Consider the following 72,089-nt stretch of genomic DNA (forward strand, 5'->3'; position numbering starts at 1 on the left):
GCCTAATCCTAGACTTACAAAGGGCTACGTAGCTGCTACGTATACTTTCCATCTAATCTATATATGCCCCCCTGATTTTCAGGTGGGGTGGGCCTAATCCTCTCCTTTAATCCAATCAAATAGTCCCACATCACATCAGTTCGTAACTTTACGTAAACCATTACGTGGATGTAGCATTGCTCAAATAAGAACCTCCCCCGCCATCCGCGCGGCAAAATCACCTCCTTTTTACTAAACTTGATTCTATAATTTTTTAGATTAATTTAATTGAGATTTGTATAGATAGCACACAGGAGCAAAACCAAGTAGTACGGTTAAGGGCATCCACAATGTGTAGCCAAAAGTGAAAATAGCTTTTGGCATCGTGGGAACCATTGTGGACGGAGTTGCCAAAGCCAAAAAGATGGAACCAAAGCTCCCTGATTGATTGATTGAAGGAACAGAAAAATGAACCATCTCTCCTCTTTCTCCCATGCTTGGACACATGTAGTACAATATAGAGCATAGAGTCTACTCCCTGTCCCTTCTGTCACAAATCACAAAGTAGTGAGGCGTCAAATCACAAAAGCACGAACGAAGCAACCATCATTTTACTCTTCGCTGACTCCGCTTCTCCATTGTCTTCTTCGAGAAACCATCTCACCGCACTAGTACTCCTAGTAGTACTAGTAAAGGACTTCCTGGATGCAAATAAGGCGGTTGTCTCGGCTTGCAGGCGGCACTTGCGAACGACTTACCGTGGTCTCCCTCAATGGTGTTCTCCGTCGAACGCACTTCGCCAAACCACCAAAAAAATATCGTCGACGTCACCGCAATGGGGAAGGAAGTCAAATATAGTTACTACCTCCATTTTTTTGTACACAAGGCCAGTATATCAAAATTACAATTTGCAAAGGGCCACTAACACTAATCGAGGCAAAATTGATGGGGTTAGCAACCAAGGACATTAATATCCCCTGCATGCATGCGGAAGTGAGAAGGTTGGTTTGCATGGCGCTGCATTAATCAAGCGATGAGGAGTGAGTATGGTGGTAGATTGCTTTGGTCTTGATGAAAAAAATACGCATTAATTGAACGTGAAACTGAGATTTGTGTCGATTAAATCCGCGAAGGAAAACCCCGCCTTTTCTTTTTTAAGCTAACTAGTACTCCCAGTACGTACGTACTTATCCTGTTTGGGTCTAGGCCTTGCATTTGCCAAAACTTCCGCCCACAACTTTTTGGCCAAGCCTTGCCCTAAAGTTTTCAAATCAGAAGGAGGTACACTTGCGCACAGGCTGTCGCGGAGCTCCCCACCGCACCCTCACACGTTCGCTCCTTGCACGCCGCAAACCCAACCAAGGGAACGCACCCTCCACTGACACGTGATGTCGCATGTGAACAAACCCAAACTCAGCCATCCACTCGCTGGACACATAATTTTCTTCAACCGAGGTAAAGTTTATCCAACCGCATGTTTGGGGAGTAATACGTACGACCCGTTGTGGTGGTCTGTTTGGGGCAGAAGACGCAGGTGAGGAAGAAGGAAAGAAGGGTTAGGAGATGTAGGATATTCCATCCACCGCCTGAAATGGTAGACTGGACCCAAGTCAGGCGACTTGCATAACAAATATATTGTTTTTAACAGCAAAAGATCCATAAAACAACAACATAAAGAAAAACTATCACTGCTCGCGGAAAGAGACAGCCTCGTCGTCTTTGGCTGCCGGCGCGAACCAGCCGTAGCTGCCGACGTGTGTCTCCGCACCGTGGTTGTCCTTGGCCTACAACTACTCGTTCAAGCGGAGCGTGCGGGCGCTCTGCACGGACGAGAGCACAGCCCGGTTCAAGTCGAGGACGTCCGGTTCCACCTGCAGGAGGGCTCGATGGCAGCGGCATCCGCGCGCTCCGCGTCGAGTCGAGCTTCCGCCGCCCGGTTCAAGTCCAGGACGTCCGGTTCTGCCTGCAGAGGGTGTCAATGAGAGCGGCATCCGTGCGCTCTGTGTCGAGCCGAGCCTCTGCCGCCCGGTTCAAGTCAGGACGTCCGGTTCCGCCCTGCAGGAGGGCCTCGATGGCAGCGGCATCCGCGCGCTCCGCCTCAAGTTGAGCCTCCGCCGCCCGATTCACATCCACGACATCCGGTTCCGCCTGCAGGAGAGCCTCGATGGCAGCGGCATGCGCGCGCTCCGCGTTCGAGTTGAGCCTCTGCCTCCCGGTCCTCCTTTAGTATCGCCATGTTGAACCGCTGGTCCGCCTGCACCATGGGGACTCGGACGCCGGCACGAAGTCACGTCCATCGTCTCATACCCATCGGGGGCCTTCTGCGCCGCGACCTCCGCCATGAACATTGGATCGGCTTCCTCCTCCTCGTAGCTTGGCTCCAGAGAACTCGGGGATTGGCCCGCCGCAAAGCGAGCTTGGGAACGGAGGTCTGTGGCGCCGACCGCCGCCGCGATTTCTGCGCGGCGCTCCGGCGTCAGCATCTTGTAGTAAGTGATCTTGCGGCGCACCATGGCTTCCGGCGAACTAGGGGACGCTTGATGCGGGCTAGGGGATCGAAAGGTGGGGGAATGGGCTGGAGATTTGGTGTGGTTTTAGGGCAGTGGCTGGCGTAGGCCGAGCAGCGAAGGTTCTGGTGTGAATAGTGGTTCCGGTGACGACCGGTCAATCGGTTTTGACTGTACATCGCTCTTGTCGCGTTCGCGTTGCAGCCCGGCACGCTGGACCCTCCACGTCGCTCACCGAATGGAACGCGCTTCGTCTTGCGTTTTCGCTCGCTTGTGGGACCGCAGTTGAGAGCAAACCGACGTCCCTCCCCCTCCCCCGCCCGCGTCATTTATTATACACCACTCCCTCCGTTTTATGCGGAGTAAATAAAAACAGAGGGAGTATACTACGGATGAGGATCCCCTGACGTGGCCGAACCCATTGAGTAACTGACATGCGGGGCCTAGCAAGCATGGGGTCCGCCAGTAAGTGACCGAAAGGGAGGGTAAGGCAGGGATACCTACGTCAGAGGATCCACTTCCACTATACTACTTTGACCAAATGTTAGAGTAATAATATATGACATGCAACTTACACAAATGTTAGAGTAATAATATATGACATGCAACTTACACAAAGCATACAGGGTCTAATGCGTTTTTCGAGGCTAACTTTGACCAAATGTTAGAGTAATAATATATGACATGCAACTTACACAAAGCATACGGTCAAATTCGTATGTGAAAGGAGTTTCCAATGATATAATTTTCACATTATACATCTCATGTACTATTAATCTTGTCAATAGTCAAATTGGAAACCATCTCGAGTACAAATCTAGGAGTACGTACGAATCTAACAATATTGATTGGGCGTTGTTGAATGTTGATACCTTTTTGATCAAAGTAGAGATACTTTGACTACACATAAAACTTATATGTAAACTAGAAAGGATAGGGGGAGTATATTGTACGTTCAAAAACGAAACGAACATTGAATACCCTTTATATATGATTTGCGGATGCTATGATCACCGGTTCAAAATTTTGAATCCGCCTTAGGTATCACGTGCCCCCACTCGTTCCCTCTCGATTTCATCTCGGGGTCCGGAGATCTATTGAAAGAGGACTAGGGTGGGTACATGCGAATGATACTCGGCGGAATGTTCAAATGAGGCATGCGGGAGGATGGACTCGACTGGAGGGCGACATGATCGATGGAGAAGAGGGTTGGAGAGGAATGAGAAATAAGCAAACGCCACATGATTATACTTGAACGGCTCAAATAAACAATAAGTTGTCTCGCTTGGCCTACATAGTGAAAGGCCTAATGCGCAACGCGGAGCACTGACGCTCGAATATGGCCGGGAAAACAGGGAAACCGACATGTGGGGCACACCCGTCGGGACGACGTAGCGCAGACTAGTCCAATGGAGGAGCTGGCCCACGACCTCCTCGCCACCGACAACCGTTCATGTGGGTCGTTGGGGCCAACAACGGGGCGCAGCTCCAGCACCGCCTCTGGACACGGCGACCGCGGTGAGCGACACGCTCATATCGTCGCTAGACACGGTCGGTTTCAGTGTGCCGAGGGTGGCGTTAGTGCTGTGGCACGACCAACGGTATGTTTGGTTTGTGCCCAAGGTTGCCCCATCAAAGCATTGGGTAGCCAAAATTTTGGTTGAGGTATTGGTTGCCCATGATTTGGCCGACATTGGCAAGAAAAATGAACTAGAGTTGGCTAGAGTTCATTGGCATGCCAAAGAAATGGCAACCATCCAAACAAAGACCAATCTTTGGGTCATGACCAAAATTTTGGTTGAGGTATTGGTTGCCCATGATTTGGCCGACATTGGCAAGAAAAATGAACTAGAGTTGGCTAGAGTTCATTGGCATGCCAAAAAAATGGCAACCATCCAAACAAAGACCAATCTTTGGGTCATGACCAAAATTTTGGTAAGGTGCACTTTGGCCACAATCCAAACACACCCCAACACCCGGCTCGTCGAGGATGCACGGGGCGCCGCGACGCGTCCGCGGAGTGGTGTAGCGCGGCCAACTGCATCCTCTGGACCTGAGACCATGCCGGGTCGTCTTGCTTTTTCAATGACATGCGGGGATCGCATGTGAGCAAAGGGCATCTCCAACGTTGCCACGACCGCAGCTGACTACCCTGGCACACCAAAACCCTCGTCCCTCGCGCCGTCGCGCGGTGCGTTCCCAGCCGGCGCCAGCTGCCCGCATTCATGCCGTCCGTTCGTATGTCGTCGTTAAGAGGCTCGGTGCCCGAGGAACCAACTCCGGTGACTTAATGACGCACCCGGACGCTTGGCCTCACCGGAATGCGCTACTTAAAGCGGCAACGCCCAGCTAACCTCCACACCATAGCGCATCGTCCTCCTACCTGGCACCACATCCGCCATGACCGCAAGTGCGAACGCTCTGCGGGAGAGCTTGTCTTCGGGGATGAAGCTCGAGGTCGCCGCCCTCGCTCAAGTCGCCTCTCGCGACGCAATAGCGGCGTAGCCGGACGCGGACGCGACCGCACAAGCGGTGGCCACGCTGGCGGCCGACGACGGGAGCACCGTCAGCCACGCGTCCTACTTGCCGCCGTCCAACGTCCGGCACCGCCGAGGTCGGGGACTCCTCCGAGGATGAGTAGGGCATGGGAGGCGGCAGGGCATGGTGTGCCAACTGGCCGGTCCGTATCCCGTGTTCTACTCTTCCTCGCCGGAGACCGCACCTTCACTTCACGGGTCTTGAACCCCGCCCCCGTACATAGAGATCGCAGATGGAGGACGTCGGTCGCCGCCGTAGAATAGGTTTAGGGTCGGGTTTCTTTTATTTTTCTGTCCTATAAAAGTTCGAAATGTAATGAAAATCTGCCGTGTTTGCATTAATCTCGGCCGGTGTATATGAACTTTCACAATAATATACATATTGTAGGAGTACTAGCAAGATGCCCGTGCGTTGCACGGAAGATCAAGATCTTGTGGGAGAAAAGGATGAACGAGGGAAAGCCTTATCTGCAAATGTGGAGAGGAGTGCGGGTAAATTGTCATAGTTTCCTTCCTATCCGTTAGATATAGATCGGACGGCCTATATTGCAGGATGACAGGCACACCATCATCACCAACTCTGCTTTTTATTGAACCGAGACAAATCTAACATGCGAAGTAAAATAAACACATAGGGTCTATACATACACAAATTATCTTAGGCACTCCAATAGTACGTCCACTACACATTCACGCATTTCACATCTTTCTACATCTACGGGAACCTACGAAAGGGTTAACGTAAATTGCCTCTCTCTCTCCTCCCCTGATTTTCATGGTGGTGGGCCCCTCCCTCCCCCCAATCTACAATCAACAGCTCACACATTTCACATTACGTTAATTACGTAACTGGGATTACGTAGGTGTAGCATTACTCGTCCTAAAAAACCCAACTAAGCCAACCTCCCAGCATATCGCGCGGGAAAAGACCCGGCCGCGCCGTTTTAGTCGGGATTACCGGATTACTAGTAGTAGTATCGATGGATCGCGTGAAGCAACAAAAAAATTTTGAGGGGGCGAAGCACCTAGTTTAAAAGGAAAAAAGGCGGTACACTCACAGCACTCCTGTCGCGGTCGCATTGCACCCCACACACGTTCGGTCCTGCACACGGCTCACGCAAACGGAACGCGCTTCGGCTTGCCTCTTCACTGACACGTGGGACTGCACTTGGAGAAACCGACCATGCGCCAAACTCCCCCCGCCCACCGCGCGAAAATCCTCCCCCCCCCCACACCCAAAAATTCCCCCCAAATCCGATTCAACCGCCCTTCGGCCAACTAGCCAATAATATTCCCCAAACCCCCCTCCCCCCTGTCCCCCTCCACTCCATTCGCTCCGCCAAAGCCGCCCTCCCCGCCGCGCCGATACGTCGGCGCCGCGGTTCGGCGATCCTCTCGCTCCCACAGTACGCTCTCGTAGACTGCCGTCCTCTAGCCGCGCCGCCACCTCTGGCTACGTTCTTGTGGAGGCGCACGGCGGTCAGCGCCGCCACCGCTGGCGACATTCGTGTGGAGACGCACGGCGGTCAGCTTCTCCCACGGTACGCGCATTCTAGACTGAGGCCCCGTTCATGTCGGTGTAGCGCTGAATGTTAGCTGATAGACGCTGTTAATCTCACTGTTTGCCGAAGTAGTTTACTGTCAATATGCTCTGCTTAAGAAGCTTCCTTGCCCTGTTCTGCACTCAATCTGCTTAGCTGAGATGGCATGCCAAGGCCGATTAGTTGCTAAAATATCCTGCCATATATTTATTGTGACGTAGATTGCCATGGTCTAGTAGCCAATCTGTTAGGTGAAATAGCTCTACACCGTTTTATACTCGATCTTTGTTGCTGCGATGGCCTTCGATAGTTCGATGGCTGTGTGCTCGGCCTCATTGACTGCTGAAACAGCCTGCCATAATTTGGCACTCAAATCTGTTTGCTGAATTAGCTTTACATATATTTCGTTACTTAGATCTGCTCGTCCAAATATCTTGCCATAGCTTTAGACATCGACCTAGGTATTTTTTTCTGGACTTCATAAAAAAGCATATATGTTTTTCCTGTAATATCTAGTAGAAGAACTAATTTGTATGTCTAACAGATGGACAGGACTTGGATAACTTCTGCTCGAAGATTCTCCGCTGCATATGTCGAGGGGGTTGAAAACTTCATGAACTTTATCAGAGCTGAGTACGGTGGTCCGAAATCAGATGTGCTCTGCCCGTGTAGCAGTTGTATGAATTCAGTTACAAGACCCCAGTCAACTGTGCAAAATCATCTACACTTGTATGGGATGTCGGTCACATATACTAGGTGGGTTCATCATGGTGAAGCTGTGAACGTCAATGTTATTGACTACGTGGAAGCAGCAGATCACCATCTTGATCTGCCTGATGCTCAGGTGGAAGAGGAGGAGGAGGTGGTGGTGGCGGAGCCAGTGAGTTTGACCAACATTGAAACAATGCTACGAAATGCTCGTGCATTCCGTGAACTTTCACCTGCAGAAGAAAAACGGTGGGCCCGCATGTTGGAACAATGCAACGTTGCTGTCACCCCAGGAAATAAGCTGTCAGTATTCTCAGCTATGGTCACCTTTCTTCAGGTGAAGACATCTGAGCGGATGACCAACAAATCATTCGATGCGATGTTGGCTGCTTTCCGCGAATCTTTCCCAGATGCGTCTGAGCTGCCACACACCTACAGTAAAATGAAGAATTTCCTTCGTGCAGTTGGAATTGGATATGATATGATCCATGTTTGTAAGAATAATTGTGTTCTGTTCCGGAAGGATTATGCCAACTTAAGTGAATGCCCGAAATGCAAATCATCAAGATGGAAAGATGGCGATGCTGTGAAGAGGATTCCTCATAATGTTCTGAGACATTTTCCAATTATACCAAGATTGCAGAGGTTGTTTCATGATGCTGAAACAAGAGAGGATGTACTGTGGCATTCTAGGAACCAGGAGTACAGAGATCAGAATGTAATGAGCCATCCATCTCATGGTAGTGAGTGGAAAAGCTTCAATGATAAACACAAAGAGTTTGCTGCTGACCCGAGACACATTAGACTTGGCTTAGCTTCAGATGGATTTAACCCATTTGGCCACCAGAGCGCCACATATAGCATGTGGCCAGTGCTTGTTATCCCTTACAACATGCCTCCAAATGTCTGCACCAAAGAATCAAACTACATGATGGCCTTGCTCATCCCAGGTCCAAAAAGTCCTGGAAAGGATTTTGATTTGTTCATGGAGCCTCTTGTGGAGGAACTTCAACAGCTATGGAAGGGTGTTCTCACTCGAGACCTATATAGCAGCCCACCAGCTGATTTCTTTCTGCGTGCTGTTATAATTTGGTGCATCCATGATTATCCGGCTTTGGGCACTATGTCAGGGCGAACGACACATGGTTACAATGCATGTGTTCGCTGTGACAGGAATCCGCTGTCATACGCAATACTTAGCAAGATCTGTTACATTGGACACCGCCGTTTCCTTGCCAAGGACAAGCCGCATCCTAGAAAATACCGAAGACATGTGTTCAATGCAAAGCATGAAAACCGTGATGCGCCAAAGAGGCTCACCGCCGATGAGTTGCAAGTGGAATTAGAGAAGGTCAGGCATATTACACCAGGAAACCATCCTGGTAATGGTAGCGGGAAAAGGAAGCGTGGCAGGGTAGAAGAGAGATTATTGTTTACCCGCAGGTCCACTTTGTGGGACTTGGAGTATTGGAAAGATTTGGATCTGCGGCATAATCTTGATGTGATGCACATCGAGAAAAATATATGTGACAGCATTATCGGCACACTTCTTAATATTGAAGGCAAGACGAAAGATACCTTAAAATCTAGGATTGATTTGACACACCTGGGTATCAGAAAGGATTTGCAGGTGCAAGATGAAGGTAAACCACGGGATATGGCACCAGCTGTGTACGTCTTGGACAAGGTAAAAAGAAAAGAATTCTGCGAGGTCCTGTCACGTGTGAGATTCCCACATGGATTTGCTTCCAACCCTGAAAGGAGAGTCAGTGCAGATGGAAACAAGGTACAAGGGTTGAAAACTCATGACTGCCACGTCCTACTTCAAAGGGTTTTACCTGTTATCCTTAGAGGATTGGGCCGCCCTGACTTATACAGAGCAGTTGCAGAGTTGGGACAATTCTTCAGGGAACTCTGCAGTAGGAATATCAGGATAGATGCTTTGGAGCGTCTTAGAGACAAGATACCAACTATCCTATGCGACCTTGAGAAGATATATCCTCCAGCCTTCTTTGATGTGATGGTGCATTTGGCTGTTCATCTACCTGATGAGGCACTACTTAGAGGTCCAGTACAGTATGGCTGGATGTACCCTATTGAAAGGCGGCTAGGCACTTTCAAGGGCTATGTTAGGAACAGAGCTAGACCCGAGGGTTCCATTGCAGAGGCCTACATTGCTACAGAAGCGTTGACATTCTGCTCAAAATACATTGAAACAGCTGATCAGCTTAGCAAAGAGGTGGGTGAAGACAATCCCGGGCTCAATGTTTTCGATTATTCTGTTCGAGTTACAGGGAAGAGTCGACAAGAGGACAAACCTAAAGATTTGGACAAAATGGTTTGGTATGTGTTGAATAACTGTCCTGAGATACTACCTTATATCAAGTAAGTGCAGTACTGCAGCTTATACATCGTAATCTACTAAACTTGCAGCACATTCTTATATATTTAGATGTTTGACGCGATCACTATGTTGTGCAGCATCTACAAAGAGGAGTTAGTGCCGCAAAATCCAAGAAACATTGACAAACTGGTTATGGCAGGATTTGCGAAATGGTTCAAGAACCATGTAAGCTTTGAAGTGCACTGTCAGTTTTTTTAATATATTGAGTACATAAGATGATCAGCTTGTCTATTTTCTAACCATAGGTTAAGAAGATGCGGGAGGATGGGCAGGCAGTTGATGATGCCCTTTACTCACTAGCAATGGGTCCTGATACTCGGGTAAGACATTATGAATCTTGCGTTGTTGGAGATGTGCGCTACAACACCCTTGCACGAGATGAAGGAAGGAAGACACAAAACAGTGCCATCATGAGAACGGATATGTACGACAAAGAGACAACTGAAATGTATGCTAACATAACAAACATTGTTCAGTTGCAGTATATCTCCAGTTTCGAGGATCATCGGTGTGTGGTTCTGTTGTGCTGTCGTTGGTATAACCTGTTTTCCAGGATCGCAAAACCCAGAGCTGATGATTATTTCAAATCCATCAATGTCAAGGCGGCGTACCAGACCAACGAGCCTTTTATTTTGGCAAATCAAGCAACACAGATATTTTTCTTGGAAGACACATTTGCACGTAGCGATGACTGGAGAGTATTGCAAAGGTTTGAGCAGAGGAATTCGTTTAATGAAGTTGCACAACAAGATGATGCTTACACTGCTCCTGATGTACAAGATAACACAGATGTTCCTAATATCTTTGAGAACCATCACGTCAATGACGCCGGCGAAAAGATTGCCTATCGTGCTGTGGACATACAAGAGTTAATCAAGAAGAAGCCAACGTTCGAGGACGTTGAGGACGAAGAAGAAGATGACACCGTGGGGAATTACGATTCAGACTGATGCACATGGCGAAGATGTTGACGCTACTGCTGCGAATGATGATTACATTGCTTTTGTCGTATTTGCCTGTCAAAAGACGTTTTTTAATCTACTATGTGAAATTGTGTTTGCTATGACAACTGAAACCTGATGAACATGTTGTTTAGTATTTTGCTGTGAGAACATCACTTGTTATGTATGCTGATTTGTGTTTGGTGATTGTATGACAACTAAAACATGATGACATTGTTGTTTAGTTGTACTCATATTTGGCTGTGAAACTTGAATTTGATGACATAGTTTGCTGTTGGACTGCAATTTGCTTGACGTCTTCGAATGAGAACAAAGCTGACCCGACAGGGCCTCTGCTATTTATTTATTTATATGAGCAAAAGGGGATACCCCCTGATTTCCGTTAATAGAAATCGTTAGATGTTCACAACACTACGCCCAGCCTGCTACAGAGGTTTCATTCATTACTAGTTTCAGCAAAGTGCTCATGTCGTAGCCACTGAATACATCATGAGTGCTACATACACTGCAAATAAAGAGACAATCATCCTACAGAGCACATCGATTTTGCCCATTATCTTCACAAGCTCTTTCATCTCCTCATTGTTGTCAAGGCCGTTCAGCAGCTGTTGCTTGGCCATGATCAGAGGAACTGCATCTTTAACCTTCTGCTCTGCATCTTCCTCTTCTGCCGTTCCTTCAGTTACTTGTCCAACACCCCAACCTGCTGGTATTGGGATTCCTCGGCTAACCAAATAATCAGCGTAGTTGCATTCCCCCACATCAGCAACTTCCCAGAAATACAAATCACACAATCTTCCCTTTTCTGCACGAATCAAATTGGAAGAGCATCAACCAAACTATTAAAAAAATCAGCAATTGAAAGCAACAGAACAACACTTAAACATATTATTACCCCATGATTCGGGCATTTGTAGAAGACTCGGCCAGGGTTGCGGATTGTGGTTGAGACGCGACGGATGACTCTGCGTGATTTGCAGCAGTGGCACCACACCAACGGCAGCGGGTTGCGATGAGCAATCGGCTGCGGTGCGTGTGCCGGCGGGGGTGTGATGAGACCCACAGGCGATGGTACGGGTGGTGACTTGGCGCATATCTGGTTGTTGCCTGCTGAAGAGCAGGTGGACGAGCAGCCAGCGGACATGGTTGCTGCGGCCAGAGCTTCTGATGCTAGGCAGAGTAAGTAGAGAAGAGGAGCAGCGAACGTTGGATATGTCAGTTTCATTACTTGCAGAGTAGCATAGCACCATATGGTCATAGTCTAGGTTTGGATTCGAACCAGCTACAGGAGGGACCTCCTTGTTTTGCGAAAAAATTTATTTCTCCACCTGACAGCTGGGACCCACCGGCTGTATCTTCGCACGGAAGGAAGTGCCTCCTTGTTTTGCGAAAAAAATTATTCATCCCGTTGACAGCTGGGACCCGTCAGATTTGGTGACTGACTTGTGGGCCTACTAAGCGGACGTGTACGCACGGCTTTGTCAACTTAATCAACAAATGATTCTAGCAGCTGGACCGTTGGATGTTAATCCAACAGTCGTGCTCCTTCTTCAACCTCTGTTCTTGCTCCTGTCTCCCGTGGGCGGCACCGCGGCTGTGCTGCCGCGCACCCGAACGAGTGAAGTTTCCCACTCCTCTCCATCTGCGACTCCACTGCCCCGTCTTCCCCATCTCCGGGTCATTCCAGTCTGGGTGCGCTCGGCACGGTGTGGTCAACGTGGTCAACAACCGAGAGTCATCGGAAGATGACTGTACGTGAGAGGCTAACAGTGGGGACGCACCACGCCCATGGACGCATGCATGCAACGGAATGCGGCGAGGTCAACGTGGTCAAGGAACGACTTCCATCGGAAGTATACTGTATGTGGAGAGTCTCAGCTGGGTCCACGGCCGCAGCAAGTAAGTGCCTCCTTATTACGCGGAAAATAATGATTCCTCCAACTGACAGCAGGGACCCACTAGACGGGCCACCATATTTTGCGAAAAAAACATTTGCCCCCTGACTGCTGGGACCCACCTGATGGGCCACCGTATTTCGCGAAAAAACGTTCCCCCCGCTGTCAGCTCGGACCCACCGGAAGTGCCTCCTTATTACGCACAAAAAAAATGAATACTCCCCCGGCTAGCTGGGACCCACCTTGGTGGGAGGCTGACTTGTGGGCCTACTAAGTTGACGGGGACGAAGGGCTTTGTCAACTTAGTCAATATGAACGATTCTAGCTCCAGTGACCGTACGATGTCCATCCAACGGCCATAGTGCTTCTTCAACCTCTGGTCTTCTTGCTCCAGCCACCCAAAGCAGCGCCGGTCGTGCCGCATGCTCCTACCTCCCGTGGCCGGCTGTGCTGCCGAGGAGGCCTCACCGCCCCCTACTATTCCCACCGCTGGCCAGGCCATGCGGCGACGGCAGCCTCACACCGCAGCCGAACAAGTGAACCCTCGTACTCCTCTCCGCGCGGGCTTCCACTGCCGCGTCTTCCCCGGCTCCGCGTCGTCCCCTTCCTAGGCCTCGCCGTCGTCCACCGCCGTGGTGCTCTTCGTGCGGCGTGGTCAACGTGGTCAAGGAACGACTTCCATCGGAAGAGTACTGTACGTGGAGAGGCTGACAGCTGGGTCCACGGCCACAGCCCAGTTTCTTTGTGATTTGCCAAGTAAGTCGCTTTGTCAGGCCTGTTGGGCTGCAAATCTTTCAAGACAAGGAGAGCTTTCATTCGGCTGGCCGAGAAAATGGCCCATTAGTAATGAGAAATGGGCTGTACATTTTTAAAACACATCAAAGGCAATTAGTTTCAAATTTTTTTTCATTTCGAGATTTTAAATTACATTAATTTTTATGTGTGGAGAATTTGTTGGATTTTATATTGATATACATTTTTTTTAAATCAGTTTGAATGTGAGTCGAAATTTCGGGATTAAAAACAGTTCGGACCGCACCGAAATATGCAAAATTTTGTATAATTTTTTAACCGCGGCCACAATATGGGCTGTAATGCTAACAAAAAGAATATGGGCTCCAAAAAAACCTTAATAATTAGCAAATGGGCTGTAAATTATTAGAAATAATGGAAGATGGGTTGTATGATGTTTTCCACAGATTTGAGGCTTTCCTAAAAAAAGGTTGACGCACAAGCAGTGACTGTTGGATGGCCATCCAACGGTCGTCGTGCTTCTTCAATCTCTGCTCTTCCTGCTCCAGCCGCTCAAACAAGCGCCGGCGGGACTGCCTGCTCCCTCCTCCCCGCGGCCGGCTCTGCTGCCGCGCAGGCCTCACCGCCCCACCGTGCTCCCATCGGTGGCCTAGCCATCCCTCTACTCACCCACACCTGCTGTTATTCTCCGGCGACGGCAGACGAACCAGTAAACCCTCGTACAGTCGTACTCCCCTCCGCGTGGGAAACAACTGCCGAGTCTTCCCTGCCTCCGTGTCATTCCCTTCCTAGGCCTCGATGTCGTCCACCGCCCTGGTGCTCTCGCCGCGGCCTGGTCAACGTGGTCAACGACCGACATGCATCTGAAGTGGACCGTACGTGGAGAGGTCGACAGCTGGGTCCATGGCCGCACGCAAGGAAATGCCTCCTTATTACGCGCAAAATAATGATTCCTCCACCTGACATCAGTGACCCACCGAAAGGGCCTCTGTATTTCGCGAAAAAAACGTTACCGCCGCTGACAGCTCGGACCCACCAGCTATATCTTCGCACGCAAGGAAGTGCCTCCTTATTACGCACAAGAAAAATGAATACTCCCCTGCTAGCTGGGACCCACCATGGTGGGAGGCTGACTTGTGGGCCTACTAAGTTGACTGGGACGGGGGCCTTTGTCAACTTCAGTCAATAAGAACGATTCTAGCTCCAGTGACCGTATGATGTCCATCCAACGGCCGTAGTGCTTCTTCAACCTCTGGTCTTCTTGCTCCAGCCGCCCAAAGCAGCACCGGTCATGCCGCATGCTCCTGCCTCCCGTGGCCGGCTGTGCTGCCACGGAGGCCTCACCGCCCCCTACTATTCCCACCGCTGGCCAGGCCCTGCGGCGACGGCAGCCTCACACCGCAGCCGAACCAGTGAACCCTCGTACTCCTCTCCGCGCGGGCTTCCACTGCCGCGTCTTCCCCGGCTCCCCGTCGTCCCCTTCCTAGGCCTCGCCGTCGTCCACCGCCATGGTGCTCTCGGCGCAGTGTGGTCAACGTGGTCAAGGAACGACTTCCATCGGACGTGGACTGTACGTGGACAGGCTGACAGCTGGGTCCACGGCTGCAGCAAGGAAGTGCCTCCTTATTACGCGGAAAATAATGATTCCTCCACCTGACAGCTGGGACCCACCGGACGGGCCACTGTATTTCGTGAAAAAACGTTTCCCCCTGACTGCTGGGACCCACCAGCTACATCTTCGCACGCAAGGGAGTGCGTTCGGGCAAAAAGAAAATGATTCACCCCCCTAACTGCTGGGACCCACCAGCTACATCTTCGCAGGCAAGGAAGTGCCTGACAGTCGGGACCCACCTGGTCGAAGCGTACGTAGTGTTGTCATTCTGGTCGCGAACGTGTACGTACATATATACTGGTGGATGTAGAGGCGCGCATGTGTCGTAGTAGAGGCGCGTACGTGTCGTAGTAGAGGCGCGCACGTAGCATGTACACGTACGTACAGCGGCCAGGGTGCAAGAAAGAAAATACGGCCACGTATGTGTACATACGGGCGGGGTCTCGAACGCCTACTCGCGCATACGTACGGCCAGGGCTCGTGTACATGGCTGGGTCGGAATGGAGAAACAGCGTCGTCGTCGTGTTCATGGGGAGGCAACGGAATGCGTCGTGTTCATGGGGAGGCAACGGAATGCGTTGTGTTCATGGGGAGGGGTGTGGCGTACCGCAAAACGGAGGAAACGGACCTCCTACGGTCGAAACGGGGGTCCTGTTGATCGGGAGGAGTGTGGCGTGCCGCAAAATGGAGGAAACGGACCTCCTACGGTTGAAACGGGGGTCCTGTTGATCGGGAGGGGTGTGGCGTACCGCGAAACGGAGGAAACGGACCTCCTACGGTCGAAACGGGGGTCCTGTTGATCAAGAGGGGTGTGGCGTACCGCAAAACGGACGAAACGGACCTCCTACGGTCGAAACGGGGGTCCTGTTGATCGGGAGGGGTGTGGCGTACCGCAAAACGGACCTCCTACGGTCGAAACGGGGGTCCTGTTCATCGGGAGGGGTGTGGCGTACCACAAAACTGGACTCCACGGGATACTGTTCATCTCCACCGTCGACCTCCTGCAACCTCCACGGGCTACCGTCGACCTCCTCCAGCCTCCACGGGCTCCTGTTCATCCAGTCTCCACCGCGCGCTACTCCACCGGCTACTGTTCAACCACCCCTCCACGGGCACCCCTCCATCGTCTACTGTTCATCCAGCCCTCCACACCACGGGGTCCTGTTCAACCACCCCTCCACGGGCACACCTCCACCGTCTACTGTTCATCCAGCCCTCCACCACACCATGGGGTCCTGTTCATCCAGAGGCAACGCCACCGCTCACTGTTCATCCAACCCCCCCCCCCCCGCAACGCTCACTGTTCATCCCAGAGGCAGCATCGATCGGCTTCAGTTAGCAGCAGCAGCGAAGGAATCGCTCGATCGGGTTCAGTTAACAGCCATCGATCGATCGCTCGGGTTCAGTAACGCGTAGCCTGCAGTGCAATCGCTCGGGTTCAGTTAGAGCCCAACGCCTCGCTCGGGTTCAGTGAGAGCCAACGCCTCGCACACACGCGCGTACGTGTACGAGAGAAACGCGCATCGCTCGGGCCCCGACCTCCCACCGTAACCGGGAACTCCCCGAAATTTTCCTCGCCCTCGCTTCTACCACGGTTTTTTCCGTCATGGACGGCCCAAAGAATGTCATGCAGCTGCGTCTCCGGCCCGCGCAGGACGAAAAGCCCATTTTCTGTCATGATTTTTTGTCATAGAAGTAGGAGCCCACCACATCTATGATGATACCGGGTTTTGTCACAATTATCGTCATAGAAGTGTCATATGTATGACAGAAAAAAAAATCATTCGGCCCAAAATGTCACGGATGTGTCTTTTTTTTGTAGTGACTAGGAGAACTAGCTCCAATTAGCACCTCTTGGGTTGGATACTAGTTTTTTTGGGTGGGTTATAGATGCAACTAGCTCAAACTAGCCCTCATGTTTAGATATACTTTAGGGCTATTTGAGCCCGAACTAGCTCAAACTAACTGTAACCCGTGGATACAGCAGCAGATAATTTGTAAGAATGAACTAAACTCCTTCCGGCCCATAATATAAGATGTTAATTCATCTAATATGTGAGTATGTTGGATGTTATAAGATACTCCCTCCGTTCCTAAATATTTGTCTTTTTAGAGATTTCAAATGGACTACCACATACGGATGTATATAGACATATTATAAAAGAGTGTTGTACTACATCATTGTGTAATTGTTGTTTAGCTTCTAATATTAACTTGGTGCTTTTAGGTACATATGTCATTGGTAAAGATCCGCGTTTTGACCCTTTCTGCGTATGGGGAAATGAGATATCGATGAACCAGCATCAAGTGAGGAAGCTGATAAAGATTGTTAGTAAAATGGGTCCAAAGATGGCAATTAAACCATTTGTTTACACTTTATCCAAGACAACAGCGAACTGCGGGATGGTAAGTAAGAACTCTGCAGCCTTCTTTTTACTGCCCATAATGAGTTGTGTTAGATGACAATGTCTGAATCTTTTTCCTTTGCAGTGGTTGCCAAAGCAGTTTACTCAAGATTACCTCTCAAACTACATGATTCGTGGGCATGCAAAGGTTAAAGTATTTCTACCAGAAGACGATGATTATCTAGATGTTTTCATGAAGACCGTGAAGGATGGGCGGTCGGCCGTCACAAGGGGTTGGACTAGAGTCGTGCGTGCCTTCTGCATGGAGGAGGGCACAATATGGGCATTCCGTTTCACCTTGTTCAGCAACCAGAATATATTTCGCCTCTTTCTTTACCGTCTTTAATAGTACAAGTATACAACTGTGGTTCATCATTCTTTATTTGGTTCTTATGTAATTCTTGAACATATGTACCTATGAATCGAATAATGCATTGGTTGTTTGAACCTGATGGATATGAATAAAGTTGTAGCATACATTCAAATTCAAATCCAAATCCGGTACAATTTGGAAAAGCAGCAATTAAATTACGGTGAAATTACGCTCTCCAGGTTGTTACGGCACACACGGTTGGTAAAACACAAACGTTTGTGATATGCACCATAATCGGAGACGGTTCACAGAGAGGAAACATGTGCAAGCATGCACAAAGTTGCCGTTTGCAAAGCGTGTGCGATGTCAGACAATATCACAAACGGTGCGGGAAAACTAAATGTATGTGTTAGTTGCCTTATCGTACACGATTCGCAACCATGAACTGTTTCTTATGAAGTATGCATCATAGACGTTGCACCACAGAATAGCGTGTGCGGTAGTTGTCGTGTACAACGATGTTACGACGTTTCGTAATCCTGTCCGACACGCGTACGACGATTAGCTAATCTTATTAACGGTGAACCGTTTGTGATGGGCCGCGCATCATACACGTTCTATAATAGTGAACCATTTGTGATGGGCCGCACATCATAAACGTAGCACCACAGAATACCGACCGTGATGGCAATGCGAGCAGAAACGAGTAGGATTACTGTAGGGGCCCTATCCCCGACGGTTTCTGGGTCGTGTGGGAAGGACCCCCCTATCACCCACACTCACTTGGCGACGGTTCCAAATGTCGTCGCGGAAACGGGTTAAAAACCGCTTGTTTAGGACCGACGCGCACCAGTGCATTTTCAGCTCTTGAAACATCTCATATGCTCCATGGAGTTCAAAACATTTTTTAAGTCCCGGTTCTAAGCCGTAAAGCATGGTGTACTAAACTATCAAGTAGTCATCCTACCGAGCTTGTCAAACATTCATAACGTCTGCATCTGCTCCTGCAATAGGTCTGTCACCTAGCGGTGCATCAAGGACATAATTCTTCTGTGCATCCACAAGGATAATCCTCAGATCACGGAGCCAGTCCGCATCATTGCTACAATCATCTTTCAACTTAGTTTTCTCTAGGAACATATCAAAAATAAAACAGGGGAACTATACATGAGCTATTGATCTACAACATAGATATGCAAATACTATCAGGACTAAGTTCGTGATAAATTAAGTTCAATTAATCATACTACTTAAGAACTCCCACTTAGATAGACATTTCTCGAGTCATCTAAATGATCACGTGATCCATATCAACTAAACCATGTCCGATCATCACATGAGATGGAGTAGTCTTCAATGGTGAGCATCTCTATGTTGATCATATCTACTATATGATTCACTTCGGCCTTTCGGTCTCCTGTGTTCCGAGGCCATGTCTGTACATGCTAGGCTCGTCAAGTTTAACCCGAGTATTCCGCATGTGCCAAACTGTCTTGCGTGGTGTCTCGGCACGACGAACGTAGAGCTTATCACACCCGATCATCACGTAGAGCTTATCACACCCGATCATCACGTGGTGTCTCGGCACGACGAACTGTCGTAACGGTGCATACTCAGGGAGAACACTTATACCTTGAAATTTTAGTGAGGGATCATCTTATAATGCTACCACCGTACTAAACAAAATAAGATGCATAAAAGATAAACATCACATGAAATCAAAATATGTGACATGATATGGCCATCATCATCTTGTGCCTTTGATCTCCATCTCCAAAGCGTCGTCATGATTTCCAGCGTCACCGGCTTGACACCTTGATCTCCATCGTAGCGTCGTGGTCGTCTCGCTAACTATTGCTTCTACAACTATCGCTAACGCATAGTGATAAAGTAAAGCAATTACATGGTGTTTGCATTTCATACAATAAAGCGACAACCATAAGGCTCCTACCAGTTGCCGATAACTTTTACAAAACATGATCATCTCATACAATAACGTATATCACATCATGTCTTGGCCATATCACATCACAACATGCCCTGCAAAAACAAGTTAGATGTCCTCTACTTTGTTGTTGCAAGTTTTACGTGGCTGCTACGGGCTTCTAATAAGAACCGTTCTTACCTACGCATCAAAACCACGATGATGATTTATCAAGCTTGCTGTTTTAACCTTCAACAAGGACCGGCCGCAGTCAAATTCGGTTCAACTAAAGTTGGAGAAATAGACACCCGCAAGCCACCTTTATGCAAAACTAGTTGCATGTCTGTCGGTGGAACCGGTCTCATGAACGTGGTCATGTAAGGTTGGTCTGGGCCGCTTCATCCAACAATACCACCGAATCAAAATAAGACATTGGTGGTAAGCAGTATGACAATCACCGCCCACAACTCTTTGTGTTCTACTCGTGCATATCATCTACACATAGACCTGGCTCAGATGCCACTGTTGGGGAACGTAGCATGCAATTTCAAAAAAAAATCCCACGCTCACGTAAGATCTATCTAGGACATGCATAGCAAGGAGAGGGGGAGAGTGTGTCCACGTACCCTCGTAGACCGAAAGCGGAAGCGTTTGACAACGCGGTTGATGTAGTCGAACTTCTTCTCGTTCCGACCGATCAAGCACGAACGTATGGCACCTCTGAGTTCTGCACACGTTCAGCTCGATGACGTCCCTCGAATTCTTGATCCAGCAAAGTGTCGAGGGAGAGTTTCATCAGCACAACGGCGTGGTGCGATGATGGTGAAGTGATCCGCGCAAGACTTCGCCTAAGCACTACAACAATATGACCGGAGGCGTAAACTGTGGAGGGGGCGCCGCACACGGCTAGGAATCAATGTTGTGTGTTCTAGAGGTGCCCACCCTCATATATATAGGTTGGAGGGGAGGAGGAATCCTACTTGGGTGCCTCCCAATTCGGCCTCCCCCCTTCCATATTCATCCGGAGGGGGAAGGAAGGAGGAGGGAGGAGAGAAGGAAGGGGGAGGCCGAATCCCTCCCCTTCCTTTCCCTCTTCTCCTATTTCCTTCCCCCTTATTTTGGCCTACATGGGGCGCACTAGCCCCCTAGGGGCTGGTCTGTCCCCTTCTTGGCCCATTAGGCCCATGTAGTTGCCGGGGGGATGCCCGGAACCCCTTCTGGTGACCCGATATGTACCCGGTACCCCAAGAACACTTCTGGTGTCCGAATATCCTCGTCCTATATATGAATATTTACCTCACGACCATTTCGAGACTCCTCGTCATGTCCATGATCTCATCCGGGACTCCGAACAACATTCGGTCACCAAATCACATACCTGATATAATACAAAATCGTCATCGAACATTAAGCGTGCGGACCCTACGGGTTCGAGAACTATGTAGATATGACCGAGACACCTCTCCCATCAATAACCAACAGCGGAACCTGGATGCTCATATTGGTTCCCACATATTCTATGAAGATCTTTATCAGTCGTACCGTAATGACAACATACGTTATTCCCTTTGTCATCGGTATGTTACTTGCCCGAGATTCGATCATCGGTATCATCATACCTAGTTCAATCTCGTTACCGGAAAGTCTCTTTACTCGTTCCGTAATACATCATCCCGCAACTAACTCATTATTCACATTGCTTGCAAGGCTTATTATGATGTGTATTTTCGAGAAGGCCCAGAGATCCCTCTCCGATACTCGGAGTGACAAATCCTAATATCGATCTATGCCAACCCAACAAACACCTTCGGAGATACCTGTAGAGCATCTTTATAATTGATATGTCCATTTTGCATCATGCTTTTATATTGATATTTATTGCATTATGGGTTGTTATTACACATTATGTCACAATACTTATGCCTATGCTCTCTTATTTTACAAGGTTTACATAAAGAGGGAGAATGCCGACAGCTGGAATTCTGGGCTGGAAAAGGAGCAAATATTAGAGACATATTCTGCACAACCCCAAAAGTCCAGAAACTCCACGGAAGTTATTTTTTGAAATAATAAAAAATACTGAGCGAAGAAAATACAAGAGGGGACCCACACCCTGAGCACGAGGGTGGGGGCGCGCCCTACCCCCCTGGGCGCGCCCCTGCCTCATGGGCCCCCTGGTGGCCCTCCAGTGCCCGTCTTCTGCTATATGAAGTCTTTCGTCCGAAGAAAAATCAGAAGCAAGCTTTCGGGGCGAGACTCCGCCGCCACGAGGCGGAACCAATCTAGGGCTCCGGTAGAGCTGTTCTACCGGGGACACTTCCCTCCGGGAGGGGGAAATCATCGCCATCGTCATCACCAACGCTCCTCTCATCGGGAGGGGGCCAATCTCCATCAACATCTTCACCAGCACCATCTCCTCTAAAACCCTAGTTCATCTCTTGTATCCAATCTCTGTCTCATAGTCTGGGATTGGTACTTGTAGGTTGCTAGTAGTGTTGATTACTCCTTGTAGTTGATGCTAGTTGGTTTATTTGGTGGAAGATCATATGTTCAGATCCACTATGCATATTAATACCCCTCTGATTATGAACATGAATATGCTTTGTGAGTAGTTACGTTTGTTCCTGAGGACATGGGAGAAGTCTTGCTATTAGTAGTCATGTGAATTTGGTATTCGTTCGATATTTTGATGAGATGTATGTTGTCTCTCCTCTAGTGGTGTCATGTGAACGTCGACTACATGACACTTCACCATTATTTGGGCCTAGAGGAAGGCATTGGGAAGTAATGAGTAGATGATGGGTTGCTAGAGTGACAGAAGCTTAAACCCTAGTTTATGCATTGCTTCGTAAGGGGCTGATTTGGATCCATATGTTTCATGCTATGGTTAGGTTTACCTTAATACTTCTTTTGTAGTTGCGGATGCTTGCAATAGGAGTTAATCATAAGTGGGATGCTTGTCCAAGTAAGGACAACACCGAAGCACCGGTCCACCCACATATCAAATTATCAAAGTAACGAACGCGAATCATATGAACGTGATGAAAACTAGCTTGACGATAATTCCCATGTGTCCTCGGGAGCGCTTTCCTCTATATAAGAAATTGTCCATGCTTGTCCTTTGGTACAAAAAGGATTGGGCCACCTGCACTTTATTTACTTTTGTTACTTATTACCCGTTACAAATTATCTTATCACAAAACTATCTGTTACCGATAATTTCAGTGCTTGCAGAGAATACCTTGCTGAAAACCGCTTATCATTTCCTTCTGCTCCTCGTTGGGTTCGACACTCTTACTTATCGAAAGGACTACGATAGATCCCCTATACTTGTGGGTCATCAAGACTCTTTTCTGGCGCTGTTGCCGGGGAGTGAAGCGCCTTTGGTAGGTGGAATTTGGTAAGGAAAAATTTAGTGTGCTGAAATTTACTGTAACTTGTTACTATGGAAAGTAATCCTTTGAGGGGCTTGTTCGGGGTATCTTCACCCCGACCAGTAGAGCAAAGAGTTGCTCCTCAACCTACTGAACCTACTGAAAATGAAAATGTTTACTTTGAAATTCCTTCGGGTATGATAGAGAAACTGCTAGCTAATCCTTTTGCAGGAGATGGAACATTGCATCCCGATTTACACCTAATCTATGTGGATGAAGCTTGTGGATTATTTAAGCTTGCAGGTATGCCCGATGATGTTATCAAGAAGAAGGTCTTCCCTTTATCTTTGAAGGGAGATGCATTGACATGGTACAGGCTATGTGATGATATGGGATCATGGGACTATAAGCGATTGAAATTGGAATTTCATCAGAAGTTTTATCCTATGCATCTTGTTCATCGTGATCGTAATTATATATATAATTTTTGGCCTCGCGAAGGAGAAAGCATCGCTCAAGCTTGGGGGAGGCTTAATTCAATGTTATATTCATGCCCCAATCATGAGCTCTCAAGAGAAATGATTATTCAGAATTTTTATGCTCGACTTTCTGATAACAATCGCACCATGCTCGATACTTCTTGTACTGGTTCTTTTATGATGAAGACTATTGAATTCAAATGGGATTTATTGGAAAGAATTAAATGCAACTCTGAAGATTGGTACCTCGACGAAGGTAAGGAGTCAGGTATAACACCTAAGTTTGATTGTGTTAAATCTTTTATGGAGGCCGATGTTTTCCGTAAATTCAGCACTAAATATGGACTTGACTCTGAGATAGTAGCTTCTTTCTGTGAATCTTTTGCTACTCATGTTGATCTCCCTAAGGAGAAGTGGTTTAAATATCATCCTCCCATAGAAGTAAAAGTAGTTGAACCTATTAAAGTTGAAGAAAAGACTATCACTTATAATGATCCTATTGTTCCTACTACCTATGTTGAGAAACCACCTTTCCTTGTTAGGATAAAGGATCATACTAAAGCTTCAATTGTGGTTCATAAAAGTAATATTAGAACCTATACACCTCCTGAGCAAGTTAAAGTTGAACCCAATATTGCTATTGTTAAGGATCTCTTGGCTGATAATATTGATGGGCATGTTATTTATTTCTGTGATGAGACTGCTAGAATTGCTAAACCTAGTGCTAAAGATAAACATAGACCTGTGGTAGGCATGCCTGTTATTTATGTTAAAATAGGAGATCATTGTTATCATGGCTTGTGTGATATGGGTGCTAGTGCTAGTGCAATACCTATTGACTTATATAAAGAAATTATGCATGATATTGCACCCGCTGAGTTAGAAGAAATTGATGTCACCATTAAGCTTGCCAATAGAGATACCATTTCACCGATTGGGATTGTTAGAGATGTTGAAGTCTTGTGTGGGAAAACTAAATATCCTGCTGATTTTCTTGTTCTTGGTTCCCCACAAGATAGCTTTTGTCCCATTATATTTGGTAGACCCTTCTTGAACACTGTTAATGCTAAGATAGACTGCGAAAAGGATGTTGTTACTATTGGTTTGCATGATATGTCTCATGAGTTTAATTTCTCTAAATTTCGTAGACAACCTCGCGATGAAGAATTGCCTAGTAAAGATGAAATTATTGGTCTTGCTTCTATTGATGTGCCTCCTAGTGATCCTTTAGAAAAATATTTGCTAGACCATGAAAATGATATGTTTATGAATGAAAGAAGGGAAATAGATGAAGTATTCTTTAAACAGGGACCTATTCTAAAACACAATTTACCTGTTGAAATCCTAGGAGATCCTCCTCCACCCAAGGGTGATCCCGTGTTTGAACTTAAACCATTACCTGATACTCTTAAATATGCTTATCTTCATGAAAAGAAGATATATCCTGTTATTATTAGTGCTAACCTTTCAGAGAAGGAGGAAGAAAAATTATTGAAAACTCTGAAGAAGCACCATGCTGCTATTGGATATACTCTTGATGATCTTAAGGGCATTAGTCCCACTCTATGTCAACACAAAATAAATTTGGAGAAAGACGCCAAACCAGTTATTGATCATCAACGATGGCTGAATCCTAAGATGAAAGAAGTGGTAAGAAAGGAAATACTAAAGCTCCTTGAGGCAGGTATAACCTATCCCGTTGTTGATAGTCAGTGGGTAAGTCCTGTCCATTGTGTCCCTAAGAAGGGAGGTATTACTGTCGTTCCTCATGATAAAGATGAATTGGTTCCGCAAAGAATTATTACAGGTTATAGGATGGTAATTGATTTCCGCAAATTAAATAAAGCTACTAAAAAAGATCATTACCCCTTGCCATTCATTGATCAAATGCTAGAAAGATTATCCAAACATACACATTTTTGCTTTCTAGATGGTTATTCTGGTTTCTCTCAAATACCTGTGTCAGCTGATGATCAAGCAAAGACCACATTTACTTGCCCTTTCTGTACTTTTGCTTATAGACGTATGCCTTTTGTTTTATGTAATGCACCTGCTACCTTTCAAAGATGCATGATGGCTATATTCTCTGACTTTTGTGAAAAGATTTGTGAAGTTTTCATGGACGATTTCTCCGTTTATGGATCCTCTTTTGATGATTGCTTGAGCAACCTTGATCGAGTTTTGCAGAGATGTGAAGAAACTAATCTTGTCTTGAATTGGGAAAAGTGCCACTTTATGGTTAATGAAGGCATTGTCTTGGGGCATAAAATTTCTAAAAGAGGTATTGAAGTTGATGCTATTGAAAAGATGCCATGTCCCAAGGACATCAAAGGTATAAGAAGTTTCCTTGGTCATGCCGGTTTTTATAGGAGGTTCATTAAGGACTTCTCAAAAATTTCTCGGCCTCTGACTAATCTATTACAAAAAGATATACCATTTGTCTTTGATGATGATTGTGTAGAAGCATTTGAAATACTTAAGAAAGCATTGATTTCTGCACCTATCGTTCAGCCACCTGATTGGAATTTACCCTTTGAAATTATGTGTGATGCTAGTGATTATGCTGTAGGTGCTGTTCTAGGGCAAAGAGTTGATAAGAAATTAAATGTTATTCAATATGCTAGTAAAACTCTAGACAATGCCCAGAGAAATTATGCTACCACTGAAAAAGAATTCTTAGCAGTTGTATTTGCTTGTGATAAGTTTAGACCTTATATTGTTGATTCTAAAGTAATTATTCACACTGATCACGCTGCTATTAAATATCTTATGGAAAAGAAATATGCTAAACCTAGACTTATTAGATGGGTTCTCTTGCTACAAGAATTTGATTTGCATATTATTGATAGAAAGGGAGCTGAGAACCCCGTTGCAGACAACTTGTCTAGGTTAGAGAATGTTCTTGATGACCCACTACCTATTGATGATAGCTTTCCTAATGAACAATTAAATGTCATAAATGCTTCTCGTACTGCTCCATGGTATGCCGATTATGCTAATTACATTGTTGCTAAATTTATAACACCTAGTTTCACATACCAGCAAAAGAAAAAGTTTTTCTATGATTTAAGACATTACTTCTGGGATGACCCACATCTTTATAAAGAAGGAGTAGATGGTGTTATTAGACGTTGTGTACCTGAGCATGAACAGGAACAGATCCTACACAAGTGTCACTCCGAGGCTTATGGAGGACACCACGTTGGAGATAGAACTGCGCATAAGGTATTGCAATCCGGTTTTTATTGGCCTACTCTCTTCAAGGATGCTCGTAAGTTTGTCTTATCTTATGATGAATGTCAAAGAATTGGTAACATCAGTAGACGTCAAGAAATGCCTATGAATTATTCACTTGTTATTGAACCATTTGATATTTGGGGCTTTGATTATATGGGACCTTTTCCTTCCTCTAATGGGTATACACATATTTTAGTTGCTGTTGATTACATTACTAAGTGGGTAGAAGCTATTCCAACTAGTAGTGCTGATCATAACACTTCTATTTAAATGCTTAAAGAAGTTATTTTTCCGAGGTTTGGAGTCCCTAGATATTTAATGACTGATGGTGGTTCACATTTTATTCATGGTGCTTTTCGTAAAATGCTTGCTAAGTATGATGTTAATCATAGAATTGCATCTCCTTATCACCCACAGTCTAGTGGTCAAGTAGAATTGAGCAATAGAGAGCTCAAATTTATTTTGCAAAAGACTGTTAATAGATCTAGAAAGAATTGGTCCAAGAAACTTGATGATGCATTATGGGCCTATAGAACTGCATATAAAAATCCTATGGGTATGTCCCCGTATAAAATGGTTTATGGAAAAGCATGTCACTTACCTCTCGAACTAGAACATAAGGCATATTGGGCCATTAAAGAGCTCAATTATGATTTCAAACTTGCCGGTGAGAAGAGGTTATTTGACATTAGCTCACTTGATGAATGGAGAACCCAAGCCCATGAGAATGCCAAGTTGTTTAAAGAAAAAGTCAAAAGATGGCATGACAAAAGGATACAAAAGCGTGAGTTTAATGTAAGTGATTATGTATTATTATACAACTCTCGTTTAAGTTTTTTTGCAGGAAAACTTCTCTCTAAATGGGAAGGTCCTTACGTTATCGAGGAGGTCTATCGTTCCGGTGTCACAAAAATCAACAACTTTGAAGGCACAAATCCGAAGGTGGTAAACGGTCAAAGAATCAAACATTATATCTCAGGTAATCCCATAAATGTTGAAACCAATATTATCGAAACCGTAACCCCGGAGGAATACATAAGGGACACTTTCCAGAACGCTTCAGACTCCGAAAAGGAATAGGTATGTGGTTCGGTAAGTAAACCGACTTCAAAACAGCTCTAATGGCAATTTTTCTCCATTTTGGAATATTTAGAAAAATAGGAAAATAAGAAGCAGTCCGGGAAGGACACGAGGCTTCCACGAGGGTGGGAGGCGCGCCCTACCCCCCTGGGCATGCCCCCGTGCCTCGTGGGCACCTCGTGCGCTCTCCGGACTCCGTTTTCTTGCACGATACGTATTTTGGTCGGTAAAAATTCATTATATAATCTCCCGAAGGTTTTGACTCCTGTATCACGCAAATATCCTATGTTTTCGTTTCTAGCTGTTTTCCTGACAGATCTACATCATCATGACGTCTCCAAGCGCCCCCAAGGACAAGTTCTTCGAGAAGGTCATCAACCCCTACCTCGTGGAGGTGCTGCAACACCCTCAAACCATTGAGATGCGTGATGGGTTGCTGCACATCCGCGATGTTGAGGGACCAAGGAGGACCGGAAGCGTGAAGACAAGGCTCGAAGCAATGGAGCAACAAGTTTTCAAGTGCCAGGGGATGGTGGAACGTGGACTCAACGCCAACCACATGATGATCGCGGAGTTCACCAACAACCACAAAGCTGTATGCCAAGAATATTGGGGAGACCATCTTCAAGCTTCACGAGAAGATCAAGCACCTCCAAGCCCAAATCTATGACCTGCAAAACCAAAACTGTGAGTATGAATATAGATTCAAGAGGATGAGTTTGGCTGCAGATTTGAGGATCCCGGAGACTCGATCATCCTTCTATGATGGTGAGCCTATGCCTTGGAAGATGGACGACAAGCCCACATCATCAACAACTCCACCACCCTCTTCACCGGCAAAGGAGATATAATCACATGGGTATGGGCACTCCCCTTGGCAACTGCCAAGCTTGGGGGAGGTGCGCCGGTATCGTATCACCATCACACTCCTATCTTTACCGTTTTTCTTATTTCGATCCCTTTAGTAATATCTTGATCTAGTAGAATAAAGTTTTGGTATGATTTATTTTTGAGTTTTTCCTTATGATCCTTCTATGTAATCGGGTCCGTGAGCTATATATATAATAAAGATTAGTGTTGAGTCAAGGGCTTGATTATCTTGCTATGATCTTGAGTGAATAAAAGAAAAAGAAAGAATAAAAAGAAACAAAGAGATCATATTGATCTTATGAAGAGTAATGACTTCACATAGAGAGAGTATGATGATTAAAAGTTGTTGAGAGTTGACAAACATAGTTTTGGTCATTGTTGCAATTAATAGGAAGTAATAAAGAAAGAGAGGTTTCACATATAAATATACTATCTTGGACATCTTTTATGATTGTGAGCACTCATTAAAATATGACATGCTAAAGATTTGATGTTGGACAAGGAAGACAACGTAATGGGTTATGTTTTCTTATCTGAGATAAAGTATATTGTCATGGATCATCCAACATGTTGAGTTTACCTTTCTCCCTCATGCTAGCCAAATTATTTGCACCAAGTAGAGATACTACTTGTGCTTCCAAATACCCTTAAACTCAGTTTTGCCATGAGAGTCCACCATATCTACCTATGGATTGAGTAAGATCCTTCAAGTAAGTTGTCATCGGTGCAAGCAATAAAAATTGCTCTCTAAATATGTATGATTGATTAGTGTGGAGGAAATAAGCTTTATACGATCTTGTGATGTGGAAGAAATAAAAGCGACGGACTGCATAATAAAGGTCCACATCACAAGTGGCAATATAAAGTGACGTTCTTTCGCATTAAGATTTTGTGCATCCAACCCTGAAAGCGCATGACAACCTCTGCTTCCCTCTGCGAAGGGCCTATCTTTTACTTTTATCTTCTACCTTATGCAAGAGTCATGGTGATCTTCACCTTTCCTTTTTACATTTTATCCTTTGGCAAGCACAGTATGTTGGAAAGATCCTGATATATATATCTAATTGGATGTAAGTTAGCATGAACTATTATTGTTGACATTACCCTTGAGGTAAAAGGTTGGGAGGCGAAACTATAAGCCCCTATCTTTCTCTGTGTCTGATTAAAACTCCGTAACCACAAGTATTGCATGAGTGTTAGCAATTGTGAAAGACTAAAAGATAGTTGAGTATGTGGACTTGCTGAAAAGCTCTTATATTGACTCTTTCTGATGTTATGATAAATTCCAATTGCCTCAATGACTGAGATTATAGTTTGTTAGTTCTCAATGAAGTTTCCGATTCATACTTGACATTGTGAATAGATTATTACTTGAGCATAAGAAATCATATGACAAAATATATATGTGTTGCTGTTATAGGAATGATCATGATGCCCTCATGTCCATATTTTATTTTATCGACACCTCTATCTCTAAACATGTGGACATATTTATCGTTATCGGCTTCCGCTTGAGGACAAGCGAGGTCTAAGCTTGGGGGAGTTGATACGTCCATTTTGCATCATGCTTTTATATTGATATTTATTGCAATATGGGCTGTTATTACACGTTATGTCACAATACTTATGCCTATGCTCTCTTATTTTACAAGGTTTACATAAAGAGGGAGAATGCCGGCAGCTGGAATTCTGGGCTGGAAAAGGAGCAAATATTAGAGACCTATTCTGCACAACCCCAAAAGTCCTGAAACTCCACGGAAGTTATTTTTGGAAATAATAAAAAATACTGAGCGAAGAAAATACCAGAGGGGACCCACACCCTGAGAACGAGGGTGGGGGCGCGCCCTACCCCCCTAGGTGCGCCCCCTGCCTCGTGGGCCCCCTGGTGGCCCTCCAGTGCCCATCTTCTGCTATATGAAGTCTTTCGTCCGAAGAAAAATCAGAAGCAAGCTTTCGGGACGAGACTCCGCCGCCACGAGGCGGAACCAATCTAGGGCTCCGGCAGAGCTGTTCTGGCGGGGCCACTTCCCTCCAGGAGGGGGAAATCATCGCCATCGTCATCACCAACGCTCCTCTCATCGGGAGGGGGCCAATCTCCATCAACATCTTCACCAGCACCATCTCCTCTAAAACCCTAGTTCATCTCTTGTATCCAATCTTTGTCTCATAGTCTGGGATTGGTACTTGTAGGTTGCTAGTAGTGTTGATTACTCCTTGTAGTTGATGCTAGTTAGTTTATTTGGTGGAAGATCATATGTTTAGATCCATTATGCATATTAATACCCCTCTGATTATGAACATGAATATGCTTTGTGAGTAGTTATGTTTGTTCCTGAGGACATGGGAGAAGTCTTGCTATTAGTAGTCATGTGAATTTGGTATTCGTACGATATTTTGATGAGATGTATGTTGTCTCTCCTCTAGTGGTGTCATGTGAACGTCGACTACATGACACTTCACCATTATTTGGGCCTAGAGGAAGGCATTGGGAAGTAATAAGTAGATGATGGGTTGCTAGAGTGACAGAAGCTTAAACCCTAGTTTATGTGTTGCTTCATAAGGGGCTGATTTGGATCCATATGTTTCATGCTATGGTTAGGTTTACCTTAATACTTTTTTTGTAGTTGCGGATGCTTGCAATAGGAGTTAATCATAAGTGGTATGCTTGTCCAAGTAAGGACAGCGCCCAAGCACCGGTCCACCCACATATCAAATTATCAAAGTACCGAACGCGAATCATATGAACGTGATGAAAACTAGCTTGACGATAATTCCCATGTGTCCTCGGGAGCGCTTTCCTCTATATAAGAAATTGTCCAGGCTTGTCCTTTGCTACAAAAAGGATTGGGCCACCTTGCTGCACTTCATTTACTTTTGTTACTTATTACCCGTTACAAATTATCTTATCACAAAACTATCTGTTACCGATAATTTCAGTGCTTGCAGAGAATACCTTGCTGAAAATCGCTTATCATTTCCTTCTGCTCCTCGCTGGGTTCGACACTCTTACTTATCGAAAGGACTACAATAGATCCCCTATACTTGTGGGTCATCAATAATCACCCAGTTACTTTGTGACGTTTGATAGCACACACGTATTCCTCCGGTATTCGAGAGTTGCATAATCTCATAGTCAAAGGAATATGTATATGACATGAAGAAAGCAATAGCAATAAAACTAAACGATCAATATGCTAAGCTAACGGATGGGTCTTTTCCATCACATCATTCTTCTAATGATTTGATCCCGTTCATCAAATGACAACACATGTCTATGGTTAGGAAACTTAACCATCTTTGATTAACGAGCTAGTCTAGCAGAGGCTTACTAGGGACATGGTGTTTTGTCTATGTATCCACACATGTATCAAGTTCTGGTTAATACAATTCTAGCATGAATAATAAACATTTATTATGATATAAGGAAATATAAAATAACAACTTTATTATTGCCTCTAGGGCATATTTCCTTCAGCATGAATGAGTTCTGAAGAGTGAATTTATTGCTTTTTCTTGTCAGTTTTACTTGACAATTCAAAATCAATAAAGCGGAAGGAAATTAGCAAGGCAGTGGATAAGTGCTCCTTCCAAACGGAGGGCCTCTACAGATTCTACTCTGCCACCCCCCAGAAGATTTGCAAGACAACACATACATAGACACTCAACGTAGTTGTGTTGATGATGAGCACATCTCCCCTAGTGCACCATCACAGGTGCTCCCTCTAACTTGGCACTGTTATATGTGGTTGCATGTTATGTATGATGTCTAGCTTGTATTGCTTCTAATTTTGTTGAATTCGATCTGCTTACTTTACACATTATACTTGTGAATAAGACATGTGTTCATGTTTCTAGAACATACAATATCTGTCTATCACACCATGTTCTTACATCAAAGTACTACTGTTTTGTAACCTGCAACAATCACTTTTCACAAGACATGTTTAACTTGGGAGTCTGATATAGTTTACATCTCGCATTATTTTCTAGCTAGTACTGCTAATTTGTTGAAATGGCACTAATGACGAGACCGTTTTAACTTGGTTGAGTGATATTCGTTGCGTCTTTCATATGGTGTCTAGCTTTCATTGCTTCTAATTTGTTGAAATACCTTCTGCTTAGTTACAGATCATAAGCTGTGAATATGAAATGCTGTGAATATGAAATGCTGTGAATATGCAATGGCACTAATGACGAGAGACCTTTAACTTGGTAGTGTGATGTTATTTGCATCTTGCATATGATTTATTTCTTGTACTGCTTCACATTTGTTTAAACGCCAGTTATGACGAGACACTGTTAACTTGGCAGAGCGATATTTGTAGCATCTTTTGTATGGTGTCTACCTTCCATTGCATTGCTTCTAATTTATTGGAACGCCTTCTGCTTAGTTTACACATCATAGTTCTGATTATCTCATGCCGTCCTGTTTTTCGTACATATTACATCCTCCTATCATGTGGTTGTCTAACATCAAAGTTCAGTTCGTCTGTATCACACATCAATATGTTCTGAAGAACTAAATTTTTATTCTTTTTTATTGTCGGCTTGACTTAACATGGCACAGAGAAAGAGGAAGGAACACAAACAGGGAATGGTGTTAGTAATAAGGACACACGAAAACGGAAGTGGAAGAATTATGCAGATTCTGCTGGTTCTGATGGTGCAATAGAAGGTTAAAGTCCAGCGGAAAATTGTACAAACACGGTATCCCGTGCTACACGAGCTGCAAAACCAGCCAAACAGAAACTAATAGCTGCCACCAAACAAGCAGCGACGGCCCTAGCTGTTGCAACACCTTCCACAGTACCACCAGCTGCACGAGTTACTCGTTTGTCAACTCAGCTAGCAGCACGTTCCCAAGCTCCCTTGCCACCTGACACTACTTCTGAAGCACTCTTGACACAAGACGAGTTGGCAAGATCAGATGAACCTTGTGAGCTTCAACAACAAGAAGGTAGTTGCTGGAGTCAAGTTACAGTTGCATGCTTCTTTATATGTAGTCTCATAGTTTGATGTACACTAACACTTCCTATGTTCGTTGTTGGACTAGCACCTAGGCACAAGAGGAAACAAACATCAAGGATAATGCTCGATGGGTTAACTAAATTTAGAGGAGGAAGAATGGAGATCCATTTTGAGGCGGGTTTAAAAAGGCCACGTGATGCTACAGAGTCAACCAAGTTAGTATCAGAGGCAGCGGTTGCCATTAGGTGTCATGGACGTATCCTCCCAACACGGATTCAGTACAGGAATGACAAAGACGAAACCCAGTTCAACACCTTCCTTGACCATTTATCTGTAAGTATGGTTATGTATGTAAACTAGTAATATCGTCTTGCTCTGTCCCATACTTTCTAGGTTGCTGATATGAGACTCCCATAATTTTTAACAGATGAGGTTCAAGTTGGATAGCCAAGATGATGCAACCAGATAAGCTTGCACCTATGTTTTCAAGTCTGCTCTGCGACAGTATCGATATAACTTGAGGAAAACTCACTTTGAAGGCAAGGCTAACAGTGAACTTGCCCAAACATCTCCAGTTGAAAATATATCGGATAAAGACTGTAGAGGCCTCGTTAAACACTGGTCTGATCCAAAGTATCAAGTATGTTTTATATATGTGATCAGATCACATGTTGAACTCCTATTTACGCATGTGCCTCACAAATCTATCTTCTTGTAGGTGAACTGTTCAAAGAACAAGGCCAACTGTACGAAAGTGAAATTCCAACAGACGACAGGATCTCGTAGCTATATTGCACACTGCGAGGCTCTTGTAATTAGCTGTTGTTTCACTCTTTCGCTGTGCCATATTATCAGATCTATATTGACTTGTTCCAAATGCAGAGGAAAGCCCGCAAGGACCAAAAAGTACCTGAACCAAATGCTCTGGAAATCTTCAAGGACTGTCACACCAGCAAGACGAAGGGCATGACTACACTAGTCAAAGCCGCAGTTGTAAGTCCTTAATCCTCATGCCTTTTAACTACTACTTACTCTGACTTGTGCATTGAACTGCACGGTTTGCAGCCAATGTCTATTACTCTTTTCAACTTTATACACAATTGTCTTAGCGTATCATTGCACCTTACAAGGTTTAAAAGAGAGGAGTGATGTTCCTTTGATCTTGATCTGTAATCTAGTTCCGTGCTGGACTTGCCCACACAATGTTGCAATTGCGTGTTTGTCCGTTCTCGGTTGTTTTGTGATATGAATGATGTCTACTATGCTTACCGTATATAAAATTTGTCTCTTTATCCTTAGTTGTCAATACAATGTGAAGAAATAGACAATACATTAGCCATGGTACATGGTCATATGTTTGGAACCTGGTTTTATTATGTACTTTGCAATAAAATACAACTAATATTTTACACGGGTTCGCCAGAATAAGTTCTATATATAGACCAAAGTTATTTTGTTTGGTTTTGCTGCCTCCTTAATATCTTCTATTCTGGGACTACTAATGTAAAAACTCAACTTTTCAGCAAGCTATGGAAAAAATGGTGGAACCGCCACCTTCTGAAGGCGACGAGGCAACTATAACCGCAATGTCAGCTCTTGCTGCAGCGGGTCAGTACCTGTCCACTAACAGTGCCAAAAGCACGTTCCTGTGTAATACTGGGTTGGTTGTTAAGGCAATGTCGTCCAAACTGCCTCATGATCAAGATATGCAAGCTCAAAACAATGTTATATCTGCGCTCCAAACACAAGTCCATTCCCTAACAAAGACCCTTTGTGAAAGAAGGACAACCATTGTTCGTGTCGTCAAGATATGCATGGTTTTGAAACCAGACTATCAGACATTTGCTATGTTGTTCAGGAGCCTAGGAGAAATGAAGGCGAAGGTTATGGTGCTCCATCGGATAGTACAACATGAAAACGTAACAGTCAGGTCAAATGAACTGAGCTTCTGAACTTCTGGTGGTGCATTTATCTGCCAGACTGTAACTTTTATGCCAACCTTCCTTTTGTTTTATGGTTATAATTTGTTTTGTTGCGATATAAAATTTCTTCTTAACGTGCAGCCACCGGCTGAAGAAAACAGCAAGCCATTTTTGTGTAGTGTAGGGTCTTCCCTATATTTGCACTGGTGGCGAACTTTGATGCCCAGTGGATGTAATCTGTGCAATCGCCTTAATAGCCTAGCGTTAGTTTCTGGCTTATTTATTTCCTAGTCTTCTTTTTCCCTGGTTTGCTAGTGGCCGCAACAACCATGGGCCATATACGGACCATGGCAACCTTGAGCCTGCTACAGGCCGTAGGATCCATGGGCGTCCTACGGGCCGTCGAATAAATGGGCCTCCAACGGGCCGTATAATCGGTGGGCCTCGGGCCATCGGATAAATGGGTCCACATGGGCCGTAAACGGGCGTAATTCGTATCGGGCCAGCACGGTAACGTGCCGTTAACATGCCGGAAAACATCAAAGGCTTAATTCTGTCACAGACTATAACGGGTTGTTAATGGGCCATAATATAGGACGGGCTGGAAACGGCGCAACGGGTTAACAGGCCACAAACGGGTTGATTCTAACCACGGGCCGAATTTGGCCCATTAGGAGAACAGGCTAGTACCGGGCCGGAAGTAGTCGAGGGCCAGAAAGGAGCCCAAGAACGTATGGGTCGTCAGTAGGCCGAAAGCTAACACGGGCTGGAAACGGCCCATGTGAATCATGGGCCGTTAATGGGTACAAAGAAATTTACTGTTCATTATGGGCCAGAGTCACCGTGGGCCACTAAAGGGCCTAAAGACACGAAAGGCCTCATATGGGACGAAAGACGTCGTGGGCCATACATGGGCCAAAAGTGAAATAGGCCGGTGTTATCTCGATGGCCCACATGACGCTGTTGGGCCGATTTCGGGAAGGCCCTAATGGGCCGTAAAATGGGCTATATGCGAACAAACCGTTAATAGGCTTTTCATGGGCCGACCCGCTAACTTTTGACCAAGTCAAACGGGCTGGCCTTTGTAAGCTAAATGGGCCAGTGTTGGGCCGTCGCACATGTCGACATATCATAGGCACCTACCTGACCAAATGACGAGCTGACACGTGTTTCCTCCAGCCAATGAGAATTTTACACGTGGAAAATCCCCATTGGTCCAGGCTGTTAACGGGTTATCAAATCCAAAACCGGACCCGATAGCTTAACGGCGACCTGTTACGGTGGATGCCACGTGTCGGTTACCCTTGACGAAAGCAATTCCATGACGCGTCATTTATCGTCATGGAAGTGAACACTTCCGTGATGATAATTTTGGTATTGTCATGGAACACTTCTACGACAACACAAGTATGACTATCTTGATTCTGTCATAAAATCGTCATGGATGTACATGCATGATAGAAAACGTGACCTAATGTGACAAACATGTATCATCACGGAAGTGTATTTTTTTGTAGTGTAAGGGTTTGCCTGGGTGAGATTGTAAGTGAGGAGCAGAGTGCGTTTGTCCCCGGCCGGCTTATCACAGACAATGTTCTGATTGCACATGAGAGCGTGTATGCAATGAAGAAGAGAAGGGGGCAATGCGGTTTGTGCAGTCAAGCTAGACATGATGAAGGCTTACGATAGAGTCGAGTGGCATTACCTAGAAGCGATCATGTTAAAGCTTGGTTTCGGTGTGGAGTTCATACAACTGATACTGAAATGTGTGACTTATGTGCGCTTCTCTGTTCGTGTCAATGGTGAACTGCTGCATTTCTTTTCTCCCTCGCGGGGTTTCCAACAAGGTGACCCAATTTCACCTTATCTGTTCCTTTTATGTGCTGGAGGGTTTACTTCTCTGCTCAACAGATTTGGTGGTATACATGTGGATAAAGGAATTCATGTAAGCTATCGATCGCCATGGATTAATCATCTGTTGTTTGCAGATGACGGTTTGATCTTTATCCAGGCCCAAAACCAGAGTGCTCACATGCTAAATGAGATTTTGCCGATTTATGAAACGTGTTCGGGTCAGGCTGTAAACAAGGAGAAGAGTTTTATTTACTTTAGTCCTAGTACTTTAGCTCCTCTCTGACAAGTGTTCAAACAAATTCTGAATATTTTCGTTGAAGCTTTTAGCGAGCGGTACCTTGGTCTACCTACTACGGTAGGGAGGATCACTAGCGAAACTTTTGACCATATTGGAGAAAGAATTAGAAGTAAACTCCAAGGTGGGTATGAAAGGATGATTTCTTGTGCAGGAAGGGAGGTACGTCTCAAAGCTGTAGCTCAAGCAATCCCTACCTTCAGTATGAGCTGTTTTAAGTTGACTAAGAAAGTGTGCAAAGGTATGGCTTCTTATATGTCTAAGTACTGGTGGAGTAGCTCCCTTGATGGTCGGTCAATGCATTGGTTATCCTGGGAGGCACTTGCACAACCAAAAGTTAAAGGGGGAATGGGTTTTCGTGCTCTTCAGATGTTTAATATTGCTCTCCTTGGTAAACATGGATGGAGGCTACTTACAGAACCGGATTCCCGGTGTGATCGAGTCTTAAAAGGAAGTTTCCCTCTTGTGATTTTATGCAAGCCACTATGCCAAAGAACTCATTAGCTACTTGGCGGGCTATTGTGGAGGGGAGGAAAGCACTGCATACATGCCTGATCAAGCGGATAGGGGACGACACAACTGTGTCGATCTGGGACGATAAGTGGATCCCAAACATACTAAAAATGACCCTAGTAGCAAGGCTTGGTAATGCTCAGATTTCTCTTGTCTTGGATCTTATTGATAATGAGAACTGGACTTGGAAAAGTGATCTTGTGAAAGCTTCTTTTACACCCCCGGACGCTGATGCAATTCTTAATATTTTGCGTATGGAAGGGGGAGATGATTTTTTGGCTTGGGTGGGTGAGAGGATTGGGACTTATACTGTAAAGTCGGTGTATCAATCTCTAATGATTCAGAACGAGCAACATGCTCTAGAAAAAGGGACGATAACGGAATCTTCAGAGACAGATAAACAGTTGTGGAAACTTCAAGTTTTGCCCAAGGTATGAGTATTCTCGTGGCGAGTTATGCGAGGGATTCTCCCCGTCGAAAGGCTGCTGAAGTATCGTCATGTCTCAACTGAAAGCAAGTGCAAGGTTTGCATGTGTGAAGAGGAGGACATGATGCACGCACTTCTGAACTGCTCACACGCCAGGAGGTTCTGGAATGAGGCACCGGAGTGGCTTGGTGTCAAACGCCCGGACTTACATCCTTTGACATGGACAAAGGACATATTGTGTGATCCTATGTTTTCAGAGGTTGATAGGGCAAAGCTTGTACCAATCATGTGGTCTATCTGGACATCTCAGTATAACATTACCCATGACAATCATCGGATTGATCCTGTTCAGTCTACGAAGCTGACGAGAGAAGCACTGGCGCTTCTTAATCTACCTCACGAGCATGAACGCATTATGCCTGGCCATGGCTGGCGACCTCCAGAGGACGAATGGATGAAGATTAACACTGATGGTAGTGTTTCTATGGACGAGCGTTGTGGAGGTGTGGGAGGGGTGGCTCGCTCCTATACTTCCCTACACGCAGCATGGTGTAAACCATATGCCGGCATCACGGACCCGCTTATTACCGAAGTTCTTGCAGTCCGGGATGGTGTTATTTTTGCAAAGCTTCGGGGCTATGATAAAGTCGTCGTCGAGACGGACTGTTTGGAGATCGTCAATCTCTGCAACTCGTGCCAGGTTCTTCCAGCTGTTGCGGCGCCCATGCGTCTTGGTTTAAATCTTTTGTTATTCAACATGTATTTAGATCAGCAAATTTTGCTGCCCATCTTTTTGACAGAGTGCTGGATAGATTCTACTCCTAGTTTTCTTGTAACTTGCCTCTTACCAGATTCTGATGGGATGGTTGATGTTGAATAAAGCTCCCAAATTAACGCGCAAAAATAAAAAAAGTTCAAAAAAAACCCCGCAAAAATAAAAAAAGTTGAGGACCAAGCGTGTAGTTTCCTCGCAACAGTTCTCCCCTGCGTCGGCAGTCTCCGGACTCACGCGAGCACCGGCCCCCCTTCCCACAACACACCTCCTCAATTCCCACTCCCTACCACCCGACCCCCTCCTACCTGGCCCGCTGTTAGCCGTCCCGGATCTCCGCATCCAGATCGCCGAGACGCCACCCTCTGGAGCAGCTGGCGTCCTCACCGCCGGACCCAACCTCCGTCGCCTACTCCCCGCCCAGCTCACTCTTCACCGCCGGGACCCCCTCCGCCGCGTGCTACCTCGCCAACTCCTCACTCTCGGGATCAGGTTAGCTTGTTTGCCATGGGGTGAGGTTCGTTTTAGTGGATCAGCAACTTCATGCCTACCTCGAATTGTATACCGTAGATTTGACTCTCTGTTAATTTTTACGGGTTGATCCGAAAGTTCATCTGACCCTTTATGTGCTACTATGATGGATGGTAATGATTGAAACTACATATAACTGATGCACCACATTTCAGTTTGCTGATTGATACATTAAGTGCTGCTTAACCTTTAGTTTCCTGGTCACAACATGTTCTGTATGCTAGCAATTTGTCTCTGTTTTTCATCTTTGGGATTATGCTGCCAAGACCAGATTCATGTGCACTTAATGCTGGCCTTCCTTTTGCTGGCATTGATATGCTTTTCTTCTCTCTAGCATTCTTTTCATCGTTCATTAGCACAGACAATGTTGAAAAGACACTACTATATTGCCAGTAAACAACCATACTAAATTCTCAGTGCTTTTCTCAACCTCACCGCTTATACCAATGCTAAGCATAGTACATTGGTGTGATTCTATTTTTTAGATGAATCATTTTGGTAGGAAACGACAACACCTAATTGTGATAGTAGAGAGAAAGTACACATGATATAACATATGGCCGTTTGGTCGATAGTGATATATCTAGTCTAAGAAATCAAACTTGAGATAGTACTACAAGGGCACAAATTGCTCAAATCAGCTTAGGATAACAAGGGCCCAATTTTTCATTTGTGCACTGCCGTACTATGTTTAGAGATAGAGAGCTGTTGTAGAGCAGCATCCTATCTCTGCTGGGGAACAAGTAGTCATGTTCCTCTTAGTACTCGACCATAACCATAGGTTTAGGTCTATGCAACCGACGTTGGATAGGGTAGGCAAAATTCTGGACGGCATGAGGCAGGGATGTGGGTCGAATCGGGGTGTGAAGAACAAGAATCTGTTGAGGAGGCAAATTCTGTAGAAGTTGAGGTCTTCGGCATCAACCCTGTCAGCTGCTGCTGCTGGCGTGGCCAAGCCCTAGCCGCAAGGTTGGAAGGAGTCCGGAGACCAACGAGGCGGTGAGATGAGACCACAAGTCCATCTCATCCTATCAGGCTAGAGACCACAAGAATTTCAAGGAGACTAGTCCTACATGACACTCCACTAATTCTCTTATTAAAGCTCTTCTGAGACCAATCCACGTCCATGTTGTGACATGTCAGCGTCGCAAGATTGTATTGCTAGTGTTCTGGTGACATGCTGATCTTACGTAGATTGTATATATGTGATTATTATTATTTACTTCCAACTAGTCAATGTGTACGTGCAATGCACGTTAATTTGGAAGTATATTAAATGCATGCGGATATTAAGTAGGATATTCTTTGCATGTTATTATGTGATTAGCACTATATTTGGCATGAAATTAACTGCACGCTAAACGTGTTGAGCGCTCGACATTGAAGCAGTCTAGGTCGTTCGATTGACATGATTTGATGGCCGAGATTAATTGGATCTGCCCCTTTGGGTCTTTTTATATTGGTATAGATAGAAAGCTACATATTTTGGGCTGTTCCATACTTACATTAATATAGACTCTTAATTACTATAATGCCAACATCTACTCCCAGTTTCAAGTCAACTTAATAATTTATGCTAAAAAGATGCACAGATCATACTGTCCCTTAAGGGCAAAAAACATGATAGCTTTTTCATCAGCGGTATTCCAGAAATTTTGGACTAAAATTACAGCTCAGGAAACCAGCCTAACTAAAAGCTAGCCCACCCATGTCCCTTGGCAGCCAGCCAAAATCCATTTCTGGAGAAGCTTTAGCCTCCCAACATGTCAATCATATGGTTGAATGAACATGTTACAAGAGTTTGTCCTCTGCGGCCTTTGCTAAAGATGATATTTACTGCATTGAGTTTGCAGTAGGTTGTTAGCGCACAGTGGGCAAATTCAAGTATAGTTCAGACTATAGTTTTTCTGTATGCATTTATACTAACTTTTTATAGAATTTGGGCCCGCTATAGCCAAGGCTTGGGAGGGAAGCAAGGTATGATTAGGATTCACATGCTTCTTGCTTAGGAGGCAATCAACATCTTCATCACTGTAGGATATGTGACAGTGAAGCTCTTTAATCTGGTTCAGCGACCTGTGAAGAGGCAGGGAGTTGATAGGCCATAAGGTGTGCCGAGACTCTGATTGTCAGTGGCGGAGCTACATTCATTTCTCTGGGCGGGCCAAAACGGGCCAGATTAACAAATACCATTAAAATTTTGCGCTTAGGGCCCAGATTCAGCGCTGCTCTTGACTGAAATCTTTCTGGGTTGGGCGGGCCATGGCCTGGTTTGGCCCAGCCGTAGCTCCGCCACTGGTGATTGGTATCTAATGTTGCCATTGGTTTCTCCATATAGGCTACCTGCATTATAGCTTCTTGTACTTATAGTTCCACAGACCATATGACTTGAAATGAATCTTCTCTTGACTCCTTAAAGGTCAGCAACCTAGTGCGTAAAATGCGGTTCTTACCGTTCATCTTGGGAGATCGACTGATCATTGACTATTGTTAGATGTCCTGCTCGATTACTCAATGTTTTTCTGATCTTTTTCGTTTTTGGGTTGGGTGGCATGGAGGTCATGTTATGGAACATCTGTTGTTCAAGCTTGAGATTATGAAGGTGTGGTTGTATTAATCTCTGTCTTACAGCAACCCAGAGCATGCTGTAGTTTACTTTGTTTGAATCTCTTTCTCTTCTTATTATAGGATGTGAAATACTTACGAAGGTCGCTTTTGAGCCATTCCTATTCTGGCCACTTATGCAGTTCATATTTTTGTCCTGTAAATTATGACCTGAACCCAGTAGTTGCTTTTGCAGGTGGATGTCCACCTGTACTTTGATTGAAGACAACTAACTTTGTTGTTCCTGAGGGCAAGAAGTAATGATCCGACCAGGCTCCAAGGAGTCACAAATTTATGATAACAATAGTCAGAAAGTTTATCCTCAGCCAATTGATGAAAATATGAATCAGAACATGGACACGATGGACAGTATGATTGGAAGGATATTCAACAACATATCCTCTTTAAAAGCTGCATACATTCAGCTGCAGGAAGCTCACACCCCTTACGACCCGGACAAGATCCAAACTGCTGATAAGCTTGTCATAGATGAGCTCACGAGGCTTTCAGAACTCAAGCATACTTACAGAGAGAAAAATCCTAAGCCAGTAGCAGCATCACCTCAAGATTCACGCTTGCTTTCTGAAATACAGGAGCAGCAGAACTTGCTAAAGACATATGAGGTCATGGTGAAGAAGTTCCAGTCACAGATCCAGAATAGAGATACCGAGATTACCCTTTTACAGCAGCAAATTGATGAGGCGAAACATCGGAAATCAAAGCTGGAGAAGAAATTGAAACAGAGGGGCTTACTTAACAAAGAATCTGAGGAATCTGATGAAGAAGAGAACTACTTCTCTATTGAGCTGACACCAAGTTTATTTACATCTGCTGCAGATAATGCATACCAATCAATACACGATTTCTCAAAGCCCTTGATCAACATGATGAAAGCTGCTGGGTGGGATCTCGATGCGGCTGCTAACGCAATTGAACCTGATGTAGTTTACACAAGGAGAGCTCATAAGAAGTATGCATTTGAGTCCTATATCTGCCAAAGAATGTTCAGTGGTTTCCATGAAGAGAGCTTTTCCATCAAGGCTGCTACTGCCAGTGTGTCCAATGAGGCTTTCTTCCACCAGTTCCTTGCAGTGCGAGCCATGGATCCTCTTGATGTATTGAGCCAGAACCCAGATTCGGTTTTCGGAAAGTTCTGCAGAAGCAAATACCTGTTACTTGTGCATCCAAAAATGGAAGGCTCTTTCTTCGGTAACATGGATCAGAGAAACTACGTCATGAGCGGTGGCCATCCAAGGACAGCTTTCTATCAGGCATTTCTCAAGTTGGCGAAGTCCATATGGTTATTGCACAGGCTGGCGTACTCTTTCGATCCAAAGGTCAGGGTCTTCCAAGTGAAAAAGGGAAGCGAGTTCTCGGAGATTCACATGGAAAGCGTAGTCAAGAACATGGTCTTGGATGAAAGTGCCGAGAGGCCTAAAGTAGGTTTAATGGTGATGCCTGGTTTCTTGATTGGGACTAGCGTCATACAGGCCCGAGTGTACCTATCAGATGTCAAATATGCTGACTGAAAATGCTGCAGTTGCTTGGGAAGATTCAGGGCGTATTAGTTCCTGCGGGCTCATTTAGTTGCATCTGAAATGGCGGGGGACTTTGTGTGTCTGTGTCGTGTGTGATGCTACCTGAAAGGATGTTATTCAGATGAAATGTGGTAGTCTAGCAACACGTTTGTGAAAGACTTTCGTATGCTTGTCTTTTTAAGACTAGAATGTTTGTTCTCTCTGTTGCGTGATGTAATCCTGTCCAGTGTTTGGTGTATATATATTGTTGGTTTGATTTGGATGTTGCAGCCTATGTGATGACTGCACAACCCTTTTCATGTTGCCATGTACTGTATGTAAGTATTCTTGTTGGTGTCTAATCTGGTTTTTGTACTGTAATACTATATGTGTACTGTAATTCCTTTTGTTTGTGTTCTGTACTGTGTAAATTTTGAGGTTTCACAGTTTCTCGCGAATACGCAAAAATTCTGTGTATCTTCCTTTTTTTATGACATCACTGTGTATCTTCCCATTGATATAGAAGGAGAGGTTCGGAGGTTTACACACTTGGGATACGTACATACATATACAAATGGAATAACTGAATCGTTTTAGAAGTACACGGGGAGGTACAGTTTCTCCTCAAAGCATCAACGTCCCAGTGATGGTCCTGGTTTCCCAACAGTTGCGTCCTGGCTCGTTGGGCTAGGCCTTCTAACTGAATGGGCCCGAACCTTCCCAAAATGGGCTTCACGGCTTTACCATCGTGCGGGCTTCTTCTCTTCTACCAACTCCTCCCCCATCCGTTCTGGGCTTCTGGCCAATCTCATTCTCGCCGGCCCTGTTCGTGCGAGAGCAGAGGAGACGGAGGTTTGCTAGGTTTTAGCGCGGGTGCGGCGGCGCGGTCCTGCCGTTGTGTGTTAGGTTGGCCGGAGCAAGCGAGCGGGATGCCAAAGGGCGACGACGCGCTCGCGCGGAAGCGCGGGAAGGTGCGTCGCAAGCGGATGCGCAGCAGCGAGAACGCCGTCTCCACGCGCGTCGCCGCCATCATCGCCTCCAAGCGCCGCCGCAAGACCGGCAAGCGCCGCGGCTGCGAGGGCATGTGCTTCTCCCTCCCTTGCCCCGAGGACCCCTTCAACGAGCGCCACGGCAAGAAGCGCAAGACCGAAGACGCCGCCGACACCAACGACGACCACAAGAAGAAAAGCAAGGGTTCCAAGAAGCAGGAGCGGGCCACCGGTCCTAATGCCATACACGTGCGGAAGAAGGAGACGGGGGAGGACCGGCTGGAGTATGACCGGCCGTCCAAGTTCCTGGTGGTCTGCCTCAACGCCATCCGGGACGGGGCGGGGGCATCCGAGGAGGACGGCGGCGGCATCCACGACACCGCCTCCTGGGGCATGGAGCTCTGGAAGTCCTGCGCGGCGTCCCCTCCTTCGGACGTGCTCGACACCAGCTACCAGTACGCCACCCGGGAGCAGACGGCGTGGCTCGTCTCCACGGCCTGCGACATCGTCGCCAGGAAGGAGAAGCTCGGAGTGGTTGTCTCATGCCCCTTCCTCCTCTACCTCGTCCCTTCCCAGGAAAAGGCGGTGCAAGTGAGTACTAGCATCCTGCTATCTCCACCTTCTTGTTCTTGATGTTGCAATGTCTAGTAGTACCACCAGGAACAAGGTTTAATTGTTCTAGTGATTTACTTGGTATTGCTTGAACAGGTGCGTTCAATATGTAAACCGCTGAAGTCTCTTGGAATACATTCAGTGAGCTTGCATCCTGGCGCTTCCATAGAGCACCAGATTTCTGGGTATGCTTTCTTCAGTCACTAGTCTCATATACAGTATCAATGTATCATGAATGTGAATATCTTGTGACTGTAGAGCCCATGGATGCATTTGTATGCACAATCCTAATTCATTTTCTGTTGTCTCTATATCAGATTAAAGAGCTGTGAGCCCGAGTTTCTTATATCTACCCCGGAGAGGCTCCTTGAACTGGTCTCACTAAAGGCAATTGACATATCGAATGTATCAATGCTGGTGCGAAAATTTGATATTTTGGTGTCTTCTTGATGATATTTCATATCAGTTCACTTGTATTTATTATCCTGATGCTTGTCAGTATTTCACTTTGAAAGCTATGTGCTCTGCAATTCTTTTAGTGAGCAGTATAGCCTACTTAGTGGCCTCACAAGTTTTATTTACTGTCAAGTCCTAGCATTGTCATTAATCTAGTTACGCTAACATCAAGAATAACTTCTTCTAACAGGTCATTGATGGACTAAAGGATTTCATGGACCTTAATATCATCAAAGAACTTCGTTCTATTCGAGGTACCATATCAGGTGATGCACAGGTAACTATATTTAGTGGTCAATGTGACCAGAGTGCGGCAACAGTGGCAAGAAATCTACTACATGGGAGAATTACAAAGCTTACCACGAATGATTCTGTTACTTCTCGAAGTGCATTTGTAGCACAGCATGTACACTTCTGTACTAAAGAAGAGAAGACATCAAAGGTAATTGGAGTGTGCAGGCAGAGGTGTCCTGCTTATTCTTACTTCATTACCTACTTACATGCATGTCCTGAATTCATGGTTCATAGTTTTTTAGCTGCAGTTCATTAAACTTTAGATCGTTTTGCTGATTACTCAGGAGTCAGGAGTCAGACACTGACAAGGTCTTCTATTTTTTCAGGTTAAGGAAATTCTTGAGCATGTTTTAGAAAACCATGCTAGTAAGACAGCAAAGGTTTTGCTAGTAGCCGCGAATGATAATGAAGCGCAGAAACTCTCTTCATCCCTGAAACTGGAAATCCTCACAGTGAATGATGGCTCGCAAGGCAGCACCTTTACCGTATGCAGCAGGTACAGTGAACCATTTCAATACGTCTTTTTGTGTCATTCCCTATCTGGGAAGACAACTGAGAACATGTGAAACATAGCCAATATTTCCCCCCCAAACTTTTCAATTTGAAGCCATATTGCCAAGGCTTTGTGTTTTCACTTTCAGATTAATTTTTAACTGCACCACTTTTTTGATTAATAACTATGTTGTGGCACTGTGACATTGACGACTTACATGTTCCTTTGTATCTACTTGCAGCATGGGGCTTATCAATGTCCTTGTGAAAGGCTGTGAGAGCTTAGCAACATCAGGTGTTGAGGAATTTGAGATTGTGTTGGTCGCGGACTTGCCTCCTTCATTTGATGATTATGTTGAGATCCTCACCAGGACAGCTCGTCACACGGTTGCAGGGGAGGTGCATGTTATCGTCTCTAAGACTGATGCTGCTCATGCAAAGCCCTTGGCTGATGTTCTTGCAAACAGTGGACAGGCGGTGCCTAAGTTGCTAAGACAATTAATTGACAAGAATCACTCCTGATGCAATATTCCTTTCTACTTATGCGGGGTCACCGAGCAATTTTGTCAGCGTCAAGTGTTTTGCCTTCTTCTTTTCCATGTAATTCTCGTGTGTCGATTATTATCTCTTGCCTTGATGTAGCGCATTTAAATTTAAATTTTATGATGAATATGCGACAAGGCCCTTCCTGTAAGAACCGAAGTGCATTCTATATATTATCTGAAAGGAACTGTTGCGATGAGTTTTGTTTGAAGACGAAATGTAAGTTTTTGCTGTGCTCACCAAATCCTTGTATGTTCTGACAGAATTTTGCAACACACAAAAAAAATACTATACGTCTTCTTGAATGGAAGGCGTAATTTGAAAATCCGCGTTGTACGGGTTCTTCTTCGGGAACATCTTCGCGGGAAACTCGACCCAAACCACACATCCTTCTGGGTACCGTCCAAATCAGAGGGGCGGATAAAATCCCACAAATGCTCCTCTTCGCTCCCACCCCGCCGCCGTCGCCGGCCACCGCTCACCGGCGACCGGGTGGCAGCGCTGCCTCGTGCATCCGCTGCTCGAGCGTGCGCGAGCTTGATAGGTCCCCAAGCCGCCCGCCGCTACCGCCGCTGGCGGAGGCGAAGCGGGTGGTGCTGGTGCGGCACGGGCAGAGCACCTGGAACGCGGATGGACGCATCCAGGGGAGCTCCGACTTCTCCGTGCTCACGCCCAAGGGGGAGTCCCAAGCGGAGACCTCCCGCCTCATGCTCCTCGCCGACTCCTTCGACGCCTGCTTCACCAGCCCGCTCGCCCGGTCCCGCCGCACCGCGGAGATCATCTGGGACACCCGCGATAAGGACCTCATCCCGGACTACGACCTCCGCGAGATCGACCTCTATTCCTTCCAGGTGGGCACCTGCTCGCTCGCTCGCTCGCTTGATGTTTGTGCAAATGCTTGGCAGCCGGCAGGTGCTTGCGGAAATGCCATACCGACGAGCTGGATTTTTGTTTGCAGGGGCTCTTGAAGCATGAAGGGAAGGAGAAGTACGGGGCTCTGTTCCAGCAGTGGCAGAAGAATCCATCAGACTGCAGCATCGATGGACACTACCCAGTGCGGGAGCTCTGGGACCGAGCGCAGGGCTGCTGGGAGAGGATCCTGACACACGAGGGCAAGTCAGTTCTTGTGGTTGCTCACAATGCAGTTAACCAAGCGCTCGTCGCCACATCCTTGGGTAAGGTGTAACCAGATTTTGGTTTGGATGTTATAATGATTAGGGCGTGTTCACAGTTGGTGTGTTTGTGTTTAGGACTTGGCACGGAGTACTTTCGGACTCTGCTCCAGAGCAACTGTGGCGCTAGTGTGCTGGATTTCACCCCACAGCCCGGCGGGCGCCCTCCAAGTGTGTGCCTTAACCGCTTAAATCAGGTGACTGTAACTTTGTTTGCATAACTGAACTTTGCTTTCCTTTGTAACCAAAAAATTTCTGCTGACGCAGTGTGCTGAAATTTGAGTTTCATGCTTACTGGAAGTCCGAAACACACTATTAATATGAACCTTCTACTCCTTGCCTGTTTGTGTTAGCACGAGACCTTCTACTCTTATATCAACTTCGAGATTAAAGGAACTAGCAGGGCAGCCTGCTTCATTTGCATGGCTAGATTTGCTACAATCTTATTACCATTAGCGGATACAACCTAGGTGCTTTAGAACAATGTGCAGGATATTTAGGTGTTTTCATTAAACATTGTAATGTTGTGGGAAGTTTGAACTTTGAAGCAACAATACATCCTCAGTACGGAAATATTGCACCGAGCATTCCTCTGCTTCTAGATAGTTGCAGGAATGCAACTAATGTTAATGAAAGTTGTCGATTCCACTGCACTTACTTGCTATTATTATTAATGACATATTTCAACCACCAAGCATTACTTATCTGTCTCAATACCATTGTTTGACAATGTTGACTTGTTGTGAGGTGTCCTCTTTTTTCAGGCTTCTTGCGAAGTAATAGATGACTTATTAGTGTTATATCTGTCATGTCAGTTTCTAGTACTTATGAGCAAGCATGGTGGCTTATTTCCACTGTTTTAATAAGACAACACATACTGTTTCCAGAGAAAACAGATATGAAGTAATCGAACAATGAAAAATGTGGTTTAATCTTTTGCTCATGTTTCTATTTCGTACAGACTCCGAGCTCTCCTATTTCTGCCGAAAGTTCTGCAGGTAGAAAGTCGAGCAAGCGGATCATTCTAGTTTGTCAAGGGGCTACACAGAGCAGTTCTGAGGTATGGATTTTCCTTGTGTGCACGCATGCATGAAGAAGGTTGCACTTGTTCTTGGGATCAAGCCATGAAGACACCAGGATCTTATTTTCTAATTCCTGGGATTAATGATCTAGACACCTATGGCAGTCAAAACTATATAGCCTTAATAGCACACTGCACCATCTGTACTCTTTTGAGTTACATATATTGTCCTTTTGAACTCCAGGGTAGTTTAGGCGGAGTGGGTTATGCACCGCTGAACATGCTGGGTGTTATACAGGTAATTCACATTTTGTGTCATACAGCGCCAATTTATTTCATTTCCAGTACAACAGCTAAGCTCATATTCGGTCACACACTTTCAGGCTCAGAAGACTGCGGAACTGCTTCTAGATCTGAAGGTGAACAGTATTATCTGTAGCCCACAAGTCGCAGCTGTTGATACCGCAACTGCCATATGTGAGGTAAATATAAGTTTCACTAACCGCAACATTTAGTTAGTTGCTTTCTATCTTATTTGTACCAATTTTTCACTTGCGCGATCTGATCTCATGGAGTCACTTGCAGGTCCAAGAGGCTGCTGGTTGCTTAGGTGCTGACTGTGTGCCTCGTTACGTTGAAATGAAGAATTTGCTCGGACTCGAAATTGATGATGCCTTTCTAACAAAGCAAAAGGTTAGACCATTTACAGTTTCAGTGGTTATGATGAGCGGCATTACACTGGCTTTACTTTGAAGGCCTTTTATATGTCCTGAAAGGCTGAAACGTCATTGAGATGAATTCATTACGAAGACACCCACAAATCATGACATCTATAATTCAGAACTACTATTAGCACTGATCATATACTTCCTTTTCTTGTTAAAGCTATCTCATGCGCAGATTGGCTGGCACCTTTCTCTAAGAGAAATTAGACTGTTACTCGGAAACTTTACAAAACCAAACATAAACATTTCACATTTCCGGGGCTGAAAATTAACAATCCCCCCGTTCTCTGCAGAGCCTTGAACAGATAGTTCAGTCTGGTTGGATGGGTGGCATGGAACACCAAAAGCTAAAGACACTGTGGGCTCAGTCAGAGGATGCATGGCAAGCTTTGGTAAACGAATTGCCAGAGGATGATGGTGCTGAGTCAGACCGAGTCGTTGTCGCCATCGGCCATCCTGCCATCCACCTAGGACTGCTCTGCAGGTGTCTGAACCTAACAATGGATTACATGCCGTCTTTTCATCTGGACGACGGCAGCATCAGCGTGATCGATTTTCCGGATGGGCCGAAAGGAGGAGGTATTGTCAGATGCACGAATTACACGGCCCATTTGGGCAGATGGTCGGTACCCATCACAAAATCAACAGAAAACAATGATGAATTCTGAATTAATTTTTGTACAGAGGTAATTAACATCTCCTGTTTTTTTCGCTGTAAAAAGAAACATCTTCCATTTCTTGGTGGGAGTACCATCCTTAAGGAAAATGAATTGAGCTTGTAGATATCATACACTGATGTAAATGGCATCTTCCTAGTTTTTATTTGTGAAGATCATTTCATTCACTATACAGCATAAGTTTCCAAAAGAAGATTTGTCAAAGTAGAGTATTATTTAGAGGATTTGGAGCTCCTGGGTGCACACCCCCCCCCCCCCGCGGCGGTATGAACATTAAATTTTAAAAATGCCGGGGAAAATTCAAAAAATCTGGGATTTTGGGATATCAAACTGGATGCCCAATAAATTCCCGTGTAAAGTTTCTTCAAAAAAATAGCAGGAAATGTATTCTCAGTAAAAAAGACAAAAAAAATCTATGTATAGAAAAAAACTGTTTGGATGGATCATAGGTTGGACTGTAGTTTCTTCGCCACAGATACATTTCTTGGTTTTTTTTCATGAAACTTCACACGGGAGTAGATTGGTCACCCAAGTTTGATATTCCAAGATTTCAGGTTTTTCTGAATTTTCCTGGTATTTTGTAATTTAATATTTATATAGGGGTGGAGCACCCAAGGGCTCATGTGTATTTCCCATTATTTATGCTACTATCATATTGTTTCAACAGTATTATTTGTGCATGGAAATTTGTATAGATATACTCCAGTCGTGATGTGTATGCTCCCAATCTCAGTGGTTATCAACTGGTGACTGGTGAGAGATAACGTGGACTGTGACAAAAGCGGTTGGCCATGATCGATCTGCATGGAGGCATGCATGCGACACGTGGACCCCTCCTTCCACGTGTACCTCGTCATCCTCGAGCAGCTCGACATGGCTACTGCATGCGCCCTCGAACCTTCGCCTAGTTCGCTCCATTCCCTACGTACGGTGCTAGGCTCCTGGTGTACACCTGTTAACCTGTAGCTCATCCCCGATGGATCCAGGACCCCACCACCCGTCCACGTACAACCACCACCACCACCACTACCCCTTCTTGCCGGCCGCCGGACCGCCCACCGCTGGCGGCGACACCCTTCTCTTCCTCCTCGCCATCCCGGCAGGCTGGCTCGTCCGGCTGGTTGCCTTCCTCGGAGAGCGCGTCATCTCCGCGGTCCTCGCCCTCGTGGTCCTCCCCGGCGCGACGCTGGTGGGCGAGCTGCGCACCGTCCCTGCGGCTGCGGCCTCCCTCGCCCGGCGCGCCGCCGTGGGGGCGCTCGCCGCGGCGTTCACCTTCGCGGCCCTGGCGGTCGCGTTAGTCGCGTCCCTGCTGCTCGGCTTCGTCCTTATCCGGCACTGGGTCGAGGACCCGGTCACCGTGCGCCAGCCGCTCTACTTCGACTACACCGAGCCGCAGCCGAGCGCCGCCGTGGCCCTCGGCCCCCCGGCGGGACACTCCGTGAGGGTGTCCATGTCGCTGCTGCTGCCAGACTCCGACCACAACCGTCAGATTGGCGTGTTCCAGGTCCAAATTCGCAGTCCAAATCTCTTGGAATTTAACCTGACCATCTGCAACCTACTGATTTCCCATCTGTTAAAACCTCACATTCAGATTAAAACAGAGGCGATCGCTCCAAGTGGAAGCACCATCGCTTCAGCCACCCAGCCATACATGCTGAGGTACAAGAGCGCTCCGGTGCGGCTAGCGCAGTCCACGCTGACAATCGTGCCGCTCGCCTTGGGCATGCGCAGCGAGAGCCAGTCGGCAACGCTGAAGCTGCTGCAGTACTGGGAAGGCCACGACCGTCACAGGAGGACACGGCTCATCAGAGTCTCTCTGCAGCCAAGAGCCATGACAGTGCACCTGCCCCAGGTGTACAGAGCAGAGATCACCGTGCAGACGGCGCTTCCATGGTTCAAGGCCGTGGCGCGCAGCTTGAAATGGACAATGTGTGTGTGGCTATCTTTCTGGGTCTATGTCATTCTCTCCCTGCTCGCGGTTCGTTGGGTCTGGCCACTAGCGCTATCTGCATCGGACAGTCACAGGGGGTTATCTGATCATCAAGTCAATGGGAAGACAATTGCTGCTAATCTGGGTGGAGGAGATACAGGCCAGAGCTCACATGAGGGATCATCAAGAGGTGGTGCTGTGAAGTGGAGGGACAGGAGAGGCAGGAGGAAAGCACAACAAACGACGCATGGCGGCATGGAGCTCAAGCTCGCCGAGGGGTCGTCTTCTAGCTCTGCAGTGGCTGAGACTGATGAAGTCGTCGACGACGATCATGGGGAGCCACTTGCTGCTCGATTGCCCGTGTCCGATTCTTGTTAGTTCAGTCAGTGCAGTGTGCTGTAAAGTTTATGCTGACCGTTGATCACAGTTTGGTACACGCCATGTGTAGGAGATCTGAAGGGCTTCCATACGGAACGGCATATAATAACGCAAATAAATGGCAAAGATATATATATCATGTATTAATCGATAAGCTGCAGGGAGTCACGTAATTTGCGTTCCTTATTCATGTTGGTACCACGCTTTTAGTGTTTGGTTGACATGAGCTGTGTATGGTCTCCTTTGGTCACAGATGTTGGATAGATGAGGACGGAGTAGTAGCTTGTTACCGTTTCAGAGACTTTCAGGTCAGCCTCTAAGCAATTATATGTCTTTGCACACTTTCTAGTCATGGAGATTATAACCACTTGCTTTCCTGTGATACCCATTTTACCGCAAATTGTATTGTGTTTTCTTTTGCTTAGATCCATATCTAGTTGAATCACTTAAATACAGAAGCATTTTATGTAAGCTGTATGGCTTAGGAGATGAAAATGGGGAATATAATGGTGTAACTCAGATAATGTACAGTCAGATGGTTGAAAATCCAACTTCGCTTGCTTAGCTGCATGAATTTTGCCAATTCATTCGATTTATGGGATCATGTAGCTTTGTTTGATGTTAAAAACTGTCCTTCGAGTATTTTAATCATCATCAACTTCCTTCAGAGAGGAGTTATATAAAGATGACAGGGACAATTTCAGAAACAGCGAGCCATATCATTTTTGTGGTATGCAAATAAACATTTTATACCTTTGAGAATCCATTTGTTGGTTGTCTAGAGACTGGAAATTAAATTCGTAGCAGTGAAGTTCCCATCGTCATCATTTATAGCGCTGGACCATGTAGCACATGCTGTCATAGTACACATAAGCATATACCTACCATGTCATTTTCTTCGCCAACTAATCATATACGAGTATATTTTTAGCCAACTCTTCTGCAGCAGGCATCATGGCTTACCGATGCATGCTCAAGTCCTGATTTTGCATGACAAGGAAATCATGTATGAGCTACAGTATATGGAAAGAACCAGATTGAGGGGGTCCGCTCCAAATGTCTTGCTATGCACAAGGTGCTCATGCATGTGATGAGTTCAGCTCCATGTTTTCTTAGTGACAGGGTTAGTCACTTCAGAAATAAATGTGTGCGTTTGAGGTCCTATCTGCGTAAAAGGTCCTAATTGTATTTCAAGTGCACAAAACTGTTGAAGCTGGGGGCTGTATTGCTGTTGGGCAACTAAGTTGAGGTCCTTATAAATCTGTGGGTTTCACAGGGGGATATCTAATAATCAAATCGTTCGCATGAGCAGCGCATATCTTTTAATTTGCTGGGCAGTGTTGATCGCCAGAAAATGACATGTCTGTACTCCAGCAGTGATAATGAGTCACTTGCAGACTAATGAGACTGCGAAAGATTCTTCAATTTCTAAGTGTTCCATGCCAAACAAGAGCCAAGTAGGCTGATGTTGGAACAGAAGTCCTGATATTGATAGAAATCATATTCTCTTGAGCAGGTGCAACTTAGATCTAGCTTATAGGAGTATTCCAACACCCAACCACATCATGGAAGGAAGAGGACAAGTGAGCAACCTGCTCTCCTCCTTCCTGATGCATGCATAGCCTTGCTTCTGCCGGCTAGCGTAATAATATACATATCCTCTCCCCAGTTGCATAATGTTATCTTGTCCATCAGTTTCCTAGTGGGTCTGAAACCGAAAGGCCTCTTTTGTCAACTTGTGCCTGCTGCATTTTAAAAACCTTTCGTTCCTGGCTTACTCTAGTTTAACAAAGATTAAGAGACATTGCCCACTGCAAAAACTTCATCTATCTATCTATCTGTTTTATTTCTGAATTTTTTTTGATTTTGGTGCTCTAAACATACAGGAATGCACTCGTATAAATCCCCTTAATCAGAGTTGTACTTGGGCTGCACGATATTTTTTGCATCTCCCTGTGGTGTCTGTACATTCACCTTCGTGCCAAGTGAATTAATATATGCTGATTTCTCTTGCTAAGCCCACATCATTTGATCATCATCTACCATCTGATAAGTTAGCTGATCTGCCGTACCAACATTTCACAGTGCTCTAGGATCAAGTCCTACGCTTTGCCAGTGAGTTGCATTCTCACGTAACATAGCAGACTCCGTAAATCTAGTGCATACGGATTGCGCATCTTGTAACATTCTTATTTACGTATCAGATAGCATTCGAGGCGTAACTGACGGACCATGGGGGGCTGGTGCAGAGTTTTGCAGTTGCGTTTCGGCGCGGCGCATCTCATGCCATGTGTTTGTGGGAATTATACGGGCTAAGTGACAAGGTAGAAAGTCTTTTGCTACTCTTATTTTCCATCCATCTCACCTTGTGTGATGTTGTAATTTCGTTACTTGGTCCTCAATCATTGAGAGGTTAGAACTTCCTGCTCTGCATTAAAAGAATGAAAGTAACAAGAGAGGATGCATTAGTATTCAGCTGGGATCATATATTTCATTCATATACGCATGTTGTCATGGGACCATGAAGAGTGACGCTTCCATGATCCATTCCCATTGGCCACCCTCAACATTTCGCTGTCTGAGACAATGATCGGATCAGCCTGTCTTAGTCACTTGTTTCACCGTGCTGTTTGGTTTCTGTTATTTTTATCTGAACAATTTTTGCAACTCAAATTATGCCCACCTTTGTGTCAGGCCCTGTTCATGCCCTTCCCCTGTTCCTGCGTGCCGGTAGTCCGTAGATCTCTCATCATGCGTCCCTGGTGATAGGATAACGGTTCACCAGCTCAAGGCATCTCTCCTCCGTCGATCTGCCATCCAACGGCTGCTGACGCTCGCGAGTTGATGTAGCTGTCTCCGACAACGCATGTGCTCTGTTTTCTTAATTTCTGCTTTTGCTTTCCTGTAATGGCTATAAAGCCAGCCACCAGCGTGTGAGTGGGTATGATCATTTGTATTGGGTGTAAACCCTAGCCGCCGGTGGCGAGCTAAACTACTTTCCCCAATTTCCTCATCAAGAAACCCTAATTTCGAGCTCTGTTCTTCTCTTAAATTGCTGCCGTGTGTTTGAGATTGCATAATTCAGAGCTCTGGTCCTGACAATTGGTATCGTGAGCTAGTCTTTCCTCGGAGGCGGTGTGATTTGGGGCAGCGTCGGGGTTGGTTTTGGCCGTAAAATCCCTCTACATGCTCGAATCAGGCGGCAGTGAATCTAGGAGGCGGCCGGAGTGGCAGAGTTCGGGTACAGTTAGAATTGTAGCCTGGTTGCGGGAGAAAAAGATCTCTGGTGGTAAAACCCCAGCTCCTACGATCTGACCGTGTACCAGAGGAGGCGGGCGTTGGCGACGGTGTAGGCGGCGGCGACGAGTTAGTTCCCTCCCTCCCAACCCTCTGGTGGGAATTGCTGAAGCGGGCTAGATGACGGGCCCTGTGGATTCAGGATCAACAGCGGAGTTGCAGCTCGAGTCCCTCGAATTGGACATCAAGACGCTGAAGCGGGACAAAGAAGAAGATCGCAAAGAATTTCAGTAGTTTCAAGCAACAGTAAACAGAAACTTTGCAACTATGCAGAAGAACTTTGACAAGATTCAAGATAACTTCAGACGTTTGCTGTTAGACCCGGATCCTGTACCAGCAGACGAAGAAGAAGAAGGCCAAGGCAGTGTTCAAGTAAAGGACAACCAAAACCGCTCTCCTCAAATAGCTCCAGGTAGGCCGAAGCAGCTACAAGCACCAACTCCACCCTCAGGTACAATGTCAGAGAAAGGAGTCACCTTGCCAGTTGGGACAACAACACTTCGAGATCATACTGGAAAGGAACTGCATTTGGATGGCACTCTGAAAGTACCTTATAGACATCCAAATTTTGGCCAGGCCAAAGAGACAGCACCAAACATAGTGGTACAACTTGATGAAGTACATGGTGAAGAAGCTGCTGATCAGCAAAACAGAAGATGGCCCAATACTCCAGTTGATGGAAGAAGAAATGTTCTGACAGTCAAACCAACAAAGTTGAACATTTCGAAAATTGAGGGGCATGATCCAAAGTATTGGATCCAGAATCTAGAGCAGTATTTTGCTGCAGCAAGAACCCCTATTGAGCATAGAACCGAAGTGGCCATATCTTACCTGAAAGGGCCTGCTGTTAAGTGGTGGAGAGGAACAGGATATGCTCCCAGCAATGTTCCATGGCACAAGTTCTGTTCCTACATTTCTGACTGATTTTCTATAGACTCTGCTTGTGATATTATCAGCTCCTTCCATGCAGCACAACAGATGACTACAGTTACTGCTTATGTGGAGCACTTTGAACAGCTAATGAACACCATGAGAAGAGAAAACCCTGGAATCCCTGATGATTATTATGTTTCTAGTTTTGTGGCAGGACTTAACCCATACATCAAAAGTCATGTGGAGTGTTTCAAGCCTAAGGACATGCAAACTGCTGTGTGGTATGCGAGGAGAATGGAAAAAGCTCAGCCTCCAACTCCAACTGTGCAAACTAAGCCCTATGTTCCCCAACCCAGAGGCAAGTATTGTTTGACCAGACCAAAACCAATGTGCCCAATGCCACACCAAATAGAAAAATGATATCCAGCAAGCAAAGCAAAATCAGGTGTGTTATAAGTGCAGAGAACCATGGGTGCCTGGCCATAGACAGGTCTGCAAAATGAGCCAGAGAGCCCAGATACAAGCATTACAAGTCCAGGAAGCTGAAAACCCTGAAACAATATTTGTCACAGACTTTGATGACCCTGACTTGGAAGCAACTGAGCCATTATCTGAGGAGGCAGTGTTGAGAGTGTCAATGCATGCTGCTATGGGCATAGGATCAACAAGAAATACTTTCATCCTGACTATAAAGTTAGGAAATACTGTCGCTACAGCATTGGTGGATAGTGGCAGTACTTCCACTTTCATTTCTCCTGAAATGGCAAGCAAACTTCCTGTTATTCCAAGCCCTACACCTAAAATAAAGGTGGTAGTTGCTAGTGGAGGAGTATTATGGACTGAATTTCAGGCAAAGAATTGCCCATATGAAATACAAGGTCACCACTTTAATGACAGTTTCAGGGTGTTAAAATTAAAAGGCTATGACATGATTTTGGGGGTAGGTTGGCTCAGGAAATATAGCCCAATTCAAATGGACTTTATTAAAATTGAGATGAAAATTTCTGATAGCGTTGGACAGTTTATAACCTTTGTGGATGAAACTGTTCCTCTGACTCCTGTAACTGAGGCCAAAGACAACACTGAGAAACTGCTAGAGCAAGTTGTTTGTGGGTTCTTCTTGTTTACAACTTCTGGTCATGAATTCACAGCTGCTAGTCAAGAAATTCCTGCAGGGTTACAACCACTGTTGGAACAGTATGAAAAAGTGTTTCAGGAACCCATTGAGTTTCCTCCAAGCAGACCTTGTGATCACAGAATCCCATTGGTAGAAGGGGCAAAGGTTGTTAACCAAAGACCATACAGAATTCCTCACCATCAGAAAGAAATATTGGAGAAAATAATTCAAGAGCTGCTAAAGAATGGTGTTATAGACCTAGCACCAGCCCATTTTCCTCTCCTGTGTTACTAGTCAAAAAAAAGATGGCTCTTGGAGACTATGTACTGATTACAGGAAATTAAATGCCATCACTATCAAAAATAAATATCCCATCCCTGTTATTGAGGACCTCCTGGATCAGCTCAAAGGAGCAAGGGTATTTTCCAAAATTGATCTCAGAAATGGATATCACCAAATCAGGATGGCCGAAGAAGACATACCAAAAACTGCATTCACTACTCACATGGGGCTCTTTGAGTTTCTAGTTATGTCATTTGGACTAACTAATGGCCCTCCTACATTCCAAGCATTGATGAATTTCCTGTTTGGCCATCTCAAGTTTGTTGTGGTTTTGTTTGATGACATCTTAGTGTTCAGTTTCTCCATGGAAGAGCACAAGGGCCACTTGAAGCAAGTGTTTGGCATATTACAAACAAACAAACAAATTATATGCAAAAATAGAGAAGTGCTCTTTTGGACAGCAAGAAATTGAGTACTCGGGACATGTCATTAACTCAGAGGGAGTGTCTACTGACCCATCCAAGATACAAGCTATTAAAAACTGGCCAGCTCCTAGTACAGTGACTGAGTTGAGAAGCTTCTTAGAGCTAAGTGGATATTACAGGAGATTTATCCAAGGCTATGGGGTAATCTGCAGACCTCTGTTTGACTGCTTAAAGAAAGAGGGCTTTGCTTGGAAAGAGGAGCAACATGAAGCATTTGTAACATTGAAAAACAAGCTCACAAATACTCATGTGTTGGCTCTACCTGATTTCTCCAAACCCTTCATTTTAGAAATAAATGCTTGTGGATATGGATTGGGAGCTGTATTGATGCAAGAGGGAAAGCCTATCTCTTATTACAGCAAAAGTATTGGTCCTAAGGCAGCTGCAATGAGCACTTATGACAAAGAAGCTTTGGCCATAATTGAAGCAGTTAAGAAATGGAAACATTATTTTTTATCAACTGCCCTAGTTATCAGAACTAATCAGGAAAGTCTGAAATACATTCAGGACCAGAAGATTACTGAGGGCATTCAACACAAACTATTGTTGAAATTGCTGGGGTACAACTTCATTATTGAGTACAAAAAAGGGAAAGAAAATAAGGTAGCAGATGCCTTATCCAGAGTAAAGCACATGATTTCTGCATTAACTGCAACTGCTGCCTCTCCCACTTGGGTCAAAGAAGTAATTAGGAGCTACCATAATGATGATAAGATCAAAGATCTCATTGCTGAAAGTACTGTGGATAAGTCCAGAAACACTGCTTATTCTTTCAACAATGGTATCCTCAGATTTCATAACAAGATTGTAGTGGGAACAACTACTAATCTCAGGCAGGAAATCCTCCAGATATTCCACAATTCAGAACTAGGGGGCCACTCTGGACAAAGAGCAACTTACCAGAGAGTTAAGTTCGTATTTCATTGGCAGGGTCTGAAACAAGATGTTGTGACATTTGTGAAGAATTGCCCTGTTTGCCAATTGAACAAAGCTGAGTACACTCCCTACCCTGGATTACTAGAGCCACTTCCTGTACCAGATTTTGCTTGGGCACATGTGAGCATGGATTTTGTGGAGGGACTGCCAACATCTGAACACAAAAATTTAATCCTGGTAGTAGTTGACAAATTTACTAAATATTCTCATTTCATTGCTATGAGGCATCCCATAATAGTGCAATATGTGGCCAGAGCATTTTTTGACAATGTTTTCAGATTACATGGCATTCCACTAGTGATAGTAACCGACAGAGATAGAATTTTCACAAGCAACTTGTGGCAACAATTGTTCAAGTCTCTGAAAATCAAGTTGCACATGAGCACCAGCTATCACCCACAAACTGATGGTCAAACAGAAAGGGTTAATCAGTGCCTGGAAAACTACTTGAGGTGTATGTGTTTCCAGCAACCAAGGAAGTGGCATGGATGGTTGGCCCTAGCTGAGTGGTGGTACAACACTTCCTTCCACACCTCTCTGAAAATGACACTTTTTCAAGCCTTGTATGGATTTCCTCCCCCCAATGATAGCAGAATCAACACTGCCAGATGCTATTTGTGAGGATAATGAGGATCTGCTACACAACAGGGAGCTGGCACTTGAAGTGATCAAACAAAATCTTCTTAAAGCACAATCTAGAATGAAAAACTTTGCTGACAAGAAGAGAAAGGAAAGAGAGTTTACAGTGGGAGAAATGTAAGAAAGTTACAGCCTTACAGACACACATCTCTAAGTCTGCATAGGCATCTTAAGCTTCATTCTAAGTTCTATGGACCATTCAGAGTCCTTGAAAGAATTGGAAACCATGCTTACAAACTATTGTTACCAGAGGGCTGTCAGCTACATGACACATTCCATGTCAGCCAATTGAAAAAGCACATTGGACCAGCAGTCATTCCTTCACCCAAGTTACCACTGGTTGGCCCTGATGGTATCATCAAGATAGAACCTGAAGCTGTGCTGGAAAGAACACTCATTCGAAGGAAGCAAGGAAACATCACCATTCCTATGGTCAGGTGGTTAATCAAATGGAACAACCTGCCAGTGGAGGAGGCCACTTGGGAGGACTCAACGTTTATCCAAAAAGTTTTCCCTGCTTTCAGAGCTTGAGGACAAGCTCGGTCTCAATTGGGGGGTATTGTCAGGCCCTGTTCATGCCCTTCCCCTGTTCGTGCGTGCCGGTAGTCTTGACAGCCGTAGATCTCTCATCATGCGGCCCTGGTGATAGGATAACGGTTCACCAGCTCAAGGCATCTCTCCTCCGTCGATCTGCCATCCAACGGCTGCTGACGCTCGCGAGTTGCTGTAGCTGTCTCCGACAACGCATGTGCTCTGTTTTCTTTATTTCTGCTTTTTCTTTCCTGTAATGGCTATAAAGCCAGCCACCAGCGTGTGAGTGGGTATGATCATTTGTATTGGGTGTAAACCCTAGCCGCCGGTGGCGAGCTAAACTACTTTCCCCAATTTCCTCATCAAGAAACCCTAGTTTCGAGCTCGGTTCTTCTCTTAAATTGTTGTTGTGTGTTTGAGATTGCATAATTCAAAGCTTTGGTCCTGACACTTTGTGCGTGCGTGTGTGTGCGCGCGCGCGCGCACGTGCATGTGTGTGCACCATCCTTGCACGGGGTTATGCTTATTAACCTGATGTTCCATTTCTAGCTGATGCCCCCCAAAGGACACCTCAGCAGAACAAGCTTCATACTAATTGCCTTTGCACAACCATATGCGATCTGTTTCGTGCTATCAAACCATTTGGCATCGTGTGATTCATGATGCTTTTATTCCTTCCATTCCAAGATATAATCAGTCAAATGCAATAATAAGATATTTTGAATATTTCAATAAATTTGTTTTTGCAGGTAGAATTTTTTTTTATTTTTAATATTTCAATATTGACTACATGTAAACTGAAATGAGTGAACAAGCACACTAAAAAAATGTGTATACATTTGATTCATAAAATGTTTAGAGCATCTTATATTTGAGAACGGAGGACATGTTATATTTGTGAAAGGAGGGAGTACCTTGCACATACACACACACACAAATAAAATCATGCAACTATCCCACTACCTTTTTACCATGGTAACTATCCCACTACTTGTCTTTCCATTTTTTTATGTGATAGGAGTATGTACCAAGTATTTAACTGTATCCCTCAAAAAAATTATTTAATTGTAAACACAAGCGCATGCCCCCTTGCATGTACATTTGTTTCTTCTCGCACAGTTGTATGTAAGCCGCTTTAACTTCTTTTTGGTGTAAATCGATTTCGCGTTGGAAGGAAGATGGACATAGGAGAAAGGAGGCTTGAGGTAGAAGACACACCACAACCGTGCGATGAATATCTGTGGGCATCTCTAGCACATCCCCTAAAACCTATATTTGGGGAAAAGTGAGTTTTAGGGAGTTAAGCACTAGCTAGCAGATCCCTCAAACCAACTTTACTAAAAATTATAAGTTTGGCTTCCAAAATAATCCCCAGTTGACTATATTTGGTCCAACTAGCAACCCTTGAGTAAGAGTATGGAGACAGTTGCGCAATCTCCACGCAATGTTCCTGTCGTCCACCTTACCTTCTGCCCCCACCCCACCCCCTCCGGGCCATCCCGCCGCGTTTTCAACTACCCTAAGCCGATGATGCATTGGTAGATGCACGGGGAAGTAAGACCAAATCATCGCGATGCAAGATCGAACCAACAAGAAGCAATGCCAAATCAATGAGAAGCAAGACCAAATCAACAAGATGTAAGCCAAAATCAAGTCGATGCAAGCCTAAAGAAGAAAACATAAGAAGCTTCGCCTTGCGCTTGTAGTGGCTGTCATGATTTGGTTCTTAATCCATGGATCATTTGCAGATCTTCTTTTGGCAGGAGCTATTGCATTGATGATGCTCTTAGAGCATCTCCAACAGCCGCTCAACGCGCCGCGCGTAAAAAACTCATTTGCCGCGCGCCGTTCGCCTGGTTTGGCGCGGCCGGCAGCGCTGGCTTCAGCAGCCGCGTCAAAATTAAGCGCGCGCGTAGCTCCAGCGGCCGCGCTAAAATGCAGCGCGCGCTAAACATTACGTACATTTTTTAATAAAACAATAAATAAAATTCATAGATAAAAAAGATACATAGATATTTTACATAGTTCCATAGCATAGATAGATAAAAACTAAGGTGCAATGACATAAACTACTAGATAGTGCAACTACAGCCTACTCCCAGTCGTCGTCACCATCATCATCATCGCCATCCTCGCTGGTCTGGTCCGAGGTATCGAGCCACATGTCCTCCCAACGATCATCATCAGACGTAAAGATCGTCTGCCCACCATTCTGAACGATTTCGCACTGCGATATCGCCAGGGCCTTCCGCCGACGCCTGTCCAACCACTCATCGCGGCAACTTTGCGTCTCCTCCTCGCGGCGCCTTGCCCAGTAGGCTTGCTCGTGGGTGACGTCCTCCGGGTGGCGCGGGCGCCACTCCGCCATGACCCGCTCGTCCTCCTGGGCGACGAGGAGGCGGCGCTGTCGCTCAGCATGCTCCGCACGGTCTTGTGCCGTGTTAAGACGAGGCGGCGGGGCGACGTCCAGCGCCTACTGGAGCGTGTAGACGTCCTGGAAGTTCATCTGCGGGCAGCCTCGTGCGCTGTCTCGAAGGTGCCGAGCCCGAGCCGGAGTTCGCCGGACCGTATCTCAGAGTAGTACCCGCCGTTGGGGTGCTGGCGGACGCCGCGGTAGCCCGACGCTCCTCGGCGGCGCGACGGCATGGTGGCGTGTCGGTGGCGGGGCGCTGGAGCGGTGGAGGCGCGCGTGGCAGCGGAAGCAACGAGGAAGCGATGGAGTCGCGCGTGGCAGCGGAAGAGGAAGAGAAGTGTGTGGAATAGGCGCGTGGCGAGCACCACAATTTAAAGGCGCGCCGGAAGCGGTGCGCCAAAAATAGCGCGCGAGCTGCCGCCTTTTCCCACGCGCGCGAGTTTCCCGCCACCGCTTGAGCGCGCCGAAACGTCCCGCGCGCGCCGAAACGTCCCGCGCGCGCTAAAAACTCGGTTTACCCCGCGCGCGCTTTTTGAGACGGCTGTTGGAGATGCTCTTAGTTTGGGCGACGATGAGTAGAGCTATGTAGTATGTACGATGTTATGTATGTATGATATTAATGTCTAGAAGTTATCAAATTATGCTAATAATAGTTTAAATATGCGTTTTAAAAAATAGGGACTAAAATTTTAGGGGATCTACTAGCTCCGAAACAGTGATTTCCCTAAAAAGGTTTTTAGTAAAGCGGGATAGAGAACACTTTTGATAGTTTTAGTATAAGGAGATCTCCTAAAGATGCCCTGATGGCCCAAACAATTGACTCGCACCAAATTTCTTTTCAGACAACATACAAATTGTCATGCCTTTTTTTCTAGAACTAGAACAAAGCATGCCGGGATTTAAAAGTGATCCTCACGGACTATTGTGTTTCCTCGGTGATCTTGTGAAGTGGATAGCTGGACAAGGTTGCCAACAAAGTAGCATTATGTTGCAAACCTTTATGAGCTCCTCAAGAGGATCAGCCCACGAGCTCGCAAGAAAACAAACTAACTAAAAGGGGCAAAGATCTTCAACCCAAACGCTCCCTCCCTGATCTAGAATCACCTTCAAAGTAATGTTAGATGGTTGGATGAGAATAGCACGCACTCGACACCGTTGGCACCATGATGATCGTAGGACTCACCGGCAACCGTCGCCTGTTGCACTCTCCCGAGGGCCAACGTGCTACTCCCTCCCTTCCTAAATATTTGTCTTTCTAGACATTTTAATTGGACTACCACATACAAATATATGTAGACATATTTTAGAGTGTAGATTCACTCATGTTGCTCCGTATATAGTCACTTGTTGAAATATCTAAGAAGACAAATATTTAGGAACGGAGGGAGTAGTAATGAAGGCAAAAACCCAAGTGGACCAAGTTCCACCTACTAGTCAGCTGGGGTGACCAACTTTAAGAACAAAGTCAGGTCATTTCCTCGGGCAGAAATCACATATTTGACCTGAGGGCGAAATCAAATCACAAACTGACCTGCTTTTGAAAAAATTTCACTCTGCTGACCCTTTCGTGTGGCGCCCGACAGCTAGGCGCCGCACACTACTATGCAGCGCCCTTTCCTTAGGCGTCGCACCTCCTGCCAGCGTGGCAGCCCTGGTCCAGTTGCGGCCCCACAGACAGCACTGCAGCGCCTAAGTCCTAGGCGCCACACTTGGAATGTGCAGCGCCCATCTCTTAGGCGCTGCACAGTCTGTGTTCCACTTAGGCTGGCCCCACCCTCTCTCCCCTCCCACCCCCACCCCACACACCCCCACCCCACACACCCCCACCCCACCCAAACCCTTAGACTTGCGCCCCTCCTCTCTTCCCCTCTCCCCCCTCTCAAATCCTTCTCAAATCTTGCAAATCCGGAGTATTTGACCGTGGATTTCGAAGCCAACCCCTCCCTTAAGGTAATCTCCTCCGGTCCCCTCGTTTTCATCCATAGGAATTGTCACATTTGCTCAAATCTTGCTACTTTGGTGAAACCCTAGTTTTGGCTTGGATTTGCAAATTTGTGTTGAATCATGTTATGTTTCTTTGCTAATTTGGTATGGTTAGGCTTTCATAGTATGCTAGGGTTAGGGTTATGTGTGTTTGATGTTGGTGTTAGGGTTATGCTATGGTTAGGGTTGTGGTTATTGTTAAGTGGGGGTTATGGGAATTAATTCATTTATATGTTATGGCATATGTATTTTGTGCAAATATTTTTGTTATGTACTTACTTGATATACGTGTGTTTTTGATTATTGTAGGGATGGGGAGAACATGTGTTTATGTTCATCATGTGGATAAAGAGGTCTTTTTGAAAGGCAATGTTGAGCCGGACCCGGATGAGCTTGACATGGTGTTTGAGAGTAGTCCTAGCTATGCGGAGCTCTTGGACCAAGTGAAGAAGGATTTGAATTGGATGGACCCAAGTGACGTTGTTGAGTTCAAGGGAAGGCATAATGTTGGTTTTGGAATGCACATCCGTTGGAAGACAATGCATGTGAACTCCGAGCAACGTTGGGTTGCATACAAGGAGACGGTTGCCGAATCTCTAGACAAGGCTTTTGAGTTATTTGCCTCCAAGAAGGTTGAGTCTACTTTGAATTTGGACTTGAATCGGAACCCCTCCCCATTGGTTGCTAGCACTCCCCCACCCATTAACCAAGATCAAATGAGTGAACCTCATTTCATGCAACAAGATTGGCCAACATTGAGCCTGACTCCAAACAAGCAAAATGAAGCTTTTGAAGAGGAGAATGATGAGTACGAGGAGGATGACAACGAAGTTGATCTCCATGACAACAATGTGGGTGATCTCGACCAATATCATGTGCAAGAGACAATGGACCAATCCATCCCTTTTTCCCGTGCATATGCATCGGACTCGGATGACGATGGTCCCGATGAAGAAGTTGATGAGGAGGGGTTCACGCCGAAGGAGGCCCAAGCATTCAAGAAGGTATTCGGGCGGGATCACAAGACACCATTGTTCAAGGATCTTAGTCTCGCGGATGAAGCCGTTGTGGATGGTGGCAAATGCATTTCTCTTGGAGCTAGGCCAAGTTCTCGCCGTGATTTGGAAGACGGCAAGAACGGGATATATCTCGGTTGTGAGTTTGAATCCTTCTTGGAATTGAAGATGTGGCTCGACAACTACTCGGTTACACATTATCGTCCACATAAAGTGGCCAACTCGGACGTCAATGTGCGTTACACGGTCAAATGTGAAGTGCCAAGATGTCCATGGATTGTGCGTGCGAGGCCATGGAAAGGAGGTCCCACTTGGTGCATAGTGAGTTGTCTACCAACTCACATGTGCCGGCACAAGAATGCGGATGGCGAGCTTGTGTACCAACAACACAGACAACTCACGTCCGAGTTCATTGCTTACAGGTTATCCAACCAAATATCAACACTTCCAATAATGAGCATCAAGAGTGTCATTGACCTTGTGAAAGCCATCTTTCATTACAAGGTGAAGTACGGCAAGGCATGGAAGGCGAAGCAAGCCGCATTCAAGATGATGTATGGCAATTGGGAGGAAGCATACAACCGACTCCCTAGGTTGTTGTTAGCTATGGCCGCCACAAACCCAGGCATGGTTCACGTGGTTGAGCCTCATGGGCACCAAACATTGATTCATAACGGGAGGACCGTCTGAGTATTTGGCCGTGCATTTTGGGCCTTTGAGCAATGCGTGAGGGCTTTTGATCATTGTCGGCCCGTCATCGCCATTGATGGCACGTTCTTGACCGGACAATACAAGGGCACTTTATTGGTTGCAATAGCAAGTGATGCCAATAACCGGGTGTTGCCTTTGGCTTTCTCTTTGGTTGAGGTGGAGAACAATGATAACTGGGAGTGGTTCTTGCGTCAATTGTGAACAAGGGTATTATCGGCTGAAAGGGAAATTTGTGTCATATCGGATCGCCATCCAGGAATTCTAAACGCGGTGGTGGTTGACATTCCCGGACATACAAGTTGCACCATCAATGGTGCGTGAGGCACTTTTGTGCAAACTTCTATAGGGCATGTGGTATCAAGGAGTTGGCCGATGATCTTCAAGATTGTTGTCTCGCTTTCACCAACAAGCGGTTTGCCACATTGTTCAATGCATTGCTCAGACACAAGAAACTTGACCCCGGTGGTCTTGAATTTCTCAATAGGAACATTGTCAAAAGGAATATGTGGGCACGTGCTTTTGATGAAGATGGCCGGAGGTACGGTCAAATGACAAGCAATACGGCAGAATGCTTCAATAAGGTGCTCAAGGGTGTACGTGCATTACCCGTGACGGCAATAGTTCAATACACATTTGACAAGATGAATGGATACTTTTTAAAGTACTCAATGGAGACGGATAAGCAGATTGCTGGTGAGAACAAGGATAAGCACAAGTACTATTTCCCACCAAAGGTTGAAGAATGGTTGGACTTTCAATCACGAAAGGCAGACTCGCAAGAAGCTGTACTATATGACGACAACGAGTGGAAGTATGAGGTCACAGAGCCTGGGGGAACCACAAACGATGGCCACCAACACGAAGGCCGCGCTTTCAAGGTCTCCCTAACACGGTGTGATTGCAGCTGCATGAGGCCATCGTTGCTTCATCTCCCATGCTCGCACTTGTTAAACACATCCCGTGTTAGGAATGTGGACGTCAATCACCCTCTTACCGTGAGGGAGTCCGAGTTCTCAATCATGATGGTAAAGAATACATGGGCTCCCCGGTTTCAACCATACTTGGACCAATCACAATGGCCAGAGTATCATGGAGTTCAACTATGGCCGGACCCGGAATTGAAGGTCGTTAGACGGGGAAGACGTAAGACAAAGCGTCTTAGAGGTGACATGGACGGGTGGGGCCGTGGTGGCGGTGGAGAATACCACTACAAAAAAAAGACACATCCGTGACATTTTGAGCCGAATGAATTTTTTTTCTGTCATACATATGACACTTCTATGACGATAATTGTGACAAAACCTGGTATCATCATAGATGTGGGGGGCTCCTACTTCTATGACAAAAAATCATGACAGAAAATAGGCTTTTCGTCCTAGGCGGGCTGGAGACGCAGCTGCATGACATTCTTTGGGCTATCCATGACGGAAAAAACCATGGTAGAAGCGAGGGGGAGGAAAATTTCGGGGAGTTCCCGGTTACGGTGGGAGGTCGGGGGCCGAGCGATGCGTGTTTCTCTCATACACGTACGCGCGTGTGTGCGAGGCATTGGCTCTAACTAAACCCGAGCGAGGCGTTGGGCTCTAACTGAACCCGAGCGATTGCACTGTAGGCTACGCGTTACTGAACCCGAGCGATCGATCGATGGCTGTTAACTGAACCCGATCGAGCGATTCCTTCGCTACTGCTGCTAACTGAAGCCGATCGATTGGATGAACAGTGAGCGTTGCGGGGGGGGGGGGGGGGGTTGGATGAACAGTGAGCGGTGGCGTTGCCTCTGGATGAACAGGACCCCGTGGTGTGGAGGGCTGGATGAACAGTAGACGATGGAGGGGTGCCCGTGGAGGGGTGGTTGAACAGTAGCCGGTGGAGTAGCGCGGTGGAGGCTGGATGAACAGGAGCCCGTGGAGGCTGGAGGAGGTCAACGGTAGCCCGTGGAGGCTGGAGGAGGTCGACGGTGGAGATGAACAGTATCCCGTGGAGTCCTGTTTTGCGGTACGCCACACCCTTCCCGATGAACAGGACCCCCGTTTCGACCGTAGGAGGTCCGTTTCGTCCGTTTTGCGGTACGCCACACCCCTCCCGATCAACAGGACCCCCGTTTCGACCGTAGGAGGTCCGTTTCCTCCGTTTTGCGGTACGCCACACCCCTCCCGATCAACATGACCCCGTTCCGAACGTAGGAGGTCTGTTTCCTCCGTTTTGCGGTACGCCAGGCCTCGTTTCCATTGCCTGTTCCGTCCAAGCCCTCCCGATGAACACGACCACGCATTCCATTCCGACCCAGCTGGTTGGCTCCCACGCGTTCCGTTGCCTCCCGATGAACACGACGCATTCTGTTGCCTCCCCATGAACACGACGCATTTCGTTGCCTCCCCATGAACACGACGCATTCCGTTGCCTCCCCATGAACACGACGACGACGCTGTTTCTCCGTTCCGACCCAGCCATGTACACGACCCATGGCCGTACGTATGCGCGAGTAGGCGTTCGAGACCCCGCCCGTATGTACGCATACGTGGCCGTATTTTCTTTCTTGCACCCTGGCCGCTGTACGTACGTGTACATGCTACGTGCGCGCCTCTACTACGACACGTGCGCGCCTCTACTACGACACGTGCGCGCCTCTACATCGACCAGTATGTACGTACACGTTCGCGACCAGAATGACAACGCTATGTACTCTTCGACCAGGTGGGTCCCGACTGTCAGGCACTTCCTTGCCTGCGAAGATGTAGCTGGTGGGTCCCAGCAGTCAGGGGGGCGAATCGTTTCTTTTTGCCCGGACGCACTTCCTTGCGTGCGAAGATGTAGCCGGTGGGTCCCAGCAGTCAGGGGGCGAATCGTTTTTTTGGCCCGGACGCACTTCCTTGCGTGCGAAGGTGTAGCTGGTGGGTCCCAGCAGTCAGGGGGGCCAATCGTTTTTTTCTTCGCACGCACTTCCTTGCGTGCGAAGATGAAGCTGGTGCGTCCCAGCAGTCAGGGGGAAACGTTTTTTCCGCGAAATACAGTGGACCGTCCGGTGGGTCCCAGCTGTCAGGTGGAGGAATCATTATTTTCCGCGTAATAAGGAGGCACTTCCTTGCTGCGGCCGTGGACCCAGCTGTCAGCCTCTCCACGTACAGTCCACGTCCGATGGAAGTCGTTCCTTGACCACGTTGACCAGGCCGCGCCGAGAGCACCACGGCGGTGGACGACGGCGAGGCCTAGGAAGGGGATGACGCGGAGCCGGGGAAGACGCAGCAGTGGAAGCCCCCGCGGAGAGGAGTACGAGGGTTCACTGGTTCGGCTGTGGTGTGAGGCTGCCGTCGCCGCAGGGCCTGGCCAGCGGTGGGAATAGTAGGGGGCGGTGAGGCCTCCGCGGCAGCACAGCCGGCCACGGGAGGCAGGAGCATGCGGCACGACCGGCGCTGCTTTGGGCGGCTGGAGCAAGAAGACCAGAGGTTGAAGAAGCACTACGGCCGTTGGATGGACATCGTACGGTCACTGGAGCTAGAATCGTTCATATTGACTAAGTTGACAAAGCCCTCCGTCCCCGTCAACTTAGTTGGCCCACAAGTCATCCTCCCACTATGGTGGGTCCCAGCTAGCAGGGGGTATTCATTTTTTGTGCGTAATAAGGAGGCACTTCCTTGCGTGCGAAGATATAGCTGGTGGGTCCGACATGTCAGCGGGGGGAACGTTTTTTTCACGAAATACAGAGGCCCTTCCGGTGGGTCCCAGCTGTCAGGTGGAGGAATCATTATTTTGCGCGTACAGTCCACGGCCGATGGATGTCGTTCGTTGACCACGTTGACCAGGCCGCGCCGAGAGCACCATGGCGGTGGACGACGGCGAGGCCTAGGAAGGGAACGACACGGAGCCGGGGAAGACTCGGCAATGGTTGCCCACGCGGTGGGGAGTACGAGGGTTTACTGGTCCGGCTGCCGTCGCCGGAAAATAACAGGAGGTGTGGGTGAGTAGAGGAATGGCCTGGCCAGCAATGAAGTAGGGTGGGGCGGTGCGGCCTGTGCGGCAGCACAGCCGGCCACGGGAGGCGGGAGCAGGCAGTCCCACCGGAGCTGGTTTGGGCGGCTGGAGCAAGAAGATCAGATATTGAAGAAGCAGCACGGCCGTTGGATTAACATCCAACGGTCACTGCTGCTAGAATCGTTTGTGGACTAAGTTGACAAAGCCAAAGTACACGTCAACCTAGTAGACCCACAAGTCAGCCTCCAAATCTGTCCCAAACAGCATACAGCCCGAAATTTCTAGCCAGATTCAAATTAATTTTAAATCTAAATATACCTTAATTTAAATTCAATGAAATTTTACCCGCACAAAAACAATGAAATTTAAAATATCAAAATCCGAAAGAAAACAGTATTTTGGAACTAATTGCCTGTTTGCTGTATTTTTTCATTTTACAGCCCATTTATTATTACTTATAGCCCATTTCTTATTACTTATAGCCCATTTTCTGGGCAAAATGCATCCCTCCTCGTCTTGAAAGATTTCCGGCCCAGCAGGGCGTAGAAAAGCAAGTAGGCCTACG

The 72,089-nt window shown here is 46.2% G+C and overlaps 3 protein-coding genes across 4 annotated transcripts; all 3 read left to right on the top strand.

The window, feature by feature from the left end:
• Positions 1-39,568: 39,568 nt before the first annotated feature.
• LOC123096632 (probable ATP-dependent RNA helicase ddx5) lies at positions 39,569-47,568 on the top strand. 2 transcript variants are annotated; one of them, XR_006446665.1, is made up of 7 exons: positions 39,569-39,823; positions 42,663-45,563; positions 45,681-45,769; positions 45,902-46,001; positions 46,231-46,482; positions 46,661-46,830; positions 47,069-47,568. XR_006446665.1 is itself a non-coding variant. In XM_044518394.1 (6 exons), the coding sequence occupies exons 1-6, from the start codon at positions 44,913-44,915 to the stop codon at positions 47,346-47,348; spliced, it is 1,542 nt and encodes a 513-aa protein (XP_044374329.1). In that variant the 5' UTR covers positions 44,771-44,912; the 3' UTR covers positions 47,349-47,568. The 2 variants fall into 2 exon arrangements, 1 of the variants encoding a protein (XP_044374329.1); XM_044518394.1 differs by lacking the exon at positions 39,569-39,823 and having other exon boundaries at positions 44,771-45,563.
• A 139-nt stretch (positions 47,569-47,707) lies between these two features.
• Positions 47,708-50,955, top strand: LOC100859952 (2-carboxy-D-arabinitol-1-phosphatase-like). Its single transcript, NM_001425291.1, has 8 exons — positions 47,708-48,220; positions 48,328-48,544; positions 48,620-48,738; positions 49,503-49,601; positions 49,807-49,860; positions 49,946-50,044; positions 50,148-50,255; positions 50,581-50,955. Exons 1-8 carry the CDS (start codon positions 47,804-47,806, stop codon positions 50,953-50,955), a joined length of 1,488 nt encoding a protein of 495 aa, NP_001412220.1. The 5' UTR covers positions 47,708-47,803.
• Positions 50,956-51,775: 820 nt separating this feature from the next.
• Positions 51,776-53,569, top strand: LOC123096633 (seipin-1). Its single transcript, XM_044518396.1, has 2 exons — positions 51,776-52,468; positions 52,556-53,569. The coding sequence occupies exons 1-2, from the start codon at positions 51,941-51,943 to the stop codon at positions 53,270-53,272; spliced, it is 1,245 nt and encodes a 414-aa protein (XP_044374331.1). The 5' UTR covers positions 51,776-51,940; the 3' UTR covers positions 53,273-53,569.
• The last annotated feature ends 18,520 nt before the right edge of the window (positions 53,570-72,089 follow it).

The sequence above is a fragment of the Triticum aestivum genome, chromosome 4D (assembly GCF_018294505.1).
Source record: "Triticum aestivum cultivar Chinese Spring chromosome 4D, IWGSC CS RefSeq v2.1, whole genome shotgun sequence".
NCBI classification, from domain to species: domain Eukaryota; kingdom Viridiplantae; phylum Streptophyta; class Magnoliopsida; order Poales; family Poaceae; genus Triticum; species Triticum aestivum.

Coding starts and splice junctions, on each gene's coding strand:
- LOC123096632 (XM_044518394.1), top strand. CDS start 44,913: ATGCCAAAGGGCGACGACGCGCTCGCGCGGAAGCGCGGGAAGGTGCGT. Junction 45,564..45,680: donor CCCAGGAAAAGGCGGTGCAA/GTGAGTACTAGC, acceptor TTGCTTGAACAG/GTGCGTTCAATATGTAAACC. Junction 45,770..45,901: donor ATAGAGCACCAGATTTCTGG/GTATGCTTTCTT, acceptor TCTCTATATCAG/ATTAAAGAGCTGTGAGCCCG.
- LOC100859952 (NM_001425291.1), top strand. CDS start 47,804: ATGCTCCTCTTCGCTCCCACCCCGCCGCCGTCGCCGGCCACCGCTCAC. Junction 48,221..48,327: donor TCGACCTCTATTCCTTCCAG/GTGGGCACCTGC, acceptor TTTTGTTTGCAG/GGGCTCTTGAAGCATGAAGG. Junction 48,545..48,619: donor GCTCGTCGCCACATCCTTGG/GTAAGGTGTAAC, acceptor GTTTGTGTTTAG/GACTTGGCACGGAGTACTTT.
- LOC123096633 (XM_044518396.1), top strand. CDS start 51,941: ATGGATCCAGGACCCCACCACCCGTCCACGTACAACCACCACCACCAC. Junction 52,469..52,555: donor GTCAGATTGGCGTGTTCCAG/GTCCAAATTCGC, acceptor CCTCACATTCAG/ATTAAAACAGAGGCGATCGC.